A 72,089-nucleotide genomic window follows, 5' to 3' on the forward strand; every position below is an offset into this window, starting at 1 on the left:
CAGATAGAAGGCCATGAGAGGCCATTTTAGCCGCCATCCAAGATTCACCTGACACAGTTCATCCGGAAGTCCATAGCTCAACTGGTGACAACCCAAATGTTTCCTTGAGCTGGCTGTATTATTAGGTAGCCCCCCACCCCAGTAAAAACTGTATCCACAAATAATCCAGAAGACCACACTTTTGCAACATCAAATAAATTCCAGTAAGGATTGTACACTATCAGAGCTGCCCTTGCCTTTGAAAGTGGTAATTCCTCAAAATCACAATTGAAACATCCCAAAGAAATAGACTCTAATGGACACACCCCAGTAGGGAATGAGACCAGGAGAGATTGTGAGTGAGTCAAGACTATCTTTATATAAAAGTGAGATGAGGCATGCAGAGGACTCTGCTGTTGTAAGAGCGCTCTACAAATAATACAGAAACATTACATTATATGTCCAAAAAGCATCATCTATGATGTGTGCTATAAGGGTTACAGGAGTACATTTCATTGGTTTAGTTGAACAAGGCATTATACATTGTATAGTTGAGCTGCTGCCGGATTGGCTGAGGCTGAATTTGTTGCTTCTTGAGGCACGCTGGGCAGCTGGGCTCATTAGGAAGGGGCGAAGGGTGAAGCCGTGTACACACAGTTATAATTCTAATTAAGCAAAGCTTCACAGTAATCATGGGCATGCAAGATTTAATATGATACAAAACACTTATCATAATACCTTGTCATCTATAAATTGTAGCAAGAGGTGTGCATTCTTGACCTGGACCATAGTGGAGCAGAGGTGTGGTGGTCCAGGTCCCTTATCTCGACTTATACATTTGGGGTACATTTATCAGGCGCCACGAGGATTAAACAAGGGTGTCGGGACTTGTTACTAATTGCACAATCCTAGCCTAATTGAATCTGCCTACTGTTGTGCACATTCTGTTTATTGAACCTGCCTAGTAGCACAATCCTAGCCTAATTGAATCTGCCTACTGTTGTGCACATCCTGTTTATTTGAACCTGCCTATTTGCACAATCCTAGCCAAATTGAAAATGCCTACTGCTACTGAGTAACTGAATGTCCCTGCACATGTACTTATTTGCTAGTCTTTCTTAGCTATTACTCCTTGATTAATTGATTGCAAACCCGTATACAACTACACCGCCCACCTGCCAGTATAGCCACACCACTCCCTTCCGATAGCTAGACAACCAGATTACGTTATTTGGCTGCTGCCACCGGCCTGTCAACACATGTCTTACTTGGTCACCCTTGTGTACCTAACTGTTACCTACTGCATCTCCTCTACTAGCACTGCCAAGACCGACCGCTACTACCCCTCCATAAACCCCTGCATCATGTTGCACACCACTAACTTCTTAGCCAACACATACCTCAATGACCTAGCCTTGTGGCTTCAACATTTTGCTAATAAACCTACACCCAATCAACCATGCACTCTCCAGTCTAGGAATCTCAGACTCAGATCTAGACTGCCCTGTGCTCCATGTGCCCAGCGCAGCTGCACTAACACCACACAGTCCAGCACACATATGACACCTCACCTCCCCACCTCTATTAAAGAACTCAAGGGTGCCCTCATCAATGCCAGATCCATCACGGCCCATGCTCTGGATATTACTGACCTACTCACCATCCATAACCTTGACTTCATTGCTATTACTGAAACCTGGCTTCATGCAGCCTCCGGCCCACTCCTCGCCCTCGCCATCCCAAATGGTTACACCATCAACAGAATTGACCGACAGTCCTCCGCATCCAAAGGAGGTGGAGTCACATTCAGACATAGAGACAACATCACTATGAAAACCATCCCTAACACTCAATTTAGTTCTGTGGAATCGCTATCGGTGAAACTTACCCTCTCTCCGACTAACACCGCAACTATACACCTCATTTACAGACCTCCAGGACCACTTGGCTCCTTCACAGACAATGTCAAGTCTATCTTGACTGACAACACTAAACCCAACTCTCAGGTGATGCTACTAGGTGACCTTAACCTCGGCCTAACTGACATTAAGGACCACATGGCCACCGAGGTCGCTACCACTCTTGCCAACGTAGGCTTCCAGCAGCACATTCTTGAACCCACCCACAACAAGGGCAGAACACTTGATTCGATTGCTGATCTCAATTGCAGCATCTCGATAAGTTCTAACCATGCCTGTGCCTGGTCAGATAATCACATCATTATCTTCCATTTACCAGCCACCAACCCCCACCCCAAACTCACCATAGCCCCTGCTATTCCTACTAGGAACAAATAAGACATTACCAGGGAAAACTACTCCCTCTCATCCTCCCCATCCTCAACAACTGTGCATCTCGGCACAAAGACCCTACTGTCCTAGTAGACACCTTCAACCAAACACTGCTTAGAGCTATTGATTCTATAGCGCCGCTTAAATTTTGGAAAGCCAAACAAAGGGCCATCTGAACTCTTGGTTCACCCCTCAGCTTAGAGTCCTGCGTAAAGAAAAGCGCAAAGCTGAAGCTCTTTGGAAAAGCCGCCCATGCGAATCCAGTAAAGACCGCCTTGTTATCACCTCCCTTAATTATAGGGAAGCAACCCTGCACGCCAAAAAAGAGACATACAATCAGCGGATATCCCAAGCAGAATTCAACACGAAGGAGCTATTCACAATTCTCAAAGAATTAGAATCCCCTTCCCCTGCACCTGATACCTGTAGTAAGGGCAGCACATGGTGCAACAACATCCAAAGCGCTCTTCTCAACAAAATAACCACCTTACAATCCAAAATCAATGCCAAACAAATCACCCTCTTTACCTCTCCCCTATCCAGACTAGTGTCGCCCCTCCATAGCCTCCTTTACCCCCACTCCTTTCAGCTTCACCCCATTCACCATCTCTGAGGTGGAACATATTATCTACAACTTAAAACAATTTAACTGCCAAGGTGACTCCTGCCCGGCACCCATCATCAAGGAATCGACACATGACCTGCCGCCCTTTATAACGACCTTTATCAACTCATCGTTCCAATCTGGATTGGTACCCAACAACTTGAAGGATGCCTGGGTTATCCCTCTACTGAAAAAAATGACTTTAGACCATGAGATACCCACAAACTACAGACCCATCACTACTGTCCCATTCCTGCTAAAAATATTAGACAGAGCAGCATACCTACAGATACAGAACTATTTGGAAACTAACAACCTCCTCGGCACAAGACCATCTGGCTTTAGACCAAAACACGGGACAAAAACAGCTCTTTTAGACCTTAAAACTAAAATTGAGGATCTAAAAGACAATGGCAAACTAGCCCTCCTACTCCTATTGGACGTATCCGCAGCCTTTGATCTGGTCAATCACCAAATTCTGTGTCAGCACCTGAAATTTGCTGCCCATTTCTCGGACAATGCCACTAATTGGATTAGGTAATTCTTAGACAATAGGCACATGAGAGTTTTCTCACCTACCTCCTCTGCCGATCCTGCTTCAGTCCCCTGCGGAGTCCCTCAGGGGTCTTGTGTCTCCCCCACACTCTACAATGTATTTACCAAACTATTGTTCGATGTGCTTGACTATCTAGGCGTCACCTACACTAATTATGCAGAGGACACCCAGATACTCATTCCCATTACTGGTGACTACATTGTTGACTCCAAAGCTCTGAATGACATTTACCAAGTCATCCAAGCTTGGATGGCCCAACACGAGTTGTGTCTTAATGATGATAAGACAGAGCTCCTCATCTTGGGTACACAACAGAGACTAAACAAACTGAACCCTTTGTTCAGCTCTTTCAATATTGACGGCAACACCATCAAAGTATCTAAAGATACCAAAACCCTAGGAATCTACCTCGATTCCACACTCTCCCTTACCCTACAAACCAATGCAGTTGTAGCCGCCTGCAAGCTGATCACAGCCTGACGACCTTTCCTCACCACACAAAATTGCATCACCTTGGCCAGGACTCTGGTTATGTCCAAACTAGACTATTGCAATGCTATATACCAAGGCACCAATCAACGGAACCTCAACAAACTCCAGATCACCCAAAACAGTGCCATCAGAGCGGCCCTCAACATCCCCAGATCAGCCCACATCTCAGAAACTAGGAAGAACCTTCACTGGCTTTCAGTCTCCCAAAGGATTTCCCTGAAAGCATTGGCCCTCACCAGAAATGTGTAAATAACCAGGCCCCCATTTATCTAGCTTCCCGCTTCACCCAGTACATCCCAACGCGGATCTGCCTAAACTCAAGGTCTCACAATCCCAAGATTTAAGCTGCAAACAGCCAGAGGTATCAGCTTCCCAGTCCAGGCAGCTAAACTCTGGAACACCCTGCCACTCATCATCAGAAATCTACCATCACTTAACTTATTCAAACACAAAGCAAAGCTCTGGCAAGCCACCACACATGAACTAATGGGCACAGCCTAACTTTTAGCATGACCGTGAGGACCACTTACTGCCTATGTTTGATACTGCTCCATTGTATATAAATTTGTTTGCAATGATTGTAACCACTCGTCTGATTATATGTCATTCTTGTAATTTACTCTTGAAGATATGCGTCTGGTTGCCTTCAGGCCTGGCTGCGCTATACAAATACAAATACAAATAGTAAATGGAGAATATATGTTTGCTCAGGATTATTTAATGGGGGCAATCAGGGGTGGCCCATGGGCAGAGGTCTTACCCCTGCTACCTCAAAAGAATGAGGGTTTTAAGGTTCACACAAACAGTAACTCTTAAAGGTGGGGGTTGTCTAAGCAGGGGCAGGTTTGTGGAGACAAATGGTTTTCAAGAGACAGGCTCTGGCCCGGTCACACAGTGATCTCTGAGAAAGAGGAGAGATGCAGTGTCAGCTTGCAACAATTCGTGCACAAGCTTCCATGAGAACAGGACAGCCACAGCGTAGGGGAGGAGGTGGGGGCTGTTGGGCTGGCTGTGCATGGCGCTGGACAGGGGAGAGATGCAGGCTTGTCTCTGAGAGTTTCGTGTGCGTCCTAGTCAAAAGATGGAGTCGTGACTTCTACAAAATGGAGTCTCTGGCGTTGTGCAAGGTGCATTGGATAGGTGTCATTCAGTCATTCAATGGCTTCCTCCAACCCGTAACCGGGGGTCAGACAAGGGACTGTCGCCAACCATTGTATAAACATAACATACACCTCACCCGGAATGTAGGGGAGCCCAAATTACTCTTCTTCCCCTACACCTTGAAGAAGAGGAAAGCTACTTTATTGAAGTAATTACAATACAAACTTAAAATAGTGGAAGAAAACTGAATATTGCAATTGTAACGCACGTAGAACATATTTCATGCATCATACATGTCACAATATAATACCCAATGATGTATTACAGATTTAAGAACCTGGGTCATTGAAAGGAAAGTTGTCAGGGGCATGTCTAGGTCCCAGGAACAAAGCATTGGCAACCTGAAGAATGGATGACTCTGTGGATTCATAGAGTGATAGAGAATTATGTTATGTTACTTGAAATTTTTATAGCGCCTACTGCAATTGGTATGGCCTCGAAGCACTGTGGTGGATGAACGGTTTTAGGAATACTGTATTCTGAGCAGGCCTGTAAATGAAAGGAAGTGGTACAATGCGTGCATGCATTTATTGACAAATCGGTGATAGGCAGAGAATGGCTAGGTTTCAAGTAGCAGCGCATGTTGCAGAGGCATGAATAATAGTTATGTGTCAGAGTCTATGTCACAGCTGGATCGAATTTTTATCATGGGACTCAGCTCTATGGTATGGGTCACAGCGCAAATGAGGGGTTGGCTAAGTAAGAAGCCTATACGTCCCTAAAACAACAGATTGCAGTTACGAGCTTTGCTGCACGTAGGTGTGCAGGATAGCCTGCCTCTATGCCATACAACAAGACTACATCCAGTTACAGGCACCAATCTAGTATGCGGCATGGCAAGCCAAAGTCATATTTCCATATGTCATTACCGTCTTTGTGTTGAATGGAAACTACTATGTTGGTTTCACGCGTGGAGGTGATATTGCATAGTCACCTATGGAGTATTGAGCTTGATGTCCGTGTTATTGCCTGTCTATTGGGAGTATCCGGACCTCACAAGGGAGAGCACCTGCTATCCTCTGTGATTCACCACCTAACTGTATAACCTGGGTGTACGATTCACCTTGAGGGAAGTCTGTGGAGGGGAAGAAAGTCATATTGGGCAAAAGGTCCAGATTACGTATGCACGGGTGTTTGGGGGAAAAGCCAGGTTTTGAGTGCCTTCCTGAAGGTGAGGTGGTCCTCTATACGGCAATGGATACTGGGAGGGAGTTCCAGATTGAGGGTGATTGAACTGAGAAAGAGGAACAAGTAGGAGTGCTTAGCCTGATCTTGGGTTTCTGTTGGGCCTGTAGCTGGTACATGTTTGCTGGCGGTACTCAGTTCCTTTGTTATAAAAGGCTTGAAGGGTGATGTACATCACCTTGAAGGAGGATCGCAGCTTGATCAGAAGTCAGTGTGGGACACGGAGGGCGGGGTAGATTTGTCCTCTGGGGCCCAGTACTAAGAAGAGTCTTGAAGCAGTGTTTTGTACTCATTGGAATGTTTTCAGCTGTGAGGCGGGGGTCCCTAGATGAAGTGTTTTGGCATAGTCTAGTTGCAACATTTAAATTGGGAAACTGTAAGAAGCAAAATGCAAGTGTGACAAATATCACAGTGACAAGGTTCAAAGTGGCAAAGTTTACACAGGGAATTCCAAAGTGGCAAAACGGAAATGTGACAAATATCACAGTGCAAAATTCAAAGTGGCAGAGCTTAAATTGGGAAACTGGAAGAGGAAAAATGCAAGTGTGGAAAATGTTACAGTAACAAGTGGCAAAACCTACAATGGGAAACCTCAAAGTGTTAAGTTATCGTTGTGCAGGAACCGTCTGTTCTGAATATTAGAAAAGAAGGGTTGAGCCAGACACCTCTTGGAAGGATTGGTTCTGGGGAGTGCACCCATGATAATCAGTTCCTTCATTCCCTTTATCAGAAACCACTTTGAGTATGATGCAAGAAGGCAAAGAACACTTGTCTTCAGGCTTGCTTTTGTCCAATCACCTGTGGATTTTTGCCTTTAAGAGGGGTTCTCCTGAACCTTATTTGTTCCATCTTTGGACTCCAATAATTCTAGAAGAATTTGTTTGGAACGTGGTTGGAGAGCGATCCTTTTCAGAGTCCTCTGCCAGTGAGGTGAAGGCAGGTACTCCAAGGCAGAGGCCAGCTCTGCTCCTTACCCATCCTCACCCATCCTCAGGGCATATTGGGTGTGACCTGCTGGTGGAGCAAGACCTGCCTCTCTGCCAGCCGCACCGGTACCAATTACCTCAGTGGAAGTGAGGCACCCCTGCAGATGTTTGCCAGCCTAACTTGTGCACGGGAGAACTATAGCAAATATCTATGATGTCCCTGCGCCCCTGGAGTGTGACTCACAGCAACTGAAAGTTAGATCAGAGAGCATTCCTGTCATTTTGATGTTGGACCTTTCAAGACATGCTTTGAGCACCATTCGACACACTAAAACACCAGGACCCCCCCAATGCTGCTTTTGGCACTCTCCCGATCTTCAAACCACTCTGTTAAAGATTCTACCCATTTCAGAGCCACACAGTGCCTACTGTGTGCGTTGTTGTCTCGGCTTGAAGAAGAAGCACATCACTGCAACCACCCGGTTTGAACCGCTTTCGGAACTGCCAGCATCTTCATCGCCAATTAAGTCGATGGTCGAACCAACCCTGGTGGCTTCATTGAATGGCAACCCTGGAACACTGCATGAAACCATCTCGTCTCCAAACGCACATCCAGTCACCATCATCTTTGCCATTGAATCAACTGTCAAACGTACCCTGGAGCCCATCATTGTCTGCATTCTTCAAATGTTCTTCTATGTTTGTCAACAGTGAACTTCAGTTCTACCCCAACTCAACACTTGCTCCCCATTTCGAACACCACATCTGCCACATTCGAGTCTGGTTCGAACCACTTGCACAACACAAAGAAGCCTGGTACAACTCTGTTGAACTGCCACGAACAACATATTAACGTGTTATCCTCCCCTAGTTCATCATTGGACACAGAAACTGGTTAGGCATCTTTTGATCCGTTGTCTTGCTCAAGACATATTCTTTTAGAACCATTGTGGCTATTGATTGCCTTTCACCCCTGAATCAAACAATAATGTTCCATATTTTGAGGGGGTCAGGTTACCCATAACCCACCCACCCAGTAGTTCTGCCGATGCGTACTACTGCTTCCTTCCAATTCCGTCAAGGCCATATAGTTTTGTGGATGCATTCCTTGAAAAGTCTATTGTAACTCTCTACTGTCCCTTTAATTTCAGGATAACTGTGGCCAAATCTGAGGTTGATGCAATTCCCCACCATGGTTTCCTGCATCTCTGGCAATTTGAATTGCACCACATTTTCTGTTATACGTAAGTTTGGGTAAAACTCCTAGTAGGGACGTTTTCCCATAGACCTCAACTTTGGATTGTAGAAATGCTTCACCATCTGGAAAATATGGTGGTATGAAGTTAGACCAAAACTCTCTTTACTAGGAGGGGCGTGCACTGATTATAATTAGTCACATAAACAGACAAAGTAAAGAACACTGCACATAATATATGGTAAATATATACACATGTATTAGAATTGCATTATGATTAAAAATCAGTGTCAAGTAATTTGGAACAAACATCGCAATGCAGTGATATAGAAAACGAATAAAGCATTAATTCCACAATAACCCAGGGGCTATAACCGAGCGGTCTAACCTAAAAGAGTGAATTAGGATGATATAAGTTCTAAAAGGTAAGGAAGAGATGGGATAATGCCTCTAGAAAACAGGCCCACAGCACAACAGACATCAGACTTCCAGTCCAGGGCCTGGAGAGAATTAGGAAGACAAACAGTATCTAGAAGTGGGCACTGTAGTTTTACAAGTACATTTTAGTGAACAGAGTAAGCCACAGTGACTTGTTGTATTAAATCATATCATGAAAAACTGGTGTTGGACTTTACAAAAGTTATCTCTTGGTATTAGGTAACCCACCTTTTAATACAGGACCGTACTACACACGTTGGTAGAGTGGCTGAGCAGCCAGGCTTATCTTAAGAGGGGTAATGTGAGCTGTAGAGCTGTACAATGAAATCAGTAAACACAGGTATCCAAGTAAACACTTACACACTTAAGGTTACAGTATAAATATTTATGTATGTATATACACAAGGATAATTAGACAACCTTCAAAACGCAGCAACTAGTAGCAACATTAATATAAAAGTTAGGATTCACTTCAACAACAGCAATAAAGTAGGTGAGTAAACCTTTCTTATGTTATACATAATCCAGCATACTGAGTGACATTATTTGAGGTCAGTATTAGCAGTTATTTGTGATCACCATTACAATATTGAGTTTCAAGGAGAGAAAAGGCAGATCAGAACATACTTTGTAAGTAGTACAACAGTTAGATTCTCCCAGAGGGATGTAGGTAGTCTTTTATACCAGCAATAATAGAGTTCAACAATTAAAACCTGTAAGGGAACAAGCACTGCCAAATCCAATAGGTTCAGAAGGGAGCCTTCAGGGAGCTAGGACAGCCAAAGTCGATGGGCCAGTTCAAAGTTCTGATGCACTCTGTTTGGAACAAGGTTTTAAAATAGTCAGTAGTTGACTAGAACATCACAGAAGCTCAAGAGAAGCCACCTTTATGAAGCACAAGCTGGTAGGCCAGTGTAGTGAGTTGAGGTCAACTCAAAAGGTTCTAAATAGCACTCCCCAATCTAGGAAGCACCACAAATGGCAAAATGAAGATGTACCCCAAGCCCCACAGTACCTGAAAATTGAAAAATCGGTTCCAGCTGGATGCCTTCCTGTTGCAGTGTAGCAGACCCTTGTTCCTGTTCCTTGGTTGTGGTGACAAAAGAGAGGACGTCTGGAGTGCTACTGCATCAGCACTGGAGAGAGGGGCTCTGTAGAAATGGATTCTCCTCAATTCAGCTGCATTTTGTGGTTTTGGCTCCATGTTCTCAGTGCCAAAGAAAAATGAACAGCTCTGGTTGGAAGTTAATAGATCCCTCGTTCCTGGACTGTGGTGAGGGGATTGTGGATGAATATGTCCTGTTTCTGTAGGGTCCTCTGGATGCCCACAACGTTTTTGCTGGATTTGGACCTCTGAAGACAATGCACTTGATGATGGTCAGGGGTCCCCAGGCATTGTGATTCTGCAGCCTTGGAAAGTCACAGCAAGTCAGGGTTTGCGCAAAATGAAGCTTGTATCAAGGCTAGTTGAATCAAGGCTGGTTGGTTCCACTAGCCCAAGGGAGGAAATCTCCCTTGCGGGTCTTCTCTGAGGAAACAAAAATGGGGTCAGCACAGCTGCAGGGATTCAATGAGCACTTTGTGGTCCAAGAGGGAGCTGCTGGCGTCTCTTCATGTCTTCTTCATTGGATGTTGGCCTCCACTGGTCGTCTCTGTCTCCAGTCCCATAAACTTGCCAGACAGTCATCCAGCCAGCCAATCAGAACTGGTTTCACTTAGGCACACCTAGATACGAAGGACAGGGAAGTATCAGGCTCCTCACTCACTTCCTGCCTTTCCAGACACACTGGAGCCTTGGTGGGCTTCAGGGCTGAAGGACTCAAACCCAATTCACCAACAGAGTCAAAGCCCAGAAAGAACTAACTGACATGAAATGGCAAAAAAAAGAAGACTGGGCCATTTTAGGACAAGTCTCACCCTTGGGTGCTGTACTGAAGCTGAGAAATCAGCCTGTAGATCCATGGCACAAATGTAGTAAAAAATAACACTGCCACCAGCCATTCAAGTTAGTTAGTGTAACAAAAGGTTACATGAGAATTGAGATCATGAGAATTGAGATAAGGAGTTACTATGTAACCCACCAGCCCCCCACATAGGGTGGTGTGTGCTGGACCCATAAAAGAAGAGGTAAGTAAAACAAAAGTAAAGTTACTATTTTTCGGATCAGTAGTTCACCCAAGAAAATGTGTTTAAACAATAAGAGAAGTTTAAGGGAATTCTCAGGGGCACTGCACAGAAGGTGCTGTGTGTCACCTTGCAAAAAGCAGATGTCTATGGAGTTTACCAGACTCCAATAAACAGTAAGAAACCAAACATCCTTGTCACAAAAACACATGAGGGAGTGAGGGGAAAAGTCCCACTCACTCAGGAGTAAACATTAAATAGCCCTTAGTCCAGCAAAAGAGCTGGCGGTCTCTAAGGTTAAAGGGAATTGGCGCAGAAATGATAATTCTCCCTAACACAGGGAACTTTTAAAATGTATGCCTTTGCTCTAGAAACTCCAGGGTGCTTGAGGGACCCAGGTAAATGAAACATTTCAGGTACATAATTTCACATGTCACTTAGGAGGAGTTTGTAGGTTTCAAAAAGTTCTCCCATTGAAAACAATGGAGCTAAATCCGCTAGGCCTGTTCCGGTTATGAGGAAAAAGAAGTCAAGTTCTCTGCTTATGCAACCAAGGGAACCCCCAAAAATAATTTGAATCTAGGGTTCAACAATGAGTAGGCCTTGAAGAGCAGGGTGTTGAGAAGACAAGAGGCCGGTCTTAGTCAAACTAAACCCTTGTAGAAGGGGGACATTAACAACCCCACTACCCACAGACCCTGGTGGCACCTGAAGAAGAAACTGAAGAATATCTTATGGCCTCAGGACTCAGGGATTACTACTTACAATTCAAGCCAGAGTAGATTTGCCCCAGAAAAGGAGGGAGAACTGGGTAAGTACAGGTGTTCTTTTAGGTCTGGCTAGTGGAGCTATCTGACTCAAAGGGACTTCAACCCCTAACTAGCTAGGACCCATGCGACTCAAAGGAGCAACATGCCTGATGCACAAAGAGGATAACCCACTGAGAACAAGCAACATCAGTGTAGAGTACAGCCACAAAAGAAACCAACTAAGCTTCCACAGTTTGGTCCCACAAGAGGGGAAACCCAGGATGACAGTAGGTCCAGATAACGTCCAGGCCCGAGAGTCCTCTAGCGCAAGTAATTTGGTCCCGGAGGTTTTTACAGACAACCAGCGCAGGAAATGCCAGGGAATGCCCCAAGATACAACAGACAGTCCCACTGGTGAGGGGGATTGGAGGAGAAGATGAAGAATGGATTCCAGCATCCAAGAATAACATTGTGTCCAAGGACTTAGGAACCAGGGGAGGAAAACAATATAACCCAGTGTAAATAAAACTAGAGCGTGCAGAGCTGGCCTGAGCGTGCACCCACACCACCACAAGGGCCATTTTAGCCCTACCTCATGGCCACACTAATACTGATGGATGGCCCAAATCAGAATTGCCCATAGCAGGGCTTAAGAAATATATGTGTACCCTAATGCCCACCACCATGGTTTATTACAAATTTGGTCAAAATTACTGAAGTCAAAAATAAATTGCAACTACCACCAACCTAACTCACAGAAAATATGTTGGGTAATAGAAACACCCTGGGACCTAAATGGGATACAGAAAAGCACCCACCCTGATAGACATTTGGGCTACTGGGGCAGCATATTGATAAAAAGAGTTGCTGTCTCAGGGGGGGATACAGTAGATGTCCCTCTGCACTAAAGAATAGGCTCAAGAAACCGGACATGAGAGCAAAAAAGAAAGTACAATGTTTAGGGAATTGGGCTCAGAGAATCCTAAACATTTTTATTTTGCCCCAACACCTCCCTACTGCACACCTCAGCTAGACATCTCATGACATTTTGGGTGCTTGTGTTTTGTGTCAATTTGACCTTTCGGAGGTGATCAATTAGGATTATGCAGTATTCCTTGTTGCCACAGTCCCACACTGGACTCCACACTGCACATAAGATGTGAAGTCCTACTATTTCCCAGGCTAGGCGCGGATTATGTGTGATTGTCATGTGGGCTATACACAGAGTGCAGGACTAGCTTCCATTTTCCCAAATGCCACATACGTACAACATCCCTGTCACAGCCTGTCCACCAGTTGTTATGTTATGTTAATATATTTCTATAGCGCCAAAGCCCGGGGCATCCAGACGCTGGCACATTGTAAGTGGATTCAACCCAGCACTCCACCTAAGTCAATGCCTAGGATGGGATGCCCAATTGAAACCCTTATTTATATATTTCTATGTCAAAAGTTATTTTATTTCTGGATGATATACCCTTATATAACACCCCTCTCTCTGAATCCCCCCGGTCTCACTGAACCAAGAAATAGGTTTGTTTTGCAAAGTTGAAAGATTTATTTGATGAATTGAACAATATATATCACACTTTTATGAATATGAACACTATCTGAATATCACACTTATGAATATTTCTACAATGATCAGCAATGGGTAGTATTACAATAATCAACAATTTCTTTAATCAATTAGGAGTAGGAATAGGAAGAATAATGTAGCAGAGAATAACTTTATATGTGTTCAATGAAATGCAATGATATGAAATTAATGCAACACAGAAATGAAACTTGATATGAATTCAATCAAAGACAATGTAATTACTCTTTCCCCCTGATACTACTCACTCCCCCCAATATGCAATATGAAAAGATGGAATGAGGGCACACAGGTTTCAGGAATAACAATCAACCATTGCAGTTTCAATCCCGATTCCCCCCAGCAAGCTTAGAGAGAACGGAAATGAGTTTAAAACAGGTCAAATGCTTTTAAATGTGATTTTAAATGAATGGGAAAATGCTAAAAATGACTTTAACTCACTAAATAGGATTCAGGACTAGTGAGAGTTGGTATAGATTGGTTCAGGTATACACAAGCAATGATTGTTGAATGATTAGCAGATTGAAAACGAAATTCAGAAGTTAAAAGCAAGAAATAGCTGTTTTTACATGTGGTGAAATTCAGCCAAATACAAAATCCCGGCTAACATTTCCAGAGCATGAAAAACGCGATTCCAGCAAAACTATAAGAAGTTGAAATGTGGTTTGAAAACTGAGGGTGTTAGCTTCAAAATGCCATTAAGATTTTGTTCCTAGCACATACGGTTCAGAAGTTACAGAGGTTTTAGTAAAGGTCAATTTTTCTCAAAAAGAGGTCAAGACTTTACAAATGAGATTGCGCTTTTGAAGATTTACCAACAAGGATGGGCTTATAGTAAGGGGCTATTAAGATGCAAGATACCCAACAGTTAGCCACCAGAACAGGACGCCTCCGCTCCGACTTTTGTCCGCCAGGACACTTGACTTTCTCCAGAAAAATATTAGCGCACAGATGATTATCACTACAATTATCACAGAATTATATGAATGAGAGAAGGATTCAGGATAGACACAAGAGATTCTACAATGCAGTTTTGGTTATGTTGGAATGGGTTGGATTGGATTACTTAATACTAAGAGGTTGGTTATGGACAGTTCTATGCTAAATACTCACAACTATGGTTTGGAATGGGCCAGTCAAAGATCTGGTCAAAGGTTTGGCTGGAATTCGCTCGCCACCGGACAGGTCTCAGGTGCTTAGTTCTGCTCTCAGCAAGGCACTCTGGTCTGCACGGCCTCTTGAACTGGATCTGACGGGTTGGTTCTGGGTACAGCTCTGCTCTACTGATCTGGATCTCAGGGTTCTAGCAAGGGTTCTTAGCCAGAAGCAGCCAAAACAGCACAGCCAGGCTGTTGAATGAGTTAGGCCCTGTGGAAGTTTAGGGGTTAAAATCAGGTTGTAAGATTTTAAAGGCCCGCTGAGAAGGGTTCAGCTTTTTGGGTTGGGCCTCTGCTTCAGGGTTCTGGAGTCTGGATCTTCCTTCAGAGTGCTTTGCCAGTTGATCAGTGATGGGTGAATGTGTGTGTCTTGCCTGTCCTCAGCAGTCCCTATTTATCCATTTTCCAAAGGGGTGGGGAGGCTGATTATACTATGCCCAACCCTCTAAGAATCTGATAGGTCAGAGGATTCCCTCTCCCCTGATTAGAGAAGGAACAGAGTGACACTGTGTTTATGGTGCAAAGAAAAATCCTCCCCTTTGCTTCTGTTCCAGAAAATCTATTTTTCCTAAAAAACATATTCACAATATCCCCAACTTGTTAATATTACATATACACATCACAGAATAATTAAGGCACATCTCTGTTCAAGTCCCATCTTCATAAGAGTTTGGTTCAAAAATGACAATTTTTTGCGCTTTTGGTTGGTTTCTCAAGGTTAAATCTGCACAACTTTTTCCCCATACATGCACATACCCTTTGGACATATTCCTGTACATTTTCATATTTTTCACATAATCACAACTGCTACAAAGTCCACATTTTGGTAGTTCAGTCTCTGAACATTGCAAACATTCCAGAGTAGTTTCTACTTGTGAGCAATATTTTCATTTTATTAATCTCTAAATTCCATATTTTTGCCAGTTCGGTACAATTTGTTATGTCTTTTCCCCAAAAAATATTTTCTGTGCTCTCTGAATACACACAACGGTTTGTCTCCACCTCCAAGGTCTTGGCTGGGCTAGAGGATCACATGGGCTTCTTAGTGCCAGGGCTGATTTCAGTTCACACCCAAATTAGCATTTCCATTCAGTTCAAGGGAGTCCTTTGTCTGCTAGCAGAACAACAGGCCAAAGTCCCCATCCCAGTTTCTTTCACAACAGCCTGCCAGTTTCTTAGCAGAGAGCAGGGGGAAAGATTCCTTTGCTGGTTAAAAGGGTGTGGAATGTCTTTGAAGCCCAGTGTCGTTGGCTTTAATTCACTTTGAAAACCAAGTTTAACGGTTTTGTCCTAAAATACAAATTACATTTTTAACAAATATCCACAAATCTCTTAATTTCAGCCTTCTTAAAATATAGGGATTGAATTATAACAACCCATCTTGCTTTTCATAGGAAGTCTCTTCTTGGGCATATTTTGATTCAATGTACAACTTTAAAATGACAGGTTTAGAGATCGCCAGCTTCTGACAGAGGCGAGTAACAGTATTTTCAACATATTTCTTTCACAGCAAGCATCTTTAAAGGTGGATTTTGTTCTGGTAAATGTACTTCTGCTGATATTGTATTTATGTGGATACTTGAAGTAGAATGATGTTTCACACCCAACAAGGAGGTTGGATCTTTTGTGTGGTTTGTGAACCATGAGTTTTGCAAATTTGACAACCAAGAAAAACGGATTTTCAAACAGCTCTGTGTTTCTTTTGCAATCAGCACTGCTTTTTCAAGTAGTTTCAGGCTGCTCTGTGGGTAGCCCAATGGAGGGTTTTGGCAGTGGTCTCCTGTGTTACCACTGACATAGGCAAAGTGGATTGGTGGCCTATTTTTCAGGTTTTTCCTGCGCACTTCTGGGTGATTTTAGCATGCATAATGCTTTCCAGCGGTCATTCTGATGTTCCTGATGAAGCAGCGCACAGGAATGTTGCAGGGCCTGGACTAGTGGGTTAAAACATCCCACTAGCCCCCCCTCCTGCGATTTGGCTTTGATCGTCCATCAATGGAATTCGCAAGACTGGGATGTCAGTTTCTTCTGATTTCACAAATGGCAAAGTTCATCATCTTTTCCTCCATCAGGGGTCGATCGATCGGTTCTCCTCGCCAGTCTTGATGTGAGTATTGAGCGATACTCCGGGCCCTTCGGACCTTTCCTCCTGGTCCCCGGGTAGTCCTCCTTGGTTAGTCTCCATGGTTTCCAATCCTAGGATGCCAAAACAAAAACATAGTTGTAGACATTTCCCCACCACTATTAATGTAGTGGGGCAGACATATACATTTTGATAAATCAGGACACATTTTTATATTGTCAATCATGGACTATATTGGAGTTTTATGGAGCTGGAGTGGCCCCCTCTGGGGTTCCAGAAGACGCCTCCAGTTGCTGCAGAGTGTGCCTTGGATGCCAGCACTTTAGTTGGTTAATATGGACCCACTTATCTTCCCCCTCTGCCAAACTGCCTTTGGGGATGCAGATTTTGTAGGCGACTGGTGAGATTTTGTCTAAAATTTCAAAAGGACCCCTCCAGGTAGGCATAAATGTGCGCTGTTTGGCCTGTTTCCTTTGGAAATTGTATAAGTAGACCCGGTCTCCTACATTGTATTCTTTTCTGGTAGTCTTTAAGTCATAGTGGGTCTTCATGCTGTCGGCTGATCTTTCTAGATTTCGCTGAGCATAGGCAAAAGCATGTTGAAGGTATTTTCTTAGATTTTCAACGTACTCATGAGTTGTGGAGGTATTGATCAATGTCTTCTCTTGGGTTCTGTAGAGCAGATGCTGGGGAAGCACCATTCTGCGTCCAGTCATCAGCTCAAACGGTGACATTTTAGTTGCAGATGAAGGGGTAGATCTGATGGCCATTAGGACAAGAGGTAATCAAATATCCCAACTTGGCCCAGAATCTGCCACAAACTTTTTTAATATGCTCACAATTGTTTTGTTGTATCTCTCGACTGCACCACTATAGTCTTGCTGGTAAGCAATGTGTAGCTTCCTTTTGACCCCAAGTATCTCCCACATCTTTGTCATTACTTCGCTGGTGAAATGGCTGCCTCTGTCTGACTCGATCCTTTGGGGCAGTCCAAAATTGCGAAAAGATGTGGTAGATCATCAGGGCAGCTGCTATTTCTGCCTTGCAGTTTGGGGCCGGGAGACATTCCACCCATTTAGTAAACAAGCATGTAACAGTCAACATGTACTTGTTCCCCCTAGAAGAGCGAAGCACGGGCCCAATGAAATCGACTTGCAAATCTGACCATGGCAGTGTCATCCCCCTCTTTTGGAGAGGGGCACAGTGTGTGAGGGATGTTGGCTGAAATTGTGCACACACAAGACACCCCTTCAAGTATTGGTTGAGGTTCTGCCCCATGTGTGGCCAGTATGCAACCTCTCTTAAGAGTTCAAGTGTTGTATGAAACCCCCTATGACCAGCTGTGGCCGCATCATGGGAGCGACTTAACATCAGGCTTCGGAATGAGGTAGGGACCACGCACTGATCATGGCCAGCTAGGGATCTCCTTACCAACAAACCATCTTGGATTCGGAACATTTTGGGACATTTCATCAACACTCTGATGTCCTCTTCCCCTATGTAATCAGTATCCGTCAGGGGAAAGTTCTCAGGGTCCTCAATGTGTTGATAAAACTTACCAATTATTGGATCCCCTTTTGAGCCGTAATCAAATCAGCATCTGGGGTCTCCTTACTCCATTGTGCTGTTGAGAGGTCATTGTGAGCATTTGTCTGGGACCTAATGATAGCAGTGACCTGGATTTTCCCCAATAGGGACTTGATCTCTGTTAGATCCTGTTGGATGGCCCCGGTTTTGGCCAGCTGATCAGCTAGGTCATTTCCAGTTTTGTCTGGTCCCTCTACTTTGGAATGACCCTTAATCTTTTTCCAGTAGATTGTCATCCCATTCGAGGTGACCAGATCATCAATATTTTGAATTAATTTCCCATGTTTCAAGGGTTTATTATTAGCACATAGCATGCCTCTGGTTTTCCAGTTAACTAGGTGCTCCACGAACCCGCCCATACATAATCTGAATCTGTGATTATGACCAGTTTGTGGAGTTGATCTTGGACAGCAGTGAGGATGGCTTAATGCACAGCCATCAACTCTGCCACTTGACTACTTCGGGGACCAATATTATACCCAGCGGAGTGTTCTGGGGTCTCATTCACCCATGCATTCCCTACGCCGGCCACGAGTTCTTTTTCCCCATTGTTGTCAACATGATAAGAGCATCCATACACATAGACAGTGGCCATTCCCTCACACTTGTCTTCTTCAAAGACTTTGTGTGGGGATTTGAGGTATGCCTCCATGTTGTCCTTGATTTTTAGACTCTCCTCCTCGAGACAGTTTTATCTGGCACAATCATGCAAGTCAGCCAGACCTTGCGCGAGGGGACTCTTCTTGTTTTGGCCATATCTGACCTCCACAGGAAAGGCTTGCATTGACAGAATCCAGGAAGTAATTCGGGAATTACTCACATTTCCGGCCCGGATTCTGTCACTTTGGAGTTATTGCAGAGGCTGGTGTGGAGTCTCCACTATGATGTGTTCCCCCTGGATAAACGGGCGGTAATTCTTCAATGCCCACACCATTGCCAGGAGTGCCTTCTCACAATCCTTGAATTTTTCCTCCACAGAGGATAAAGTTTTACTCGCATAGGAGATTACTTTATTTGGTATAATACTGTAGTCATGCATGTATTAGAGAACCCTGTCTCCAAGAAGAACTCCTTGTTTCTGACAGGGTAAGCTAGGCAAGGCACTTGTGAGAGGCTTCTTTTGAGTTGTCCTACTGCCTCAGCTTGTTCTGGACCAAACTCCCACTTGACCCCCCCTTCAAAAGATGAATCAGGGGTCTTGTGATCTCTGCATAGCCCTCAATGAACGTTCTGCTGTAATTAGTCAGTCCAAGGAGGCTCCTTAGTTCCTGCAGAGTTGTGGGGTCTTTCAATTTCTGGAGTGCTACCACTTTCTTTTCCTGGGGACAGAGACCCTGAGGAGTAATCTCATGCCCCAAGAAATTGACATGGGTTCTACACCACTGTGTCTTTTGAAAAGAAAGTTTTGCTCCAGCGGCCCTCAACTGTGTCAGAACATAACGGATCTCCACTATGTGTTCCTCCACAGTTGAGCTTTTGATGAGGACCTCATCTACATTAGCCAGATTACCCCTTTCACCCAGGTTGGGCATGGCCTTATGTAGAAAAATGTTGAATTCATTGCCAGAGTTGATGTATCAGAATTGAGTCCGGGTCCATGTGTACTGCTGCCCCCAAAGGTAAAGGCCAGCTTGTATTGGTCCTCCCTACTGACAGGTACAGTTCAGTATCCATTGGTCAGGTCTATTGAAGTGAATACCTGTGAACCCTGGATCTGGGCCAGCCCTTGGTCAATGTAGGGAAGAGGCCATCGGGAAGTATGGACCCGTTTGTTGAGCTCCCTAACGTCGGCGCAGAGTCTCCACTGGCCGTTTGGCTTCAATATCCCCAGCACCGGATTATTGAAGGTGCTGTGGACTGGACGGATTATCCCACGGGACTCGAGGTTCTTAATTATTTCTGTAAGGGACTCCATTGATGCGAGAGGCAAGCGAAATTGCTTCACAAACACTGGAGTCATGCCAGGGTCCGTGGGAATTGTTGTTGTGTGGATGTCGGTGCGACCACAGTCATATGAGTCCACCGCAAAGAGATCTTGAAAATCCAAGAAAACTTGTTTCAACTTTTGCTTGTGCTCCAGAGTCTCACAGGCATCAGCTAGGTTGACTCTCTCTTCAACCATCTGCCTGAAGCCTGGAAAGACTTCTGGTTTTGCTATCTCAGCGGTTTCCTCCAGCTTGGTGGAGAAGTCCCTGGTCAGAGTGCTGATTTGGACTGGTGGCTTCAGGTGGGGAAGGCAGTCTTCACAGACCTGGAAAATCACCTCATCACTCCTGAAGTCACAAGTCACACCTTCCTTACCATAAGGGCAGGAAGTGTATACCAGGAAGTTCCCCCCATGCGGGGTAAAGATCCTGTCTGGTGTTGTGTTGTCATCACTGTCACTGTCAAAACAGTCCTTGGGGATTGGTCCTAACAGTTCATTGCCTAAATCAATGGAAAAATGTCGGTCATCAACTGCCATTCCAATAATGGTGCCTGCGGCTAGAGTGATACTCTTTAAGTCGCTGTTATCCACCTCTATTGGAATGGTGTCATGTTCTATGAAGACTAATGGTGTTGGGTTTACCCCCAACCCTTGCTGTTGGAGAGAAGCATTTAGATGAATATAGGCATCAGGGTTTTTCAATTTCTATCCTCTTTTCACTTTCACTTCCAGTGAGAATTGTCGGGTCCTTTCTGGGATGGTGACTTCCTCTCCAATCTAAATTTCAAGTGCATAAGGCAGCAGTTGTACTGACCTAAATGCTTTCTCTGGATCATCAAAGCCCATGGGATTACCCGCTAATCGGGACCAAGTTTTGAAGTTTATTAGGTCCAAACTAATGGCAAAGCGATTGAGAATGTCACTGCCTAATTAAAAGGCGGCAGTGACGTCTCGCACGACCCAACAATTATGGACTATGCTCTTGTTGCCAATGGATATTTTGAGCATACACCTGCTTGGCAGGAGATGTTTGGAATTGGGTGTTTCCAGATCCATTTCCAATTTGTCTATCAGTCTAAATGTGGGAATGGCTGGATCTTTTGGGAGTTGGCGGAACATGGCTTCGCTGATGAAGCTCTTACCGTTGTTCACACACACTTGTGCGAGAACAGAGTCCTTCCCTTCATTTAACTGAACAGGGATGAACAACTGCTCTCCAATTTGCTGAATATCAGCCAGGCTCTGAGCTGACTTTTCATCTTTCTGGACTATAGGAGTGGGAATGTCTGATTGTGGATTGTTAATGAATTTCAGAGTGTTTCCTTACAGTGTGGAATGCCACCTTAAACTGGAAGGAAGGTTGATTTTCAGAAATAGAGAGGACCCCATAACCAGTTTGTTGTCCTACTGCTATTACTGTCACGTCTGTAATTTGGTTGTTGTGGAAGTGAAATTCTACTTGGTCAGATTTTTGTTCCACCATGTGGCAGGTGCCGTTTAAACTAACATGGTTGACACTCTGTTTTAACTTTATTGGTCGTCTAGACTGGGTCCAGAGGACCTTGTTTACGCAATCAATTAGGGGTGACAACCTTCGTAGGAGGTCATTCCCTAGTAAACAAGGGGTGGCCTTTGGAGTCACAACTGTGACCAGGTGCTTCACCTTGTGTCGTCCAATTTTAATGTCCAAATCCGCAGTTCCCTCGACAGGAACTTCCTTCCCGTCAAAGTTCTGAAGTTGTCCAGGAAGAGGGATGAGAGGAAATTGGTAATTCTCCCCCCTTCCTGAATTCAGTTCATCAAAGGCCTTTCTGGACGGAAGGGTAGCTTGGGATCCAGTGTCCACCAGTGCCAAAATTGTACCCTGCCCCTGTACTTGAACCGGGGCATAGTATGTTCCCTCCTTCTCCGCAAGGGGGCACAGATAATGTACATTTTTGGACAACTGGTGGGTTAATTTTCTAGTTTTGGACATTGAGAGAGAAGAGATTTGGGCAGAATTCTGTGGGGAGTCTAGGGAATCTGAAAAGAAAAGGTGGCAACTAGAGATGGGAGAGGTTTTGAGTTCCCCTGGTTCTGGTTCTGGGCCGCCCTCCCCTTTTTGAAGGCAGTCACGAGGATGGGTTTGAACCAGGGGATTTTAATGTTGTTGGTTCTGGGGTTGGATGATGGGCGACGCTAGCTCAGTCCCCACATCTGCCCAGTCTGAATTTGAATCCTTTGGGACCCATTTTTCTTTGGGAGGAGTTCCCCTATCTCTGAAGGATATCCTTTTCCCAGGATCCTCTGAGGATCCCTCTCCTTCAAATTGGAAGATTTGTACCCTTATATAATGCCCCTCTCTCTGAATTATAATAACACCCCTCTCTCTGAATCCTCGCGGTCTCACTGAACCAAGAAATAGGTTTGTTTTGCAAAGTTGAAAGATTTATTTGATGAATTGAACAATATATATATCACACTTTTATTAATATGAACAATATCCGAATATCACACTTATGAATATTTCTACAATGATCAGCAATGGGTAGTATTACAATAATCAACTATTTCTTTTTCAATTAGGAGTAGGAATAGGAAGAATAATGTAGCAGAGAATAACTTTATATGTGTTCAATGAAATGCAATGATATGAAATTAATGCAACACAGAAATGAAACTTGATATGAATTCAATCAAAGAAAATGTAAGATTTACCAACAAGGATGGGCTTATACTAAGGGACTATGAAGATGCAAGATACCCAACAGTCAGCCACCAGAACAGGGTGCCTCTGCTCCGACTTTTGTCTGCCAGGACACTTGACTTTCTTCAGAAAAATATTAGCGCACAGATGATTATCACTACAATTATCACAGAATTATTTGAATGAGAGAAGGATTCAGGATAGACACAACAGATTATATAATGCAGTTTTGGTTATGTTGGATTGGATTACTTAATACTAAGAGGTTGGTTATGGACAGTTCTATGCTAAATACTCACAACTATGGTTTGGAATGGGCCCGTCAAAGATCTGGTCAAAGTTTTGGCTAGAATTTGCTCGCCACTGGACAGGTCTCAGGTGCTTAGTTCTGCTCTCAGCAAGGCACTATGGTCTGCACGGCCTCTTGGACTGGATCTGACGGGTTGGTTCTGGGTACAGCTCTGCTCTACTGATCTGGATCTCGGGGTTCTAGCAAGGGTTCTTAGCCAGAAGCAGCCAAAACAGCACAGCCAGGCTGTTGAATGGGTTAGGCCCTGTGGAAGTTTAGGGGTTAAAATCAGGTTGCAAGATTTTAAAGGCCCACTGAGAAGGGTTCAGCTTTTTGGGTTGGGCCTCTGCTTCAGGGTTCTGGAGTCTGGATATGGGTTCTGGAGTCTGGCTCTTCCTTCAGAGTGCTTCACCAGTCGATCAGTGATGGGTAAATGTGTGTGTCTTGCCTGTCCTCAGCAGTCCCTATTTATCAATTTTCCAAAGGGGTGGGGAGGCTGAATATACTATGCCCAACCCTCTAAGAATCTGATAGGTCAGAGGATTCCTTCTCCCCTGATTTGAGAAGGAACAGAGTGTCATGATGTGTCAGAGTGACACTGTGTTTGTGGTCCAAAGAAAAATCCTCCCCTTTGCTTCTGTTCCAGAAAATCTATTTTTCCTAAAAAACATATTCACAATATCTCCAACTTGTTAATATTACATATACCCATCACAGATTAATTAAGGCACATCTCTGTTCAAGTCCCATCTTCATAAGAGTTTTGGTTCACAAATGACAATTTTTCGTGCTTTTGGTTGGTTTCTCAAGGTTAAATTTCCACAACTTATTCCCCATACATGCACATACCCTCTGGACATATTCCTGTAAATTTTCATATTTTTCACATAATCACAACTGCTACAAAGTTCACATTTTGATAGTTCAGTCTCTGAACATCGCAAAAATTCCAGAGTAGTTTCTACTTGTGAGCAATATTTTCATTTTAATAATCTCTAAATTCCATATTTTTTTGCCAGTTCGGTACAATTTTTTATAAGTCTTTTCCAAAACAATATTTTCTGTGCTCTCTGAATACACACAACGGTTTGTCTCCGCCTCCAAGGTCTTGGCTGGGCTAGAGAGTCAAATGGGCTTCTTCCTGCCAGGGTTGGTTTCAGTTCACACCCGAATTAGCATTTCCATTCAGTTTAAGGGAGTCCTTTGTCTGCTAGCAGAACAACAGGCCAAAGTCCCCCTCCCAGTTCCTTTCACACCAGCCTGCCAGTTTCTTAGCAGAGAGCAGGGGGAAAGATTCCTTTGTTGCGTAAAAGGGTGTGGAATGTCTTTGAAGCCCAGTGTAGTTTAATTCACTTTGAAAACCAAGTTTAACAGTTTTGTCCTAAAATACAAATTACATTTTTAGCAAATATCCACAAATCTCTTTATTTCAGCCTTCTTAAAATATAGGGATTGAATTATAACAACCCATCTTGCTTTTGATAGGAAGTCTCTTCTTTGGCATATTTTGATTCAATGTACAACTTTAAATTGACAGGTTTAGAGATCGCCAGCTTGTGACAGAGGCGATTAACGGTATTGCGCCCATTTTCAACATATTTCTTTCACAGCAAGCATCTTTAAAGGTGGATTTTGTTCTGATAAATGTACTTCTGCTGATATTGTATTTATGTGGATTCTTGAAGATGAATAATGTTTAACACCCAACAAGGAGGATGGATCTTTTGTGTGGTTTGTGAAACATGATTTTCGCAAATTTGACAACCAAGAAAAACAGATTTCCAAACAGCTCTGTGTTTCTTTTGCAATCAGCATTGCTTTTCAAGTAGTTTCAGGCTGCTCTGTGGGTAGCCCAATGGTGGGTTTTGGCAGTGGTCTCCTGTGTTACCACTGACATATGCAAAGTGGATTGGCGGCCTATTCTTCAGGTTTTTCCTGCGCACTTCTGGGTGATTTTAGCGTGCATAATGCTTTCCAGTGGTCATTCTGATGTTCCTGATGCAAGCAGCACACAGGAATGTTGCAGGGCCTGGACTAGTGGTTTAAAACATCCCACAACATACAAAGGGGAACAGAAAGGTAAGCCTATATAATGAAGTGCTTTACTTGAACAGTCTGTTCTTTAACAATTTCCTAAAGGCTAGGTGGTTCTCCTCCTTATGGACATTTTCTGGCAATTCATTCCGGGCCTGTGCTGCCAGGACTGGAAACGCATGTCAGTTTTCCCAGGCTCTTTTTATATGGTCGACATTTAAGCAGCAGGCCTTGGCACATCGGAGGTCTCTTTTAGGGTGATAATCACCCTTTCTTTAAGGTACTGAGGTGCAAGTCCGAAGACACATTTGTGACAAACTGTCAACAGCTTGAACAAGATCCTCGCAAAGACAGGTAACCAATGCAACTCCTTCCGGGCTGCAGAAGTAGGTTCATTTCGACTCATCTGATGCACGGTGTCTACTGCAGTATTTTGTACTTTTTGTAATTTCTGGATATCTTTTTTTATTTGCCCCACCCAGAAGAGCATTACAATAATCCAGACGTGGAAGTATCACTGCCCTGGCTAATTTGGCCCGATTATCTTTTGAGACTATGTGGGCGACCTGTCTTAACACTTTGAGGTGATAGTTAGTGTTTTTTACTATCGCTTCTACGTGGGCACCACCATTTAGGCTGGCCTCCATGTAAGTGCTAAGAGTTTTCACTTTGGAGGTAACTGATATCCGACTGCCATCGATCACAAAGCTATCGAACACCTGTTTTAAGCTATCTATGGCATGTTGTGACCCGTATATAATAAGCTCTGTCTTGACTTTATTTAAGCATAACCAATTGTTCGACATCCAGCTGTTTCTGATCTGATAGACAAGATTCAACTTTCCCTGATCCTCTTCATAGTTCACGCTAATCTCAAGAGACAGCTGGAAATCATCTGGGTAATTAGTAAAAAAGAGCGTCAGCTCTTCCAGTTCCATACACAAAGGAATAATGTATATATTGAAGAGTAGAGGGATAAACATGCCCTCTGAGGGACTCCACATAAGGTAATTTCCACTTCGGATGAATGTTCACCCAGTAAACCCTTGATCTACGGTTTTCCAAAAATGATTTTAACCATCGGACTGCCTCCTCTGAAGGGCACCCGACAGAGGCCAGCCTATCCAGCAAGATTGTATGATCAAGTAAATCGAGGCTGCCAATAAATCTAACAGAACCAGCAGCCCCGATCAACTCTTTTCCAGCATGGACAGCATATGACTCTGCAGGTCCAATAAAGCGCTTTAAGTGACATGAAAGCATTGGAAACCAGACTGCTTTTTATGCAAGATGCCAGCCTCTGAGTTGTGCGATTGTAGTTGTGTAGTAGCGACTTTGTCAATCAGTTACAGAAAGAACAATGTGTTGGTGATAGGTCAAAGATTAGCCGCATCGTTATGGTAGAAGCCCACCTTTTTTAAAGCGGGGTTACTGCCACATCTTTTATTGATTGCGGGATAACACGCGATATGATATGATATGATAGGTTATTTATAACACTCTTAATACCCAGAGGTTTCTAAGCACGGACTCGGGGATCTAATCTGCGTTGCTTCGTGTCCTCTTTCTTCCAAAGGCGAGCATGTTGCCCCTGAGCTATCCTTCCAAGACAATCTAAACTAAGCATTAACAAACCTACACATGAATGGTGCAAAAATGTCCTTATGTTTCAAGATTATCTTTGATGGAAGGAGGTCTCCTGGGCAACTTGTGGGATGCCTGGCATTAAGTATATTGTGAATTTCTACAGTGGACATCGTAGAGAAACCAAACTCCACGAGGGATACCCCCTGGCTCTGGACTCCTACATCAGCCATCATACTACCCTCCTCCTTACTTTTTTGCTCACTGCCTGATTTACCAACTATTAAGGGTGGCTCCTGCCCAGCCAACTCTTCCCTAATCTTATTTTGGGCATGCTGCAGTTTGTCAGATAAGGCTTTTTGTACTCGCATGCAGTCATCCTTAGTAGGTTTTATCGTAGGATTTAGAAATCTAGGTTTTTCCCAGAATCTAAAAAGTTTAAAGAGCTCTTTCGTTTGATTTCCTGCATGATTTTTCTGGTCATTATAAAAGCTCAATTTCGCTTCAATGATTTGGCCTTGTGCTCTTTTTCCTTAAATGTCCATGCTGCCTTGTTACCAGGAGTTTTATCTTTCAGCAAAGCATGTTCCATCTGCCTCTTGCTGGATTTTAATTGCACTAGGGCAGGGGAAAAACATTTCTGGTGATTAGGGGTGTCTCTGATGTTTCTTGCTTTCAAGAGAGCATGTCTGTCTAACATAGTTATTATGTCCTTGTTATAACTGGTTATAAGAGTCTCACGACCATCTGAATTCTCTGTTTTATTCATCAAGGCATTCATGCAGTCTGAAAGATCAACTGCTGAGATGGCCTGATAGTTTCTATTTTGTCCCTTAGGCACAGGTTCATGCTGTTTTTATTAAAGGCAGTGGGTGCTGGAGTTTACATGAAATGGAGAAATGATCGGACCAGACGCAAGGTGTGGTTATACATTCTATGAGGAGAATATTGCCGCTCCCCACTCAATCAAGGGTGTTCCCCTTGATATGTGTTGGGCCAGAGTTATGGATAATTATATCCATAACTCCAAATATCCATGGACATTTCTCTAGCTCTAATGCTTTTTTATCTTTAGAGTGTCCCTTCCAAAGATTCAGATCTCCTAACAATACCACTGCAGAATGTGTTGATTGCATAGGGGTTAGCTCATGTATAAGATCCTCATTGAACCTTGCAGATTCTCCAGGAGGTGTATAGAGCAATGCAAGCTTCGTACTCCAAGTATGCAAGAGGGGTATATACTTGGATTCACCCACAACTCCCTTTCCGGATAACTAAGACCGAGTCCGACCCAGAGGGAAGATTTGTAATAATCTGGGGCAGGCTAGAACAATCGGATATTTGCATAGTGAACTCTTATCTCCCCAATACTAACATCCCATCACACTTAAACTCCATGTACACTAAGATTGCACTAAACAGGCATGAAATCCTGTTTTGGGGGGGAGATTTTAACTGTGTCCATGATCCGATACTAGATAGGTCCCTCCCACACCCGAAAGGGCCCTCAGCGGCTACCACAGCCCTCTCCCTACTAGTCAATAGGTTACACTTGGCAGATACCTGGAGGGAGTGCCATCCCGACGCTCGGGAGTATTCATATTTCTCCACTCCACATGGCCTCCACACCAGACTGGACTATGTTTTTATAAGCGATGAGCACCTTCCACAGATAGAAGAAGCCCAATATCTGGGCAGAACCATTTCGGACCACTCACCCCTCCTGGTGGGCTGGAATCACACTGGCCCCAGACCTCCTATCCCAATGTGGAGAATGCCGATAGATGCCCTGGGAGACCCGGCATTTAGGGAGGACCTACACGAATTCATAGAAAACTTCATAGAAAGAAACACTGGGAGCGTAGACCGCCTAAGCACAATGTGGGACGCCCTGAAAGTAGTGACGAGAGGAGAAATAATAGCAAAAGCAGGGGGCATCAGGAGACAACTTAGGGGTGAACTGGCCCACTGGGAGCGGGAAATAGAACAACTGGAAGCAGCCCCGGTCGACACGGAACACAGGGAAGACAACCTCAGAGCACTTAGAACTAATTCCACCTCGGCATGGAATAGGCTCGCCAAATTTGATTATGCCACCAAAACCAATCGTATACACACGGAGGCTGACAAACCAGGCAGAATGCTTGCCTGGCTCTGCAAAAAAGAACACCCCAGGCACACTATTACAGGATTACACACCGAAGAGGGGGAGGTGGTACAAACACAACAAGCTATTAACGAAACGTTTAAGGGCTTCTATGAACACCTTTACTCACATGATGACCAGGTCCCCCTAGAAAAAATCACGGACACCCTTGAAGAGATAGGACTCCCCAGGATGCCCCCAGAGCAGTCAGAGGCCCTAGACACAGAAATCACAACTGAGGAAATCACGGACGCTATTAGATCACTAGCCACTTGCAAGACCCCTGGGAGCGATGGCCTACCCACAGAGTTTTACAAGACGTATGAGCCCACACTAACGCCCCTGCTACATGAGGTCTTTCTCGAAGCATATGAGACAGGGATACTACCCGATAGCATGAGAGAGACCCTCCTGATCCCGATTATCAAGCCTAATAAACCCCCCGATAGATGCGACTCTTATCGCCCGATAGCAATGCTTAATTACGACGCGAAAATTCTGACAACAGTATTAGCAAATAGACTGGCCAGAATTATAGGGGAATTAGTACATGAGGACCAATGCGGATTCATACCTGCCCGAAACACAACCATGAATTTGCGCCGAGTGCAACATGTCATCGCCCAAACTGGGGATGGCACAGAAGCGTTCGCATTGTTATCCCTAGACGCCATCAAGGCGTTCGATTCGATCTTTTGGGAATGGCTATTGGCGGTTCTGGAGGGGTTTGGTTTTGGCCCTAGGTTCATAAGGTGGATCAAGATACTCTACACGAAGCCTAGAGCCAGAGTAAAAACTGGGAAGCATGTATCGGAGGTCTGGAACATATGCAGAGGGACCAGACAGGGCTGCCCCCTTTCCCCCATGCTCTACGTACTGGGCCTGGAACCCATTGCAATCTATTTTCGAAAGCAATTTTTTGATGCTGGGATCCGACTGGGAGACACTGACCACATCATTTCTCTCTATGCGGATGATGTCCTATTATTTGTCAAGGACCCATATTATAATGTGCCCACGATGCTGGAGGTCCTAGATAATTTTGCGAAGGTCTCTGGAATAAAATTCAGCAGAGCCAAATCCTGCCTCTTCCCCCTGGCAAGTCTTAAGGGAAAAGAACCATCGGAGCTTCCTTTGGTGGGAATAAGGTGGGAACACACCTCGTTCAAATACTTGGGCATACACATAATGCATTCCCCGGAACAAATGCATGAGCGCAACACTAAAGCTGCTCTCCCGGCCCTGAGGAAATCCATGGCCTTCTGGGCGAAACTCCCCCTATCCATGATGGGCAGGGCCTCCATAACTAAAATGATTGTCCTTCCCAGATTCCTGTACGGATTTCAAAACGTACACTTCTACATCAAAGCGCCCTTCTTTCGCCTATTGGAAACTATCCTGAGAGACTTCCTGTGGGGGAAGGGAAGACGAAAGATAGCGCTTGCCACGTTGTCACTACCGTACACTCAAGGGGGAATCCAACTTCCAAACTTCGAAAAGTACTTCCTAGCAGCGCAGCTTGGCTTTGTCACCAAGTGGCTAGCAGACGACGCCACATCGGAGACGCCACTCCTGCAGCCGCTGGTCTCCCCGTTATACTTGAAAGAACTTCCCTGGGCCCCCACCCATTTGATAAGAAATTCCCCCCTATTGGTCTCGCTTGGACGCAAAATCTGGCATAGGGCAGAATCCCTCGCACACGTCAGACACCAGTACTCCCCAAACATACCGCTTATCTCAGACCTATGCAATTCTCCTGCAGATCTGCAACACCTCAGGCACTGGGAACAGAAGGGGATTTACTCATGGGGGGACTTGTACATGGAGGGGGAATTCATGGAATTCGAAACACTTCAAGAACAAAATGATGTCCACACTGGCCAGTTTCTATGGTACCAGAAACTTAGATCCACGGCACGCGCCAGATGGTCGACATGGCCGGAGGAACCGGACACGAACCCCCTGATCACATTGCTATACGAACTAGGAGAGGGAGGGAGACCAGTGTCACAGATCTACAGCCACTTAAACGACACCCCCAATCCACGCAGTGCTGGGCTAAAATCCAAATGGGAAGCAGACATAGGTCGAGAGTTAACAGACTGTGAATGGGAAAGGGCCCTCATATTTCCTAAAACAGTATCCAGAAACCATAGATTTAGGCAAATACAATTGAACCTTCTACATCGTACATACCTAACCCCATTCAGGCTTGCCAAGCTCCATAATACTCAGAGCTCCAGATGCCCCTGGTGCGAAATGGACAATGCGGACCTGTTCCACATGTTCTGGCGGTGTGCCAAGACACACTCACTGTGGTCCTTCATACAGCAGACAAGCGAAACTCTGGGGCTGACCAGATATGAATGGACTCCTAAGGAGTGCCTACTCGGCACATACCCCAGACCAGCAAAACTAAAACACCTCATTAGATTAATGGACATTATGAGCATTCTGGCTAAGAGGACAATTGCAATGTCCTGGAAGAAACCATCGGGACCACAACCAAAAATCTGGCACAGAGAACTGAAACGATGGGTGCGAGCTGAAACGAAAGCTTGGGAAGAAAGTGTAGCCAGATCCACGGATGCATCGAGTATGACCCTAGATGCCTGGAGAGGGCTTACAGACCCCCTGTTTTACCCCTCTGATGATAAGCCCCCATGAATCACCACAAGCATGCAGTAGAAGGCCCCGAGGACAGGAGCAGAGTCCTCGAGAAAGTCCAGCCATACCTTCATGTGAACCCTCCTAAAGGAAGTCCCCTCACCTCCTGTAAATCCTGACCCTCCCTGAGCCCCACTTGGTACCGACCCCTCAAGAAGCAGACACCTGGAGATAGTTAAAGTTTCTATGTTAAGTTGTTAAGTTATAAATGTTAATAACCTGAGCCGCAATCTGATTTACTGCTTGATAACAGATTTGACAATTTTTCTGTGCTTGTAACAAATAACAAATGCCAATAAACAGATTTAAAAATAAATAGAGCAATGCAAGGTTGATGCTATAATTAAAGTTTGGAATAAGCTTAAAATGCAGTATATCACAGCCATCACATCCTATGTTGACTTCATATATAAACCCACCTGATCCTCTGCTTTCATTTGACTGTGCTAAGATGTGCCCCATGGCTTGGATCGATGATGTTTTGGCTTCCTTTTATTGGAAACACCGCTCTGTAGCCCATCCATATCAATCCTCCTGTAGCATGCGTTTCATCCTTTGTCCGCCACCATTTCAAACACCTGTACTTCCTCAGCCTAGTGTTCTACTGGTTACCCTTCTGAAGCATGAGGATACAGCTTAATTTCTAGTTTATTTTGGTGGGACCAACTCAGAATAGGCGTGGCCCTGCTCTCTGATATGCCAACCTTGCCCTGTTCCTGTCTGCTCCTGAATTTGACGAATGAGTAGCCAAATGACTTGTGCGTGTCTCCTTCAGCTACAGCATTGACACCCACTTGTTCTGCATCTGGATAGGCTTGTACGTAGACTTTCCACACAATCCTCTTTTTTGGTAAGCTTCTCCACTTAAACTATATGCAATCTAAGTGTACAACCAGTGTATCTCTGCGTGCATCATATACATCTCATTATGTAATATCTGAATTTCACGATGCAGAAGAGTTTTGAATCACATATCTAACCAGACTGCCGTAAAATCGCACACAGCATAGAAGGTAGTGCCTTTTCCTTTCCATACTGGGCAGCGGAAGTCCAGAATGCCCATCATTGCACACTGAAGGAAGTGAAGACCCACAACAGTTCAAAGAAAGCTATCACAGCCCACCCGTTTCTTAACAATAAGATGTGCTATTCACTCACAATGGCCATTATTGTCTTGCTCCAAGCACTACGTGTCAATATAGGTTGCACACATGTGCCATGGAAATAGAGAGTATCCCCAGATAGGCTCCTTCCATTCTGGGCATCGGCCTATTCGGCTGAACCCCCGTGTGAAAGCCACTTTCACCAGGCATCACACAGATTAGTTCCTTTGGCCACGACCCCTCCTGGGCCCTGAAATTGTTTTTTTGGATTCCTGTTGTGCCCCACTGGGCCTGGCGTCTATGCTTGGCAACCACCGTTCCCTTCTGTGTTTCCTTCTCCTTTCCCTCCCTCTGCCCCCTCCCAGCCCGCCCTCCTCCTCTGATAGGCTCCTTCCACTGGCCTTAACTGACCTTCCCAGGGCAGCCCTCTGCCCGGCAGCCCCATGCGGCAAAGGGCCTCAAGGTAAAGGGTGGCGCCTTCAAGAGGCGGCTCCATATCTGTCTGCAGGTGTCAGCAGGGGAAGCCAGTGACCAGCCATCAACCAGCAGCAACTAGTAAGGTAGAAGTGGCCCGGGTTAGAAATAGAGATTGCACTCTACCCTGACAACCCTGCCACATAGCAGACTCTCAGACTTAGGTGTGCTTTCTCCGGTATTTAAAAAATTGCATTTTGAAACTATTTAAAATTGCAATGTGAACCATAGGCTTTTTCCCCCAAATACAGGACTCTCAAACTTAGGTGTGTTTTCTCCGGTATTTAAAGAAAATTGCATTGTGAAAGTATTTAAAATTGCATTGTGAAACCTAGGCCTTTTTCCCCTTATACAGGCCTCACAGACTTAGGTGTGTTTTCTCCGGTATTTTAAAAAAATTGCATTGTGAAAGTATTTAAAATTGCATTGTGAGACCTAGGCCTTTTTCCCTGTACACAGGACTCTCAGACTTGTTTTTCTTCAGTATCTAAACGACATTGTGGAAGTAGTGTCATTCTGTGGTTTTCACTTCTTAGCAAAGCATTCATCCAGCAAACTTTCTACCATTGTCTGAGCGCCTATCGTCTTGTGCAACTGTCTACTATTGTCTCGTCTCTCTCTGCCTCCTCTGCTTGCGCCGCTACCTGCATCCTTCCCTAGTGTTCTCCCCCCTTCCTCCTCTCTCCTCTCCCCACCCACTCTATGGTGCTCTCTGTCTCTCCTATCTTTTCTAACTGCTTCTCTATCGACTATCCTGCTCTCCTGACTAAGTCTGGTAGGAAGAAGTTTAAAAAGAATATCCTGGTCTCCAACCCAGGCCTCCCTATTGCTGACACCTCTACCATTGCCTCCTCTAGGCAAACCCTCACTGACATCCTCTTTGTCGTTCCCTCGCCAGACCTATGGACTCTTCTTATGGTCTCTGTGCTTTCTTCTCTCTCTTCTTCTCCCAATAATGGTGGCACCCGGTGGGAGGCCCCACTGGCCTCCTTCGACTCCTCTAATGTCATCATAAATGTTTACCTGAATGGCACCGTGTTGGTCCAAGGCCCTCAGGCCAATCTTCTCCTGTTTGATAGACGCTCCCCGCGCCTCATGAATTTCCTTCCTTCTCCTGCTGTCCCCTCTCTTCCCTCCATGGCTTCCTTGCCTCCCCCTGCTGTCTCCTCCTTGGCTATCTTGCCCTCTCCTCCTTCCTCTTCTGCCCCCCTCTGGCTTCTTCTACACATCTGCAGATCATACCTCTGATTTGTACCCTTCCCCGGAAGTTTTTCAAGGATGGCAACCTTCTTCTCCATATTGCCACTCTTAACTCTCGCTCAGCTGTCAAACACTCCTCTGACATCTGCCACCTCCTGGAAGAACTTGTCCTTGATGTCCTCGGTCTCACAGAGCCCAGGTCCAACTGTTCCGGAGGGGGTGTAACCCTGATCTTCCCTGCATGGATTCCTGCCTCTGTTATTCCTAGGCAGGCTTACTCTTCTTTTGAATGCCTCATCTGCAGGCTCTCTCTCTCGCCGAACCATTCTCTTACTGTGGCTACCATCTATCGGCCACCTGGTCAGATTTCCTCCTTCCTCTCTGAGTGGGCGGACCTGTCCTCTTACCTTCCGGTCTCAACCACTCAACTCCTCCGTCTTGGAGACTTTAACATCCACCTGCATGCTTCCTGTCCTTCCTCTGGACTCTTACGCAAACTCTGCGACTGTCTCTCACTCTCCATCCTCCCCTCTGGCCCGACTCACTCTGCAGGGCACACTCTTGATGTTCTGATCCCTACAGACCTTCCCCTCTCTATCTCTCTCCGCACTCCTCTCTCCTGGAGTGATCACTTTCTCCTTTCCTCCCAGCTCACTCTCTCCACCCCTCGGGCCAAGCCAACTCCAGCACTGCCACCTACCTTCTTGGTTATCTGACCCATGAAGCGTGTATCAGTTGAGGCTTTCACTGCCACTTTCTCACCCCCTCCCCCTTTGGCTGACTCAAACCCTGAAACAGCCCTCTCCAAAGGCAATACCGGCTCTCTGTCAACACCAAGAATAGAACCCACATCCAAGTCTGCATCTCTGCGGCATCCAACAACTCGGTTGAACTTGTTAAAATCTGCATGAAGCTGGCCAATCCTGCTTCAGTTTCTTCCTATCCTGTCCCCTCCCAGGCCCACTGCATGGACCTGACTTCTAATGTCATCTCTAAAACTCAGGACATCCTGCCCTCTCTCTCTTCCTCTCACCCTGCCCCCTCTACTCCCTTCTCTTCCACTGGCCCTTCTTCGGCCACCTCTCCTCCCTCCTTCTCTGCCTTTCCCCTGTTCTCCCCAGATGAGGTTTCTAGACAAGTCCGATCTATGAAAGTCTCGTCAAAACAGGTTCACCCCTGTTCCGCCAAAACCATCAAGGACCACATTGACACCTTGGCACCTGCTCTGCCTGACTTCTGCAACCACTTCTTTGCCACTGGAGTCTTCCCTTCCCTCCGGAAGCACTCCCTTGTGCACCCCCTTCTTAAGAAACCCTCAGCCGACCCGACCTTCCCGGCTATCGCCCAAACTCCATCACTCCTTTCCTGGGCAAACTCCAGGAAAAGCTGGCCATCTCCCTGCTTAATCTTCACACTGAATCTGTTGGTAGTCTCCATGACAATCAGTCTGCCTTCAGAGCTGCCAGAAACACAGAAACTGCTCTCCTAAAAATCTGTGAATACCTGCTCTCCAACCTTGATTCCAACACCCCCTGTGTCCTCATCTTACTTGATCTCTCTTCTGACCTGACATGATCAACCATGCCATCCTGCTCAACCGTCTCTGTGAAAACCTGGGTATCACCGATCAGGCCCTGGCTTGGCTGACCTCTTTCCTCTCTGATCGACCCTCCCAGGTCCGAATTGGGTCCTTCCTCTCCTCTATCTCTATTTGTGGTGTTCCAGAGGGGTCTAACCTCTCTCCCTGGCTGTTCAACCAATACCTGGCAGCCCTCGCCCACTGCATTGCCGCTCTCTGCCTCAACTTTTAGTGCTATGCGGATGACACTCAACTCGTTTTCAGGCTCCCTGCATGACTTCTTCTCCTTCTTTATCTCTCTCTTTCTGCTATTCAGGAGTGGTGTGCCGCCAATGATCTCTGCTTTAATGCCAGTAACACTGAGATTCTCCTCATCGGCACACCCAGTCACTCCTTTCCTGCAACTCTCTGGCAGGCCTTTCTTGGCCCTCCTCCTGCTCCCACCTGTGAGGCTAAAAACCTCGGGGTCATCTTCGACGCCACACTCTCCTTCTCTCCTCACATCTCTGATGTCTCTAAGAAGTCACGGTACCAGCTGCACCTCCTCAGAGGTATTCTTCCTTTCCTCTCCTTCCCCCAGAAGCTCACTAATTCGAGAGCTCTGGTTCTCTCTAGGCTGGACTACTGCAACATCCTCTTTCTAAATCTGCCTGCTTCTATTCTCTTCGCCCTGTGCAACTCATCCAGAACAGGACTGCGGGACTTGTCCTTGGCATCAAGCCCCGGGATCGTATCTCTCCAGGACTGAAATCTCTGCACTGGCTCCCAGTGGCTGTGAGGATTAAGTTCAAAACCCTCTGCATTGTCCACAAGGCCTTCTGGGGCCTTAATACCTTCAACTCTCTCTCCCTAAATATCTTCCTTCTCAAGCTCTTCGCTGATCCACCTCCAACTCCCTTAGGGTCAGTCGCTTCTCCAAGCAACGAGTGATGGTAGATATCTCTCTTCGGCTGGGACTTCCATCTGGAACAGCCTCCCTGCCTCCCTGAAACTTGAGGAGACCCATCTCTGGTTCCATAAGCACCTCAAAACATTCCTCTTTGCTTCTGCTTTGTCTCTTCCTCTCCCCTGCTGAACTCCTGGTTGAAACTGAAATTGCAGTGGTCACCTGGCCAGCCTCTGATCTTGGGCCGAGGTCCCCTCCCCTGCCAATTGCACTCCTGTACTGCCTCCCTGGCAACACTCGTGCTTGAAGACTGTTTTCTGTATCCCTACAGTCCCCTACCAGCACTTGCCACCAGCTGGCCGCACCCTTTACTTATTGCTTTTATTTATTTTATTTATTTTCACAGACGATCCAAAGTACTGCACTCCCCCCTGCACTTTTCCCCTTCTCCTGCACTTGCGCGATCTCAATATCACCTGGCCTAGTTAGATTGTAGTGTGTCTTCCCTCTGTTCCCCTCCCTTGCCTCCTCGCACCTTGAAACACTTGTGTATAGGTGCGTTATAAATGCCATATCATATCATATCATAGCATGACAAGCTGGGCTCCTCCACGTAGACAACAGAAAGACAGCTTAACTTTCAGTACATGCAAGAAAGCGGATCCAATTATAGTCCCGAACCCAACTACCCAGCTCTGCACCCCAGCTTTGCTCACCTTAAAACATCAATATGCTTGATCCCATATCTTCAAATGGGCTACCTGCATGCTGATCCTGCCTCCCACAAACCAAAGTACTGCTTGTATTGTTATGAGAGTCTCTCACCTATTTCCATGATCCCAGGTATCATGTGGTAGTCGACCTCCGGGTCATGATGACGGATTTTACAAGTATCAATTTCATCCTCCTCAGGAAAAATCAATTCAGTGGTAAGTTGATTGAAAGTTAGGTAATGTTAGCCGGATGGAGTAGTTTCCTGCTGTGGTCCCCACAGTGCACTAGCCAGAACAGTACAAATAATAGATGACCCAAAAGAAAGATGCACATGACATGCACCAAGCATTCCAAATCACACACACTAGCAAAGGGATTACTGAGCGGTGACGATAAAAAAGCCACTGCAAATGTCAATTTTGAAATGTTTCTCACGAAGAAGGCTTTTTTTTTTTATTTTGCAGCATTATAGCGTAGTTTACATAGCATGAACTGACTTGCTGTTATGTTTGATGTGACTTTGTGTGCCCTCACGTGTGCCTTGAGCATGTCTCGCTGACGTGCTGTCTCTCAGTTCATTGTTGCTTGGCATTGCTGTGTCATGGGCATGTTGTCCCGTTGCAACATTTCGGAATCAGGGGACTGCCCGCTGTCACGCCTTTGGCAGATTTGGAGTGAAATCTAACAACTTGTTATTTGTGGGCTAAAGAGCCTTTGCCACTAATGTTGGCATATTGTTTTATTGGTATTTCTGTTCAGGGCTGCCCCTACCCATAGGGTCATGGAGCGCCTTGCAAGGTTCAAAGGTGGGAAGTGAAGCTAAAGTTATTACATATTTTCAGGATTGTATAGGATAATTAGGACAGACAAGTGGTAGCAGGGGAGATGAAGAGGTGGGGTTATGTGTGGGGGAACAGAAAGGTGGTGAGGCTCTTGGGGGCAGTGCAGATGTGAAGAGGCAGGGTGTACCATGTGTGCCCAATGGGTAAATGTTTGTTTTTGTGTGCATGTGAGTTTGCAGAGTGGATTGTGTAAGAGATGCTGGCTTGCTTGTTTCTTGTTTGCGGTTGTGATGTGTTTGAGTTTATTGTCAATGTATGATGCTTTTTCTGTGGTCTATAGCTTTGAAAACAATGCAGTGCCATTTGTATTATCTGGGATACTGGGAACCACGGTAGGTGGGCAAGAGCACGGGTGATGTGTGAATGTGTGGGTAGATGGGGGAATGAGCCTGGATGCTGCATTTTTTATGAGTTTCAAGGGGCAAGGGTGCTGTTGGGGAGTCCGGAGAGGAGAGCATTGCCATTTATTTGTATTTATTTATTTCCATTTTTAAAACGCTCACACATCATCAAGTATTCCTGGGCATCGAGGCGCTGTTACAGGAATATGTCTTAGTTGCGTATTTATAACGCGTTTATTTATAACGCTCTTAATACACAGAGGTTTCTAAGCGCGGATCGAACCTGTGTTGCTTTGTGTCGTCTTGTTTCCAAGGCGAGCACGTTGCCACTGAGCTGTCCTCTGGGGACGATTGTCCAGCTTGGATTGAAGCAGTGCTTGGACTGCAGTGTGGAAGTCGTCAGCGGTAAGGATGCGTCTGATCTTTAATAGGACCTGTAGTTGGAGGATGCATGATTTGGTGACAGCAGCTATGTTGTGTATGAATGGAAGGCGAGGGTTAATGGTGAAGCCAAGGGATTTGACGGGTGTGCAGAGGTATATGTGAGGGCTGTCAGTGGTGGCGTTTTTGATCCAGGGAGTGAGTTTGGGTTTGTGTCTAGGTGTCTAGATGAGGAGGTATTCTGTTTTGTAAGGGTTGAAGCTGAGGAAAGTGAGTGTTATGTTATGTTAGAATCATTTGTAGTGTACACATTCGTCCAAGGGCATCTTAGAGCGAGGATATCCATGGAACCGGACAACACAGCCGTAACTAAACAAACAGATCGGTTTTTAACAGATGACGAAAGCGAAGATGATTTTCAGTCATCCTAAACTGAACGGGAAGACTATTCCAAAGTTTGGCGGTGGTCACAGAGAAAGACCGACCACCCAGTCACTGACAGCGGAAAGATGGAACCTGGAGCAGGCGAGCATTACTCGAGCGCAGACTTCCACTGGGAAGATAGGGTTGAAATCTGTCCTGAAGAAAATCAGCACCAACACGATGGTAGACCCGATGAACCAAGCAGAGGGATTTAAAAACAATTATTTGCTTCACCGGAGCCAGGGTAGACAACAAAGCACTGGACTAATGTGAGAGCCATACGGTGCATCTGTGGCAATCTGGGCTGCCGGATTTTGAAGCAGCTGCATCCGATGAATAAGGCCAGCTGGCTGGGCCAGATAGAGAGCATTCCAATAGTCCAGTCTACTGGACACCAAGGAAGCAACAACCACAGACCGGAGGCAAGGACGCAAAAAGAGCAGAGTCTTACGGAGCACCCTCAACAAAAAAGGCCCAGTTTCGCACACCGCACTAACTTGCGGGGCGATCGATAACGATGCTGAGAGGTAAACCCCCAAATTCTTCACAACCAGTATTGGAATTGGAAAAACACCTAGTGAGGAAGGCCAGAAGTCAGAAGACCAGAAACAGTGTTGAGAAGTGGCACGCACTAACAGGACCTCCGTCTTGTCCCTGTTCAGCTTCAGCCAGTTGGCACTCATCCAGTCCCCTATGGCCAACAGGCAGTCTCGCAGACAACATGCCACACTTCCTCTGTCGATATCTAATCAGACCAGGATTTGGGTGTCAACAGCATAGGAATAACACCTGTATCCAAGGCTGAATGTAGATTTTAAATAACATTGGGGGAAGCGCGCAGCCCTGGGACACCACACAAGAAAAAGAATAAGAAGCAGAAAGAAATGAGGAAAGAGAGCCTGATTGACCCCTGCCAGTCATGGAGGAGGTGAACCAAGCAAGAACAGGTCCTGAGAGGGCGATAGAGGCTAGACGGTCGAAAAGTAGGGGGTGGTCGAAAGTGTCAAAAGCTGCTGACAGATCGAGTAAAATCAGAGCCCCAACACCCCCACTGTCCACCAGGTGGCCATCTAGGTGGTGATAGTGGAGAGACAGCATTTGAGGGTATGGATTTGTGAGAGGGCTGAGATATGGAAGTATATTTCCATGTGTGTTTTGGTCAAAAAGGGGGCATGGCAACATTGTGTGTCCTGTCAGTAAGGAAGGAGGTGAACCAGTCAAGGATGGTGCCTGAGAGTGTCATCCTGTTGGATAGTATGTTGAATGGAATGGTGTGGCCCATGGTGTGGAAGGCTGCAGCTTGGTCTTGGAGTATGAGTAGCATTGTGGGTCCTTTGTCAGTGATGTTGGGAGGTCATCGAGGATGTGCAGTGTAGCTGTCTCTGTGCTTTGTACCAGTCGAAAGCCAGATTGCAAGGGGTTGAGTAGGTTGTTTGTGTTGATGTGTTGTTGGATTTTGGGAGTGACAGGATGAAGTGTGTCAGGATAGCGATGGGGCTGCCCTTTTTGGTGAGCATGGGATCGAGAGATGGTTTCTTGGGGGGTGGGATTTGTCAAGTTTTGAGTCCAGAGGAAATGGAATAATGTGACAGACGGGAGGTGATGATGTTGAGCCAGTGGGAAGTGAGGGTAGTGATGCAATTGGATGTGGCTTGAGGTGGGCATGCATCATCTAGGAAATGTGCAGTTTTTGTTTTGGCAGTAGGGGTGATGAAGGTGTCTGTGTTGATAGGGCAGAAGGTATCCCATGTGGTGGTATGTTTGGGAGCAGAGGGTGGAAGTTAGAGAGCAGAGTGGGGGTTTGCCTGATGTTGTGTATTTTGGAGTTGAAGTAGTCCACCACGGAGTTGCACACTGCAGTGGATGGGGGTGTGGAAGGTATGGGTGGTGGTTTGCAGAGGGATTTGACCATTTTGAATAGTTTCTGTGTATGACTGCTGGAGAATTGGAGTGTGTCAAGGAAATGGGTGGCTTTGGCATTGCGTATGGTTGTTTTGTTGTGACAGTGTATGAGTGGTGTTCTGATGGCAGGGCATGGGTACCTTTGTCTGGCTCTTTCTAGGCATGTGGCTTACTCCTTGATAGAGAGGAGGGAACTGTTGAACCATGGTTGATGTTGGTGGCTGTGGGGTCTTTGTGTTTTGAGGGGAGCAATTGTGTTGAGTGCTTGTTTGGTGATGGTGTTGTAATTGTTTAGCAGAATGAGGCATTTATGTTTGTGGAGGCGGGGGTGGTATGAGAAGGGCTAAGGCTGTGTCTCTAATGTCTTTGATTTGTCTGGACAAAATGCTTCTGATGTACCTCCGCATCTAAGGCATTGTGCAAAACCATTTTGTGAAGTTGGCCACCTTTAGTGTGACAAATCAATTTACGGGTAACCAGTGGTCCAGGGATGAAAATGGTTTCCAAACCATCAATCAGCCCTACACCTCTAGTACACCAGAAGGGATCTGACAAGATTTGAAACACATGTAAATTATAATCCTCCTTGTTCAATTTTGGTAACGTGGACAGAACGACAGGCTTATTTCCTTCGCAAGGTCGTGGATCGTTGGTTAGTTGTAACACAACGACAATACAATTATTAACCAATGATAAAAGGGACTGTCGAGTCAAGGTTGCATAAATATATCTTCATTATTATTATCACAACAGACAGTTCTAGCACACTACAAAATACAACCCACCCTGTAAAGGAATACAGAGGACAGACAGTTTCAAGAAGGAAAGGTAATGCACTCTGGATACTGACAGGAGGGTAGTCGGTAAAGTAATTAATCACAATGTTCAAGGATACTTGGCCTCAGCACAAGGTGAGCAATGGGTCATAAAATGTCACTAGGGATCCTGGGAGAAGGGCCAGGGGTACAAAACCACAATGTACCTTTTGCTTCTACAAGTTCTTGGTGCTCGACAGCGTTAAGTCGCTTTCAGTGTGCTTTGAAGCTCCTTCGACAGAGTTCAAGACGGGAGACAGCTGTGGGAATCAGTGCTGGTTGGTGGGTCTGAAGCACTGGTCGAGCAATCTCGGACGGCGTGAGTGACTGCGGCGTGACAACAGTCAGCAGTGCAGTCGGTTGCAGCTCGAGGGGCTCGAATGCCTCGAAAATTTCCTTAAAAGTAGACACTGGTTGATGCTTGTCGGTGCACCCCTCCTAGCTTCTTCACTGGGCTTGTGTTGTCCTTTAAGGCAGATGGCCCAAAGCTGAGGAGAGTGTTGCAGGCAACAGCCTTTTCCTTGGTTTTGGTTGAGAGACTCTCTGGTACTTCCCACCTAGGAAGCTAGGCATGCTGTATGCTGGCTGGGTACCAGTTCTGCAGCAACTTGGAAGGTCCTCTGGATTCAGTATCTCCCTCTGTTCCTTGGGAGATGTTTAGGGATGGGATTTGCTTCCGTCTTGGATTTCCTGGCCTTCCTTCACTGACAGAAGATGTAAGGCAGACTGTACCTTCAGCCAAGGTCCAAATGAGTGCTTCTTGTTACTCCTTGCAAAGTCTTCAGATGATCTGCCAAAAGAGGTGCTCAGCCCTCTTTTAAAGCCAAATGGGCCCCAGTGATTGGTGAAGGCTAAGCCTACCTTAATGAACCAATCCTGGGTCTCCACCAACAATCTTCTGTTATGCGTGAGGTCATAACCAGAGCGCTTTGCAACAGGAAAAGGTAAAGGGGGGAAAACATGTACTACTACGCCCCACCCATCTTCCTGTCTGTTGTGGATCAAAGGGTCACTCTGGTAAATTGAGCTATCTGTGGCTCCTAATCAAAGCACAGGTCTCCCTTGAAGTTATGGTGAGAACAGACTTTCTGTCTCCATCAAATCACATACTTCTTCCCTAGAAAAGAAACGTGCACCTAGAAACACTTATTTGTTTATTTATTTATTTGTTTGTTTATATAGCGCCGGTAGCTCACAAGCATCAGGGCGCTGACATGAAGATGGAGGGACAAAACCACATATAGTCACAGGACAAGGCATAATAACAGGACAAGGCACTCAGTAAGTCATCAGGGTATCAGTTTCCTAGGATCGGTTTATCATTTGAACAAATGTGTCTTGAGTTTTCTCTCGAAACTCATGTATTTCTGTTCTAGTCTTAAAGAGATGGGTAGATTGTTCCACATCGTGGCTGGTTTAATATGGAAGGCTTTCTCGAGTCATTAGCCTTTTTGAATCTGGCAATTTCGATTTGACCTTTTGAGTCCGACCTGAGGGCCCGTTTTGGTACGTTCGTGATCAGTTTGCTTTTCAGGTAGGACGGGGCAGACCAGTGGATGCATCTGTGTGTAAGCTTCATAGCCTTAAATGAAATTCTTTCCTCAACGGCTAACCAGTGTAGATTCCTTCTATTCTCGCTTATGTGTGCCATTTTGGACTTCCTTTTTATAATCCATACCGCATTATTTTGGATAGTTTGGCATTTGGCGATATGACTCTTATTTGCTCATAGCATGAGGGCTTTGCCGTAATCCAGCCTTGATAGGATGGTGGCTCTGGCTATAGTTGAACAATTGTCTTCGCTCAGCTAGGGGGGGATTGACTTGAGGAGACAAAAGTGGTATGCGCAGTTCTTATTTAATTGGAGAACATGGGCTTCGGCACTCATGGACAAATCCATGTACATCCCTATAGTTTTTACTCTGTCTACTACCTTGATGTGGATGTTGTTTATGCTGAAGGATTGATATGAGCTGTTAAGTTTGGCTGTGGCATGGTTTGGACCGAAGACCATTAGCTCAGTCTTATTTGCATTTAGACATAGCCATTTGTTATTCATCCATTTCTCGATGGATTTAGAGACTTGTTCCACCCTTGTTTAAAAAAAGGTAGCAGGCGCTCCTTTCCAGAAATAACATGGCATGATAACCAGTTCTGAGGTGAGAGTTTGAAGCACACACTTTTTGCTCACTGTACCTTTCACAGATGGGAAATATCCATTTGCATATCAGTCTATGTCCTGCCCACATGGGAGGTCCAGCACCAAAATGCTATGGCAAGTCCTGTCTGAACAACAGTACCAACAGCAAACCCATACACTTGTTTCAGCCTTGTTGGGCCTCATCACTGAGGTGAAGCTGTGACTCTCTGAGCACAGTGAGCAGGGAGTCGATATCTGGTTGCCCCCAGGTAACTCAGGGTGACCAACCCCAAGTTCCTTGCAAATATTTCAAAAAAGGTAGCAGGCGCTCCTCTCCGGAAAGAACATGGCATGATAACCTGTTCTGAGATGAGAGTTTGCAGCACATGCTTTTTGCTCACTGTACCTTTCACAGATGGGAAATACTCATTTGCATATCAGTCTTTGTCCCGCCCACATGGGAGATCCAGCAGCGAAATGCGATGGCAATTCCTCTCTGAACAAGAGTACCAACAGCAACCCCAGACACATGTTTCAGCCTTGTTGGGCCTCAGCAGTGAGGTGAAGCTGTGCCTCTCTGAGCACAGTGAGCAGGTGTATGGGGTTGCTGTTGGTACTCTTGTTCACAAGGGAATTGCCATAGCATTTCGGTGCTGGACTGCCCATGTTCGCGGGAGAAAGACTAATATGCAAATCGATATTTCCCATCTGTGAAAGGTACAGTGAGGAAAAATCAAATGGCTGCGAACACTCAAAGTGGTAAAAAACCACTGAAGAGGTTATCATGCTGTGTTCTTTCAAGAGAATAGCGCCTGCTACCTTTTTTGTTCTTCCACCCTTGTGCTATCCTGTTCGTAGTCCCCGCTCAATTCCACCACCAGCTGAGTTTTGTTGGCGTAGTTGGTGAAAAAGGCACCCAATTTGTCAAGGACCATACTCAAGAGTCTTATGTACAGATTAAAGAGTAGTGGAGACAGGCTGGCTCCTTGAGGTACGCCACATCCAATCGTCTCCATGAATGAAAAGTTGTTACCCCAATGAACCCTGGATTTTCTGTCTGACAAGAAGGAGTCTAGCCAGCTAATTGCTTCGGGGGAGCAATTAGCGACCTTCGCTAGAGCTGATTTTAGTTGATTATGGTCTAAGATATCGGAGGCTGCGCTAAGGTCTAGCAGCATGAGGAGACCAGTGTTCCCCTTTTCCACAATGCTTAGCATGTGTGACTGCAGGTCCAACATTGCGGTCTCAGTACTATGAGTTGTGCGGAATCCGGATTACTGACCTTGTAGTACATTATTGGATTCCACGTGCCCCTGAAGTTGGACAGTTGCTATCCTGTCAAGTACTTTTAGCAAGAAATTGCAATTTGTTATCTTGTGTATAGGCACATTATAAATGACTTATCATATCATATCTCTGAAAGGGTGCCCCCCTGCAGGGATTGCCTACTGTAAACAGTTGTCCCAGACATGACATTCATTGCCCTTCATACTAAGGGGTGGGAGCCGAATTCAGGTTGACACAGATGCATACCAAAAAGGTGTTGGGTTTCCTGTCCCATTTGTCAGCTCTGCGACCAGGCCTCACTGGCCTGCTTCAATTAACTCTCATCAGTATGCGCTGCAAATAGACAATGGCAGGGCGGATCCATGGTATCTTTGATATTGAATTAGGTTGGACATGGCTGACCATGGTAGGCCATGGCAGGAGAAAGGTGTTGCCCTCCTCCTCTTGATGCTTTCATGTACTCATGGCTGTCACATTCCACCTAAATGAGACAGGGAGGGCTTCACCTGTAGGCTGTGTCCCCCTAGAGTACACAGACACAGATCTATGTGTTTGTTGTGCAGTGAGAATAGGTAAATGTGTGCGGTTTACGGAAGGTTGATCTCCCAACATTCTATTTCATTACAGAATTTCAAAAAAGCCCAGGCAAGTGCACACTCCCCGTACAGATAGTTGAATTCCTCACACTAAGGTAACCTCTGCTGGCACATGAGGTTATTGCAGGGAGGGGCTAGTGACCAAGCAAACTTCTGATGACACACCATGGGACTAGTTGGTAGAAGGAGGCTATGCAAGGCAAAGCGTCAGGGATAAGAGTGTGAAGGTCTTTCATTAGATTAGCTTTGATTAGAGATGGCAGAACAACTGTTCGCTCCATCAGAGGATGACTTACTGCTGCACTAATGGTTTTAAGGGCAGAACAATGGATGTTTGAAGGAAGAGGAGGATATGCAGTGTGTGGAGGATGAGGGTACCTGAAAGGGTGCACGTTAAAGGAGGAGCGCGCCACCCACTGTGGAGTAAGCACCAGCAGTAGTGCTCGCATTCACATGAGCAAGGGTAAAGGCACAAGTCTGGGAGCTGTAGAAGTAAGAGGATGGAGGAGAATGGGAGAAAGTAGGAGACAGAGAGACTGTCAGGCTGAGAGTGATAACAAAAACAAGGCAATTGAGAGTTTTGGAAAGGGATAAACGGGAGAATATTAAATAGCTGAAACATAGGGTAGGAGAAGTAATAATGAAGGCAGAAAAAAGGATAAAAGAGTAGTGGGAAGAGTATGGAAGGTGAAGGATCAAATGAGAAGTGGTATGGATAGCAGTGAATTGAAGAGAAATGGTTTCAGACACATAACGCAGAGTGTAGAAGAGCAAAGATCACGGGGATGCCTGGCTGGGACATATCGATAGTGGAAGGGGTGATTGGATGTGGCAGCACTGAGGTTGAGTGGCAGAGATGGTCACCGCACACAGATGTGGTTAATGCCGAAGGGGTTGCACATGGCGGTCGCCCAAAGGAGAGAAAGAGTGCTGAGGGATATACGGCTCCCACCATTGCTAAAAAAGTGAACATGATGGCCACATACAATGAGGGCGGTGGATGAGTTAAAAGGTAATGATGAAGCAATAAAGGCAGGCAGTAGTCCACGTCAAAGGGGAAGAAGTGTGGGGGGTGATGGAGGGGGTGAATAAGAGTCTAAGATAACCCAGAGAGTGAGTTGGGTGACAGCCTTGTGGAGGGCAGGGACATTCACAAGGCTGTCACTGTGACAATGCTGGATGTTGTTTGGAATTGTCACCAGTACAGGAACCAAGGGACATGGAAGAGAGCAGGGCATGGTGGGGTGTGCTAGGCAATGCACAGGACCAGCGTTGGAGGAGTGATGCAAGAACTATAGATAGGAGGCAGAGCAGAGGCCCACTGTTGTGTTGTGGAGAATGGGGGCATGCATGCAAGAGAGTGGGAGAACCTGAGAAGAAGTCCCAGGTAGGATGGTGAGTGAGATAATGACTGGGGGCAGGTTGTGAATATTTGGACTGTGGTACCACAGAGTGCAAAGAAGAGTTTGTTTCGAGGCCAGTAATGAGGGAAGGGGGTCAAATGGGGACAGAGAACATGAATGAAATCTACTGACTGAATGGTGTACTTCATCTGAGAGAGAGAAAACACTGGAAGAGGAAGAGTGGAGGCAAAGAAGGCATGCACAAGGGATGAGCGAGAAAGTGGGATATTGATGACAATACTAGAGAGAGAAAATCAGGATACATCGGGGACATGGGAAGACAGGGCTCCATGGGAGCAGGGCTTTAAGTGGGCCAGGGCTAGCCAAGGCTCAGCCCTGGCAGCCTCCAAATATTGTCCTTGAGCTGGGGGGGTTGCTTTGGGGCTCCCCAACTGACTTCACCAGCCAGATTGCTTTCACTGTAGCAATGTCAATAAAAAGATTTGTGGCAACACTGCTCTTCACCATTAGATGTCACTATCAGCAATGTTTAAAATCACAAGATTAGTTAAAGACAATTGGAGTTAGTTTGTTTTGAAACATGTAAGGGAAACTATAAGAGAATGCATTTTTTGCAACACATTGTTTTAAAGTATTGTCATTACAATTATTTACTAAGTCCATAAGAATCATGGATTTCCTTCAAAAGAACTGAAGGGATGCATGGTATGCTACCCTATTTTGATTTGATGTTCTATTTTATTTTTGAGTATATTCATGTTGGTCCATATTTTTACACCACATGAATTATATGTAAAATATTTTTTGAAGTATCATTTCCTTGCATTGCTCGTATCAAAGGGACAATTAGATTGCTGCTTTAGTTACATAGCCCCACCTCTTTTAAAATGTATTAACTCCTTGGGACATAAGGCTGATCAAGGCGCTTTTAGGCCCCGCATCCCAAATATTGTATCACTACACATTAGAGCCCCGCCTCGATTCCTGCAAGGCAGTGTCCACGGAGATGCAAAGAGAGGAAGCGTCTGAGAAGCATGAAGTTGAAGAAAGATAAAGGAGTGGGGTCGGAGGAGATGAGAAAAGGTGCACGGTTGCCTTAAGTGTGAGTGGCAAATGCACTGGGAGTCATTTGTTGGCTGGAATTTAGGACACGATCGGGCAGGGTCTACAAGTTGTTACCCAGAGAAATGAGGTGCAAAGATGATTCTAAAGAGGAAAAGAGGCTGTTGGCAAGGAGGCTGTGGGCACCTACGAGAAATGATATGCACCTGGGCACATTGGGAAACACATCCTGTGAGTGGTCTGGCAATCATTCAATATATAGAAGTGATCTGGAAAGCATAAGGGAATTTTGGTGCTCTTGACTGGTTATGGTATGATGAAGAAGATGATGTCCCCACAACCACTGCAGCCTTTTTCACCTTAGGACATTTCACCGCCTTTTCCTGCAGTACTTTTATAGGGGGTAGCAGGGAAGGGGATAGTTGAATATGGTATCAAAGCATTGATGAGGCAGTTGAGCTGATTAGGAGGTGGGGAAACGGGGAATAGGTGGCCAAGTGTTTTATCAAATCCGCATCGCGATTCCTGCTGGAGAATCATGATGACATTTATCTGTTGGGCGCTCAGTTGCCCATCGGGGCTGCTCAGTTCTCACATTCTGTAGCATGTTCCTTGAATAGGTTCTTCTTGGAACAAGTGTTGCATCATTTGGATGAATTCTCTTTGGCGTCGTGACGTGGAGTGGAGGTTGAGCATGCTCGTGTGTTGGTGGCATTTCAGGAAACGGCTGGAGAATCTGGGGTGCTGCCAGAGATGGGGAATACAGAAGGACCATCAGCAGTAGTGAGTTTCCTTGGGATTGACTTAGTGACCATGTAAGCGGTGCAGAAGCTGAAGATCTTGCTGCAGAAAGTGTTTGGAGACAGGAAGCGTGAAGTGCAAAGATTACAGCAGTTATTAGGGCAGATGGGGATACTGGCAACATATGAGGGATGGGGGGCTTTGCACCTACTGAGGAGGTTGGCTTTTTCAGCAAAGCTCTTTGCAAGCCTAAGCAATAACATTTCTGATGTTTTATGCCATTCTCAGTGGTCAAGGTTCCGCGGATTGGCTCACAGAGCTCAGATTTGGCCACGTCAGTGCCAAAAGGTCTGTGGAGGCTGCGTGAGTGGCTGCTGTTGATTTACTGGAAGGGCCCTTGGCTGTGTCGACAAAGGCTGTGCATTGATTGGCCTAGGGGAATTTCAGGAACCTAGGACACAATGGCTGCTATGATCCAAGACTGCTGGAGTTTGGCCACCGGCAGCGGGCTGGAGCGGGAGTGCGCATGATAAAACTGCTAGTGTGGGATATTTTGACCCACTCAGCTGTGCTATGCTACATCGCTTTGCTGCAAGAAACAGCAAAATGGCTGCGCTGACTTCTGTGCACGCCAAGATCTCTAAACTGCATTTTTGCAACAACCAGAAAATGGCTGCACCACCTTGCCACATACATTTTCTCATTTTACATCTTGACTTAAACCTATGGAATCAAACCAGTTTATAGATGTACTTTTACCAGCAACAAATACTTTTACATTTCTAAGTAAGCAGGTCTTTACCCAACAATTGACTTTTAAATATGCGATTTTCTCTCTTCAGTCAGAAAAAGCACATTTTACTATTTCTTTGGTGGGGTGGAACAGGGTACTCACTGCAGGAATGTGCCAGTGTGCTCTGCAACATTTAACATGGAGTGAAGTGAAAGAGACAGCATTACTTTGCTCAAAACCCAAAATGCCTCTTTAAAATTACACTTTTTCTACCTTAAAAGTGCTGCTTGGTGCTAAATTAATCAATTTCTCATAAAACACTGTGGTTAAAAAGGCCCTGCAATGCCCTGGATCATCCATTATGCCTCAGAGGAACCGGGCCTCATTTGAATGACAGATCCTGTCAAAAGTATCTTTGAAGAATCACAGGAAACAAGTGTATTTTCTTTGCAAAAGTTTCAAAAATCAGGTGTGCACAGAAAGATATAGATGCCTGTTAAATTTATCCATGCTGCAAAACAACTCCAGCACTCAAGAAAAGAACTATAGCTGCAGAAAGTGTGTATTTGCTGGAGATAAAAACCGAATTTAAAGAAATAGTAAAATGTGCTTTTTCTGACTGAAGAGAGAAAATCGCATATTTAAAAGTCAATTGTTGGGTAAAGGCCTGCTTACTTAGAAATGTAAAAGTATTTGTTGCTGGTAAAAGTACATCTATAAACTGGTTTGATTCCATAGGTTTAAGTCAAGATGTAAAATGAGAAAATAAAAGGTAAGTTGGCAAACTATATAAAAAAAAACTTGCTCTGCCAGTTGCTAGCCCTGAGAAAGGGTGACACCTCATAAACTTCTGGAACAGGAATGCGCTAATTGCTAGCTTGGAGGACTTTGAATTCACCAGGACAAAGGGACTTCCCAAGCTCATCAGACATTCGTCTTTACTCCAGGCTGAGAAAATAGCAGACTGAGACTCTCACCTGTCAAGTATGAGGGGCAATAAAACCTTCAATCAAGAGTGAGGCCCTCATCCTGCTTCAAAGGAATTGACAGCTGTTTGCAGTTGGGGGAAAAGAAAAAAAAAACAGATCAATTGACATTTGGTTTTAAAAGCCTATTTTGTAACGGAACTTCCAAGACGTTTAACTTTGTAGCAAGAATGAGGAAAAATAGGAAAAGTTGTAGTTTTAAATCTAATTTTAGGCTCTTTCTTTGAAAACTTGGTAGAACTTATTACTGCATAAGGAACAGAAGTTGTGAAAAATGACGGATTGCGGGGAAAGTATTGATGTTACGAACATAACATTTTGTACACACATCTCAGGGGTAAATGTGTAGCTGTGTACAAAATTGGGGAATTTTAGGCCAAATCTTTCATGGTTAAAATTGCCAATATGTAGCAGAAAGGCAAAACAAGGTCCCACAGACTTGGGGTTTGGATTGAAATATGATGCACAAAATATGTAACCTGTGTATCTGATTTTCTCAGAGGTTATAACTGCATAAATATGTGTTTGTGGCAAAATTAGATTTTGGTTCCAGTAGCTTTGGGAGGTTTCTAGACATTGCAAAAATCACCCCATAAACATGACATACTTTTTTCTGTGATCCAATCAGCTGTGGGCAAGGCACTGCTGAAAAGTGCAAAGTCAGTGCAGCGTCATTTTTGTAGTACAAAATGAAATTTGCACTGCACAAATACACTTTTCACAGTTCCATGAATCAGGGTTTGTGTCGGCAGTGCAAAGTCACAAGGGGTTATGTGGGTCTGAAATATAGTACGGAAAGGTGTGGCCACATTAACCGGGCCCTTAAAATGGATGGATTTATGAGAGTTCTCTTATTGTGAGTGTAAAGTCTTTATATTTCAAATATAAGTATTGGAATAATACAATAGCATGTCTTGCAAGTGCGTTCCTCATTGCCCGAGTTTGTTGGCGTTCAACACATGTATGAACTTCTGACTTAGTATGCATATGTCAGGTCCCTTGTGTGATATTTAGGCGTTTGGCCAGCGGCACTAGAGATAAGCGCCTTCAGATGGTGAAAAAGTGAAGAGAATGGTGAAGGGATGCGCACGCGTGAGTGGAAAGCAAGTGAACGGGTGCTGGCCAGTGTTGGAGGACATACTACGGAGCATGAAGAGAGACGTTGTATGTTGTTCGGAGCATATCGAGTGTTGTAGGTGAAAGGAGAGGGTTGCCTGGGTTGTGAGAGTTGGGTGAATGGTTAGGGGCAAGGAGTGAGGCGGTCTGATTGTACTTGAGCGGTGTCGATGGGAGACAGAATCTTACGTGAAGGGTATGGCTACTTGCAGGAGATGAAGAATTCATAGAACAGTGGAATACTATTTTTGTCACCGGGATGGTACTAGAATAAGTATCTGATAAATAATGCTGGTGATGCGATTGTGCATATGATATGATATGGCATTTATTACGCACCTGTGCACAACTGTTTCAAGGGCAGTAGGACTATGTTCTGGGGAGGTTGGACCTCCCTCTTTTCCAAAGAGGCAGCGCCTAAAGCTGGAAAGTTGGGGTCGTGAACTGAAGCAATTAAAAACTGGGTGGTTGGAAATCCATGTGTTCCAGGGCAGGTGAGGCACAGTTGAATACTGCACAAAGGGGTTCGGGTGTATGAGAATGACATAGTTATCCTGTTTCCTGCACTGCCAGAGGAGAAGACTTAGAAGAAGGAGGTCATGGTTTGCGACCAATCACTTGTGTGATGGCGGAGGAGTAAAGCCCAAGATACGACCTAGTGGAGACACTTTTGAACGCTTGCATTAATGAAACAGAAGTGCTACGGTCGGCATTGGGTGAGATGTGGTGGGGACAGTTGCTACTTATGCTACTCAACACCCAGGCCATCACGTCACACCCGCACCAACTGACTTGCTAGACGCCATCCGTCCAGGTCCTCTCCGCCACCCGATACAGATGTACCTCTCCTCTGTGCCCTTCTGTATCCTACCCACCCTGTATATCCCTGTTCTGTTACCTCTGAAAAGCGCTCTGTTATGTATCTGTATGCGGAATACCTCTGTAATGCACTTTGTTGTTTCTCAAAGCCAGGTCAGCGCTCAATAAATACAATAATAATAATAATAATAATAATAATAATAATAATAATAATAATAATAATAATAATAATAATAATAATAATAATAATGTTGTCTGAATTGGGCTGGAAAGTACATGTGATGGATTTCTATGTTGTACAGCAGGGAGAAAACAAGCCATGACAGGGTTGGAACTCATGAACATGTTAAAGAAAGAACATGGGTCATCTGATGTCTGCAGCTAGCGACGGAAGTAGAGTGGACACCATTGTTGGAGCGGGTTTTACTGGAGGTCCGAGGTCAGCGTACTGAAGCATGAGGTCATTTGTTTTGAAATGTCATCATATTGTAGAGAAGATGAGAAGCACTGGTCATTCATTGGGATGGATAGTATTGGAGTTCAGCCAGCACCATCTGCGGAGGCAGCGCTGGTCAATGGCCGGAGATCCGGCATCAGATGTCTGGCCGGATATCGGGACCCGGCCTGCCTCAGCCCTGACCAGGCTATACCGAGCCCCATCTTCGTCGAGGGAAGCTGGGTTCTCGGTGATCTAACCTGCGCTGTGCTCCTTTCACCGGCTGTCATTCCCACGTCTGCAGGCACTATTCGCTCAGCCCGTTTTCTTTCTTTTGGCCGGAAAGGAACACCATGGGAATCAATGAGCCATGAATATAACTGGGAGGGAGCATCACTGTTGAAAGCAGGCTTTCTACATGCGGGCACACTATTGTTTTGCAAATGCGCATTTCACACTTCCATAGAAAAACAAAAGTAATTTCCAAACTGAAAAATGATGCTTGCATTCTCTGGTTTTCTTTGAATGTTTTTTGTTGTCGGACTTCCGCACATACTCTGTAGTTTGTGTGTCCCTTTGTGTTTTATCTCAGGTTATATCTATAAAGATGTTATATACTTTTGAAAATGCTTAATCACAAATAAATGCTTCTGTTGTGCTGATAGCAGTTATTAGGAAAGTAAACTGTGGGTTCATGGGTGCCAACTTTTGATTTTCACTACAGGGGAAGAAATACCCCCACCTCTGCCATGAATTTAAGCAAGCAACCAACCCAACCCAACCCATCTCCTCCAACCATATTTTATAACACTTGTTTTTTATAAGGAATTTGTAAAAGTCATATGATTAACAACCAGTTTTGGATATATCACATCTCAGCAACGGTCTCTCAACCTGCTGAGCTACCCTAGTAACCTTCTACTGAACAGCGTGTCCACGCATCCCTTAATGTACTAAGAAAGCACTGCATTACCAACAGTATTTTGGGTCCACCTCTGCCATGGACGTGGTTTAAAGTGGAATTGATGTATAGTGTGGAGTTTGGAAAGCAGCTGCATGAAAGAAATGGCACCATTTTTAAAATATTATTTTGAACATTTCCTTTGAGTGGAGTCCAACTGCCAGCTCTGCCTCCTTGGAACTCTGCTCCCTCGGAACTCTGACCATACCGACAAACTCTACCCCCATCCCACCCTTGCAGGATCCCCCTTTACATGTTTTCCACTTCCACCACTGTGCGCAGGTCTCATCTGAGTGCAAAAGAAGGGCAGCAGTGAGCTATCAAGGCAAAGCTGGAAGGTTAGATAGACTTGCTGGAAGCTACGATTTGGGGGGAAATGCGAGTAAACAGGTCGGTCACTTTAGACAAGAGGGCTCGGGAGAAAAGCCCCCAGGAAAAGAAAGGAAAGAAACAAGAGGAGACATAAAGGGAAAGAGTTTGGGTAGAAAGGCTGGAGAAGCAGCAGCAAAGGATGAGTATGTATGTGAACTCCCCCCCACCCTCCGCTGCACCCTGTATGTATGTGAACTCCCCCCCACCCTCCGCTTCACCCTGTATGTATGTGAACCCCCTCCCCACCCACCGCTGCACCTGGTATGTATGTGACCCCCCACCCTCTGCTTCACCCTGTATGTATGTGAACCTCCTCCCCACCCACCGCTGCACCAGGTATGTATGTGAACCCCCCAGCCTCTGCTTCACCCTGTATGTATATGAACCCCCTGAACCACCCACAGCTGCACCTGGTATGTATGTGGACCCCCCACCGTCTGCTTCATCCTGTATGTATGTGAACCCCCTCCCCACCCACCGCTGCACCCTGTATGTATGTGAACCCCCACCTACCGCTGCACCTTGTATGTATGTGAACTCCCGCCCCTCCCTAGTGGTCTGTGTACCTCTGGGGTGCATCCTCACCTCGCCCTATCCCAGTAAGTGTGTGTAGCTGCCCATAATACTTGAGACCTGCAGCACGCTATTGCCCGTCGATTTTAACCTATCTAATAGTATGCACTTGCCACCCCGCATCAAGCGGCCGGCCCCATGCTATTTTATGTTGATTTCTACCTTGCACCCACGCGTGGCATGCCTCCTCTTTACTATTATGACTGCCACCGCACACCTACCCATTGATTACGACTTTGCATATATGAGTCGCTGCCGCCATGCAACATGTGGCTGACACCTTGTATATGTTCACTATTTACGACCATGCAACTGCTTGTAGCTGCCGCCATAGAAGACACGGCTGGCACCATGCTTTCGCATCTGACCACGTAAACTATATAGATGCCGCCATGCAAGATGCGTTGGCACCATATAGTTTGCCCACATTACCGTGTAATCTATGTCATGCATTTTGTAATCTGTATGAAGCAACATGTTTGTATGCCTTCAGATGCACTTATGTAACCAAGTAAGCCTTCTTAACAGCGCCACGATGCCACAGGGCAGTGGGCGCTTTAAAAATGCAAATAAATGAATAAATAAATTAGGTATGTGGGAAGAAGGAGGAGGCGGCCGATTAACACGTGTTCAGACATCATAAGGGCATATATGAAACGGGAGGGGGAAATGATAAAATGATGTACCAAGGATCGAGCATGCCTAAAGCAAAGCAGACTTCTATCAAATAACAACATGTGGCTGGTCATTGGCGCCGTCACATTTGAGCTGGAAACACCCAGCAACGATAGCCTGTGTGTCTGCACCACGTCGGCCTTTGTCTTCTACAACCCCCCCTGAAACGTGTCCGTCCCAAGCGATGTTCCTCGGCTCCCTGGCACCTTCGCTTCCTCTCGCTGCATCGCGCGCCCTTTCTTCATTAGAAATATCCAATCCATACCCACAGTAATTAGATCGAAAAGGCGCCAAATGCAAATGGTACACCCCTCTCTAATTTACCAAGAAATCCATTTGCGATAATTGCTCCTTATGTCGACGGGATTGAAAATGGGCGTCCGGATGGTTTTTTAATGTGGCTGCAATCGAGCAGCGCTTAAGTGTTTTCGAGTAATTCAGTTACAGCGCATGTCAGGTGTAAGCACATACGTGTGTCCCTCTGCAATTTTGCTAAACGCTTTGTTTGCTGATAGTCTGCACACCCACACCTCGACGCGAAAGCAGCGATCTTATTGCAATGCCTTCTGGGAATTAGGCAAGAAACAGAACGAGCACTTGAGCACTTTGTGAGGCCTGAAGCTGTGCACCACGAGGGACTATTTCAATTTGTAAGACCTCCTGGGGCCAGATTACAGAAGTGAAAAGTTGCACGGTATTAGCACTACGGCAAAGTTTGCTCTGTTTTTAAAAACACTGGGACAAATTAGAAAACCACTGCACATCGACAAGTGCAGTTTGTCATCGTATAAGCACCTGGGCAAACATTTTCACTCCATTATTGTACCAGGGCAAAGTTTCCCATAGTGATAATACGGAATGGTGTTAGCACTATGGCAAACTTTGCCCTGGTGAAAAAACACATTGGAAATTCTTCTTTTATGCACTATGGTCATTTTTGCCCTGGTGCTTATACCATGTAAAACTGCACTTGTCATGGTGAAATAGTTTTCTAATATGTCCAAGTGTTTTTAAAAAAAACAGGGAAAACTATGACTTTGTGCTAATACTGTGCAAACTTTGCACTTGCACCAGTGCAAAGTTTCTTTAATCTGTTCCCTGGTTTGCTTCCTGTCCACACCACCACGCCAGACACTGCAATAGATTGAATGGAACTAGCCTTTTGGAACTCTTTGCATTTAGTTGCAGCAAATGTTGAGGGGTCAGATGGAGAAAAAAAAAAGAATAGTGTTTGTGCATGCAAAATGTGATAAGTGCAAATTGTGTCTGCGCTCTCAGCAACTTGTGTATGCAGAGAATCACAAATGCAACAACCAAAATGTTCCTCAATCTAATAAAACAATATGCAATTCACAAGGTGCAAGTCCATAGAGATAAAAGTTTGAGACTTCACTGAGTGACTGTGACTGTGATCACTTATATAGCGTACACAGCAAATAGGATCACCTCTTTCCGCTTAATTACATTTCTTTAAATTATTTTTAGCGTGGTGCCAACTGCTTACTAATCAGCTATGTTGATGAGACTTGGGATGCATCTGTATTTGTAGGCGTGCCTCTTATTTCAATTGGCCAGGTATTGCCATTTCTGTGCTCACACCCATTTTCCATATGAAAAGTGGGTGTTTAAGAAGCTAGACCCACCCCACCCGTTCAGACACGTATATTCTTAGTATACCATCATTTTGTGAATCAGATAGGCGTTTCACTATTTTCTTCATGCCACATCATACATGTGCCCTTGTAACATACATTTTCTTTCTTTTTGCATTGCAGCTGCTGTCTGACCAGTTGCAATCATGGGGCTTTGGAATTTGGAACCCTTATCATCCATTACAAGATGTTCAAGATTAAGTCAGAAATCCTAATAGACGGTGCTTTGCAGCATTGTCTCATCCATAGTGGACACCAGAGCATTGACCTGATTAGTGGTGTATTTAGGCTTTCTGCTACCCTAAGCCCAAAAAAGTGCATGCCCCATGCCTCCAACTTACTCCAACTCTGCCCGGCTCTGCACCTTCACTAGATTCTGCTCCTTCAACAAACTGTGCCCGCGTTCTCCAAACTATGCCTCTTCACCCCCATTTTGTCCCCCATTTTGGAGGAGGTTTTAAGGTTGTAGGGATTAGAAAGTTATTGCTTCCTCTCTATTAATTCAAGCCGGTCATCTTCTATGTTATGTTACTTGAAAGTGTGTTTTCAGATCTCTGCTACCCAAGATTTGCAGAAGGCAGTGTGTTCTACAGTTGAGTGCACTAGACGTAATTATTACGGCTAATTGTCTACTTTCGGTTAGTTCCAGAAACAATCTTATAGATGAAGCGATGAGAACATAAGCCGTCTGCCAACTAGACAAAATTGAGAGAAGGTTGGAATGAGGAATGTTGGTTTTAATGCTAATATCTGGTTTCTCTCACAAGTTGCCTGCTGTCACTCTATGAGAAGCACCTAGACTGGTCTGTAATATTAGTGCAACATAACTACATTTCTGCAATCAATCTTGTCAAATGGTGAACTAACACAAAAGGTGAGGGCCCTCCCTGCAAACCCTGCTGAGGTCCCCCCACCGCTAATCATCCCACCCACTGGGCATGGGCAGCGTGGTGCCCCCATACCATTGGGGCAGTAGTGGCCCCCATTACACCAGTGCTTTGGCACACAGTTTTTGTCTCCCCTTTTATGGCTTTGGGTATCCTTTCACTGGTTTCTTGATGCACTTGTGCATTCAGGTTTACTCTTCGCCATTTTAACTACTCTATGATCTATTTCATGCTTGCACCTTTTGGGCAGCCACATACCTCTGAAATGTTGAGCCAGTGATGGAAATTAGTGCTTGAGTCTGGACATCATGTTAATGCCACCTGTGGGAACTCTGTGATTGATTTAAACATAGGCATGCATTTGATATTGTAAAATGAAGCATCATTTTTAACCTTTACTTTTCTGAAGGCAAAACCTTTGTTTTTGCAATGGTTTAAAAAATGCATGTCGTGTATTTGAATATAAAAGTGATTGCTTAACACAAGGCGTGTGTGTATTAATTAGAAAGAACTCCAAAGATAATATCAAGTGGCACCAATGAAACCAATGAGATTTTGGCAGTTTTGCATATCAAAGAGCTTTCTGGGAGGATAAGAATGACCAAAGAGCTTTATATATGTTATATATGTCTGTGAAAGTTGAATGACTGAATCACTAAATACCTAAAGTAGGTTGGGTTTGGTATCCGTTTAATTATTATGATTTTTTTTAAAAACACGTTATCCTAACAATAACACTTTTGTAAATATCAAGTACATATAGAAGATTGGTCATCATGGACTTTATCTATCAAAGTGGAATGACTGGGTCAGCCAGACTCAGCGAAACAAAATTGACTTTATATTTAAAAAATGACTGCCAATACCTGGACAATGACAGCCAGTAAGCCCATTCTGGAAACACCAAAGCAGGCCAGTGAGAAGTCTGAGCACTCCCCCAGGAGAAACATGTTTGCATGCTAGACAGAGGTCTGCATGCAAACATTGTAAAAGGGGCATGTCTGCGTGTCCCCATCCTAATGGCCTGCAAGAGATGGTGATACCCTGTTGCACCACGTGGCAGGACCCCGGACTCAGGGAGCGGTGTGGATTGACACCTAGCCCTGTTTTTTGTTTCCTGCCAGAGCGAGGGGTAGTTGTGTAGGGTTGTAGGGCATTCAGGGACATCATTTAGGGGTCACCAGAGGTCACAACTGCGACCTCTGATGTCTTCCTTGCGACCTCTGTTTATAAAAAAAGATTTTCTTTTTTTTTTTTTTTTGTAATGCAGCCTCCTGGGCTGTGGCCAGCACCATGTGGCTCTTTACTTCTGAAGTGGCTGACTTTCTTTTTCACGCCCCTTAAAAAAATAAAATAAATAAATAAGAACAGGAGTGCCACAAGTCTAACACTTTCAGCACTGGCCCTAAATAAGAAAGAATAGGAATACAAAAGAATGTGTCTTTCTGGAATAATATACAATATTAGCTAGACTCATTAAAGGTTTATTTCAGGCACACTTCAGGAGGTGAGTCACTGATTTAGTCTGTTCTTAAACGCCTCAACTCAGCCTTTCATCCTTCTGAGGTTGATAAATGAGTACCACCACAGGTTGGGTGAAATTGGGTGTATATTTTTTCTATATAAAGAGCTTAAGCGTAAGTGCTATATAATAACACATCATTATCATTTGGTCATGGATGTCTGCTTGCATTCACAGTAATTTGGTAATATGGGCCTATACACACTGATCTTAACGATACATATGGCGATCCATTCTTGTATGAAATGTACATCACATTTAGTGATATCGTAACCATATTTTTTGTAGTGTACAATGCTATGTGATGCCACTCCCTGTTTTGTCAACGGGTGAAAGGTCGTGTTCCATAGCTTCCCGTGATATCACTTCGGGGTGGGTCAAATGACATCACTTCCTGTGATGTCATCAGGGGTCAAGGGTCGTGTGATGTCACTTCTGCTACCCCTGGCATTTTGGTGAAATGACGTCCCTGAGGGCATTGCTGATATGGTGTCCTGATACTGCCTTCGGAGATGTATACCGTTAGGCCGAAGTAAAAAACGTTGTTATAATTTAATTTGACAAAATAAAATAAGTAGGGCAGGAGCTATATATGTATTAAGGGTTAGGGTCTGTAGAGGGGTGGAAAAAGCGGGTAAAGGGGTGGTAGACTGAAAGGATGGGTCATGGGAGAACCAACCTTTAAAAAAACACAACGTTATTTTATTGAAGTAAAGTACAACAAAGTATTTTAATTTGTCAAAAGAACGTGGAACCTTGCAGCAAGTAGAAGAACTGTGGTGTGGGTATGTCTGTCATTGTGTGGGTGAATGCAAGGGGTTGTGTGTGTCTGTGTATGTGCGTGCTTGCGTAAATGTGTTTGTGTGAGCACATTTGTTTAGTGTGAATGCCATCTCTGTGCGGGTTGGGGAGAATTGCCCAGGATAAGTTGGCTGATTACATAATGTTTGGGGGGAATCGAGGAACAATGAGGAACTGGCTAAATACAGACTGTTAAGGGGAAGGATGGAGGCTAGTTGAGGAGCTGGCTAGGTACAAAGTGTGTGGGGGATTTACTCAAGAACCATCTGAAGACACATTGTTACAAATCGATACTGGCCAGCTTGACAATGAACAGTGGTATTATGGTACACAGCAAGCACCACAAGTGTGTTCTTAGTGTGACATTATAATTATGATTGGTTATTTATTTATAACACACTTAATACCCAGAGGTTTCTAAGTGCAAAACCGGGAATAGAACCTGTGTTGTTCCGCCTCATCTTGCTTCCAAGGCAATCGCGTTGCCCCTGAGCTATCCTTCCAAGGTTCATTACTGGCATTATTGGCCAACACAACCACAACAAATGTTTAATTACAGTGACATTACTGGTATTATTGAGTGAAACCAATACACGTGTGTTCTTGCAATGGCAAATTTTGACCTTACAGGGCATAGCCAGAAAAAGTGTTCTTACCGAGGCAAATGATGTAATTAAAGGGCACAGCCAACATGAGCATTCTTATAGTGGCAAATAGTGGCTTTGCTGGGGACAGGCCCACACATTGTTCAGTATAAAATACTATCCTTACAGGTCAAAGTCAAAACAAGTGATCTTTCAGTGGACAATACTATCCATACTGAGCACAGCCAGCACAAGTGCACTTAAAGTGCTAATACTGGCCTTATTGAGCAGGGACAGCACAAGTGTTCTTGCAGTGCAAATATTGGTATCACGGGTCACAGCGATCACAATTACATTTTAACAGCATTGATACTTGCATTAAAATATTGTCTTACAGGTGCAAAATACTATTATATATTGCGGGCACAGGCATCTTCAAGTGTGTTTTGCACACATTGCACACTAAATAGTTGACTTTCAATGGCATTGGTATATATTGTGGGCACATGCATTATGAAGTATGTTTTACAATGACAACACTGGCATATATTGTGGTCAAAGGCATTATGAAAATGTATTGAAAAAAGCTCAGGTGCGCTGTTGGTGACCTGGCATCTATGTGAATGTTTCATAAGTCCACCTACAGAACCGATTGTAAGTTATATGGCTTTTTATCCAATGTATTATTTTTGTTGTTGTTGCAGAAAGTGCCCTAGAAAATGTATAATTTAAACTAATTATTTTTTTAAAAAGTGTTCCAAGATTAGAACTACCCTCCCGCCCCCCTTTGATCTCCCATTTTTTGAGTCTAGCTTGGTCACTCACACTTTTTAGTGGGAAATATTTGCACCCCTCCAGTGAAAAAATTATTTCATAAGAGACTTTACCGCCATTGCAAAGACAGTCTCGCACTAGTCTAGTGTTACTAGAACTTGTGGCCAGTTCAAATGTTAATGGCTGCCAGAGGAGACATGGGCCTTGCTTAGCCCTTTGTATTTATCAGTGTAATGTAACATGGGCCAATGGAATTCATTTGCATTTCATCCATTCGGACGGACTCATTGAGCAATCATAAGGCTTTCCCTAGCCAGGTTCAAGTTGTGAGCAATTACAAACCTGCATAATATGGGGGAAATTATCCCCTAACATTATAACTTGCAGCATTAAACACTAGTAGGAAGGGAGTATGAGCTAATGGCTGTCCCCGTCTTGCACTAAGAAATGCATCCCCTCGATTGATCTTCATTTAGCATTCATTTGGCAGTTAGAGGTTTAGGCTATTAACTGCTACTAGCCATCTATGGAGCTGCAATTATTGAGATGTGAAAATCAGATATAGAGGAGATGGCATGTGTGGAGAGACACACACTCTGCAGTTGGTTGTCTGGTTATTATTATTTATTTATTTATTTCATTTTATTTATATAGCACCTATCACGTAGGCGCTTTACATTCGAACAATTGGTACAAATCAGCGAATCAATTAAGGAAATCACAAAGAAAGAAGGTGATGTTTAAGTTTAGTTCTAAAAAGTGAGCGAGAGGGCAGAGAACGGAGAGACAACGGGTTAGCGTTCCAGCGCTTGGGAGCCAAAAGAGAAAAAGAATGGAAACGAGATGGGACACAAGGGGGGGCGAGGGACGACAAGAAGGAACAGAGATTGGGAGCAAAGAGCACGAGTAGGAGAGTAGAAAGAAATAAGAGAAGAGAGGTAAGAAGGCGCAAGACCATAGATACATTTAAAAACAAGACATACAAAATTAAAACCAAGTCGAGCATCAAAAGATAACCAATGAAGACGATTTCGATCAGCAGAGACAGACTCCCTAGGAGAAAGGGAACCAAGAATACACATAGATGAGTAGATAGAACGAAGAGGACCAGGTCTATATGCAGGGAGGACACAAGAGCAATAAAAAAGGCGAGAAACGACTAAAGAAGTGATAAGAAGTTTAGAAGCATAAAAAGTGAGAAAACAGCAAGCCTTCCAAATATTATAAAGTTGAGAGCGACAGGAGTGCAGGATTAAAGATATATGAGAGGGAAATTACAGTGCAGAGTCGAAATGGACGCCTAGATTGTAGGCACCAGTGGCAAGAGGGAAAGAAGCAGGGGGAAAGGAGATAGAGCGAGTAGTTAAAGGGGGCAGAACAGAAGAGGAAGAGAAGAAAAGAACCTCATTCTTAGATAGGTTGATGTGTAAAAACTGTGAAGACATCCGAGATTGGATAGAGAGAAGACTGACCAAAAGAGATGAGTGAATTGAGTATGAAAAAGAAGACAAAGGAAGAAAGATTTGAGAATCATCAGCATAGATCTGTTTAGGAAAACCCTGTGCTGAGATGAGGTGCATAAAGAAAGTAGAAGTGGACCAAGCACTGCGCCTTGGGTAACACTGTGAGAGAGAGGGGTGAAATAGAAGAAGACTGACCAGACCAAGAAATAAAAAGGTGCAGTCATCAAGATAAGACTGAAACCAATCAAGTAAACCATGACTTGAAAGAGAGGGAAGAAGAATAGAGTGGTTGACTGTATCAAAGGCGGCCGACAAGTCAAAAAAGAACGAAAGGAGAAGACAACTTCTGATAGAATACACAACACCACGCCAATGCCCACAGCCATGCTACTGCCTACCTGCCTCCCTCCAAATCCCTGCACTTCTGTGCCCAAACCCTGCCCAATGCAGACACTTTACATGTCAATCAACTGCATGTCTCTCGCTGGCTCATTAGCAAGCCTTTTGTGGGCTGCTGTTTTACTCTAGGAGAAATAGCAAACATGCCCTCACAGGGGCCATTCATTGACTCCCCTCTGCACATGGGGCCATTCATTGACTCCCCTCTACCCATACTTGGAAGCAGGCAACGTTTGTTTCGTTTTGTGGCTCTGGGTTGATTGAGTCTTTTTCTCACTGATATAGGTGTGTTAGCCTGCCCGGACACTGCAGATTACTGAGGTTTAGTGTGCTGTGAACTGATTCTATTTCTATCACATCCATACACACACACACTTCTGCCACATTCATGCACAGCACACTGCCCCCTCCATGCATCCACTGTCCCACACACTCTGCCCCTCACCCACATTGACAGTCTCCCTACACACACATACACACACTGCCCTCCACAGACACTGGCCACCCCATACCTACACTGGCCAGACCTGCTGCCGACACACTAACATTGCCCTAACACAATACCCACTTACACTTAGGGGGGTAAGAAGAAGGGCACACTTTTTTTTGGCCATGTTTTCTCTGTGCCTTCGTTAATCCTGACACTGTGGAAGGCTCACAGTCTTACCACTGCAGAACAATAGAAGGCTTTGTGTCCTTAAGAACCTTGCACAGAAGCTCAAGCCTAGCGTTTCATAATAGATATCCTGTTGGTAACGATGACATAAAGAATTCAGTTGTTTTTGCTTGCTTTTCAGGGAGCTTTTTCCAACTGTGTCAATCCACAAACAGGCTCACGTGCATTCTTAAGAAAAATGAAATCAGTCCAAAAATCTTTGTCAGAAAACACACCTAAAATACCCAATAAAACAACCCTGAAGCTACCTACACCGGGAACTGTTGTTCCTACCACAGCACCTATTGAAGAGTCAAGCATTACAAATGAACACAATGACCACATCCAATTAGAACCACTGGACGGTTTACTAGCTGTGATTGACCAAGACAGCCCTAGCAAAACGATAAATTCCCTGTCAGTTATGGACAGTAGCTCTTCTGACAACTCTATCATTCAGAATTCCACTTTGATGAACTCACAAGACACCGCACTTATTGTCCTAGATGAATGCCACGAAAAATCGGCTGAATCCGACAGCATATAAGTTCATTCAATCAGAAGCCAACAAATAATTTGTCCTTGGCATATTCAGCGGTCTCTAACGATGAATCTTGGTCATCTCCAGAAATACAAACAGACCGAAGATCAAAGTCACCCCAGTTGAACAACTGGATCCACCACTTACTAGACCAAACTTTCTGATTCCAATGAAATCATCTTTTGCATTCAGAGTATCAGTATCTCCATCTGAGACAAACTCCGAAGAGAGTGTAATCATGAACAGAGCCAATGTTCTGTGTTTACTTAATGCCATTGCACAACTGGCTCAGATTGGTTCCAGTGATATTGAGGTGATCCATTTTCCCAATAGAGGACAGATGGATATAGCCCATATTGATTTTTACACTGAAGATATAATGCACCGCGTGCTATCCACCAAGTCTCAACTAGCAACCTTAGGCTTCGAAACTATAGAGATCTTTGTATCGAGATTAATGGCTGAAAATAAATTGAGCAATAAATTAGCAGAGTTTGATCGAGCTACTCGCAATAAACCGATGAAACAACAATCGGCTCATGATACTCAGAAGAATACCAATGTCACTGTTGAAAGTCTCGAGAGCCCACCAGGAAAAATTATCAAACAAACACACACAACGCCGTGAAAAGACAAGGGATATGGCTTGACTCACAATGGACCCCCAATTGCAAAACAACATCTATCAGTTCAGGAGAATACCCGAGTTCGTGTGGGAAAACTTATCTATAACAATCAAAATCCCACACTCCCCAACTAAGCAAAATATCCTTATGTTCCTGGAACACTAGAGGACATAAGCACCTGTTTGATGAAGGATCAGCTTCTCTTGCAGAAGCAGATATTGTTGTGTTTTGACTGTCGTGTAGAACGAGGATACCTCCGTCCACAAGTGCCGCACAGGGAGACTACAAATGTCACTCTCTGTACAGCCCTTGAAGCCACAGGTGGGAGATGGTGTTCCTAGCCATGGACTTCTGGGAACCCGTGGGCCACTGCAAATAAAAACCGGTTAAGTAACTAGCCACAACAATAATCACAAACCAAACAACAAGAAAGGAACGGTCTTACCAATGGCTGATAGATGTAGTTCAGTTGAACCTAGTGAGGGGTTCCGGGACCCACCAGTGTCTTGCCTTCGATGCAGGTTGTTCCTCCCCAGAAGGTAGGTGGAGTCCTTTGAAGGCACCGGGCCCACCTGTTGATGGAATCCAGCAAGAAGTCCAGAAAAAGAAAACCAAGATGAGTTTCAGAATGGAAGACCAAAGGCAGTCCGTGATTCGTAACCAGAGTTCCAATATCCAAGATCCAGAACACAGGGCAATCCAAAAAACAGTCCGTGAAACAATCCAAGATCGAATTCCAAGAGAGCCAAAGATGAACGTAGCGCCAAACAGTAGTCACTAGAACAGCTGTGAAGCAGTGAACACTCGTATTCGAGCGTTTAAATAATTGCGCTACGTTTGTTTTCCGGTCACGTGGTCTGAACCCGCATCACGTGGTCGTCTTGTTGTTACACGTGAGTGGGATATGTTGGCCACGTGATGCGGAAGCAGGAAACAAGGCCGATCCCGCAGCCGCCACGGAATACGCCAATGGAGCGGGCGTCCGCGGTGGTGGGCTGGCCGTTGGCGCTGCCGCCCCGGAACACGGGAAGAAGGCAGCAGTGGGTCTCGGATCCTGGCCTGCGGATGGGGCATAGTGGAGGTATGTGGTCAGGGGTTTTGGGGGGTGACATCGGGATGAACGGGAACTCCTAGGGACGTGACAGATATTATATGCTTACAAGAAACCTGGTTGAAAGAAAACGCATTATGTGAAGGATTTACAACTTTGACAAATCCTGCCATTAACTCCCAGCAAGGCAGACCGGCGTCAGGCATGATGATCCTAACGAAAATCAGCCCCTCGTGGTCGATAATAACAAAGAAGAAAATTAATTCCAAAACTTGGTCGTGAGAACCAAGGCGATCAAATATCTAGGCGCAATGATCAATCCCTCTTTGAACGAACAAGAATGGAAAGACCATATAGAGGAAAAAGCCACATCCCTAGCAAGGCAAGGACGATTTTTTTATTTAAAATTCAGCACATATTCAATTAAAGCTACAATTGCTCTGTATTACCAAAAAGTAATCCTGTGCTTGACCTATGCAAGTGAATTACTGATCAACCAACAAACAATAAAATGGCCCTGTTACATGGCTTTATTCTGGAGGAAAACACTAGCTCTCCCAAGATCTTTTCCGCTGACAACAATTCGATATGAATTAGCTCTTCAATCCATCCAATCTGTAGTACTCTGGAAGCAAATGGACCTATATAGAAAAATAATTTCACAAGACAAAATACCATCGTTAGAAATCCTTAAAGAAAAGAAACAAGCCTTTCAAATCACAGCCCTTATGAAGTGGACTTCTGAGATTAAACAGAAAATGCATACAGAAGAAGTCTCTGAAGAAATGCTGATAAATAGACCACAGCATGTGAAACGCAAAGTATGGAACAACGACTGGATCAAAACTGTAGCCGAACAAAGCAAATATAAACATCATCTCAAATGTGGATTTGAAATAAGAGCTCTCAATGAACTGCCGGGCTACTTGAACTATTTTCCGGATCGCACCATCCGAGACCTATTTTTGCATTTTCGCCTTAACATATTACCAACTCGTGATTACTTATTCATGACAGACAAATCAGCAAATAAAACTTCTAATTGCTGTTTCTGTAAATCGATGAATACCCCGGAAACACTTTTTCATTTGATCATGATCTGTCCGGCTCTGACAGAAAAGAGAATTCTATACAGAGATTTTTTTCAGATATCCCACAAACAGATGACAACTGAAGAAAGATGGGACACGCTATTAAAAGGACAAGACAAACGTCTAATTTTCACAGTAATTAAATTCTGGACTGCGATCAACAAAGACAGCAATTTGGAAGATTGAAATGTAGTAATATATTGCCACTTTCTTTGATAAGAGAAATAACTGTAAATGCAAAGTTTGAAAAATTCAAACAAAACATTTTAAATAAAAAGAATTTAAAAAAACGGTGTCTAATTCATATTTCTGATATGCCAACCCTCCCACATGTTTTTGGGGGGTTTATGGACATACTTAAGTAGAGGGGCTTTGACCTCTGTCTCTTCCTGGGCATGGCTTCAACATGCCTTGGCTCACAGTAAATTCCAGACATGCCCTCTGGTGCCAAGAACAGCTTTATCCACCTGTCTCTCCTTTCAGTGCTGCGCCCCATAGAATACAGTTGAGCCCCACAATACAGTCTGTACAATGGTACACATAGATCCTCGATCTTTTCCTTCCAAGGCATTCTTATCTATTCTTCACCCTCATCCCAAATATCTACCTGAACTTGCTCCTCCGTACCACTAATTAATTGTCTATCATTCTCCTTCTTTGCCTCTCTGACTTGCAGAAAGCACTTCAATGGCATCACCTATGATTGTAGGTGCTATACAGATGCAACAGTAACATAACATACTACCCCCACATGCACACTGTCCCCACTCACACACTAGCCTCCAAACACTGAACCTTTGCACACACACATTGCCCTCTCCCATTGCTCCCACACTGCCCTTCCACACTCATCCCACATATGCACTGCCCCATGAACACATTCACACTGACGCCACACACACTGCCCCTGCATACTTCGTCTAACACACACATTGCCTACATACACCGTGCACCACAAACACATGTCTCCCACAAACACACACTCTGACTGCCGACACATATACAATCTGCCCACTACACACACTGCCACTCCCACACACATGTCACTTCACCCATATACGCAGCCATGTCCCCCACACACAAATTGCCACCCGCCACACACACAATGCTCTTCTCCACACACACACATTCCCCACACATGCACTGCCCACTAAACAATGAACCCACACACACAGAGCCCCAAAACACATTGCCCAAACACACTACCATAAACCCATTGCCCACACACAGGCACGCATACACACACACACACACTACACATGCACCCACTACCCATAGAACACACACTTCCCCCTCCTCACACAAACACTCACTCAAACACACACACAAACACTCACTGCTCCCCCCATACACCGCCTCAAAAGTACTGACCCCACACACATCCATACCACATTGACCCACCACACATTCCCACCCTGTGCCAACACTTTGCTATGCCCATGCACACTGTACACCCACCCCCCAAAGATGCACACTCTTCTCTCACACACACAAGCCCCCACACACTTTCCACACACACAATGCCCCAAACACTCCCCATGCTCACCCCCTGTCCACACACAAACTAACCCTGCCCCCACACATACTGCCATTACCATGAACACTGTACACACGCAAACACACACACACAGTCCCACAAACATGCACACTCTCCCCTCACACACTCAAACCCCTACCCACTTTCCACACACAATGCCTCAAACACTTTACATGGTTACCCCTTGCTGACACACACTAACCCTGCCCCAACACATGCATTCCATAAACTGCCACACACAAATAAAGACCCCTCATGCTGCCTCCAGACATGCACTGCTCTCTGAACCCATCTCCCACCCACACAGTCCCCCACAGCACTGTCTTCAAAATACACTGCCCCACACACACTGTTAGGGAGAATTCTCAAAATGTGCATTTCCTCTCTACCTTAGAGAAGCCCAGCTCTTCTGCTAAACTTTTGGACTCTGTACTTTTTAATTCTGTGTGTTTTTTTTCTTCATTTGTGTTCTTTGACTTTAGAGTTTTAAGATAACTCCATAGGCATCTTTTCATGTCTGTTACACAGCACCCTCAGTGCAGTCACACACGGATGGCTTTTTAGACTTCCCACAGCTTTAAATACCTTCTCTGGGATAAACTACTGTTTCCCAGAGAATGTAAAGTGAAATTACCTTAACTAGTCTTTTCTAAATTCATAGACCCAGCACACACCAACTTACAATGGAGTGCTGGAGGGGTTACATTGTATCCCCTGTGTCTAAACACTCTTGTAGCAGTCAAATGCGACCCTTTCCTATTGAAATGGCTGGTGGCAGCGGTTTTATTATGAACTACCATGATTTTTCCCGACCACGAACTCCGGTAGCTAAAAATCGGGGCCACCATGTTTTTCAATATGGCGGCCAAGACCCCTCTGTAAAAACAGACTCCGGTCATCTTTTTTCGCCGTTTCTTTGTGGAAAGGTCCTTCTGGTGTTTAACTCTGCGCGCCAAACCAGGTTTGGTCCCTTTGTTCGTGAGCCTTTGACGGACTTCAGGGCTGAAGTCCGCCCTTAGCGTCTGAGTGTCTGGGGTGGGCAGGAAGTGAGGGAGGTGCCCGAAACTCCCTGTGCTTAGTCTCCTAGGAGACCCAAATGCCCTCTTGCATGATTGGCTGGCTGACTGTCCGGCAAGGACAGCCAACCTGCTGGGTGAGTGGCAGCTAGGCTGGAATGAATGGGAGAAAACTGTTTAAAAGATGAGTATCCAGGACTGAAAGGCAGAGTTGCCCACTGGAACGAAAGAACCAAAGACGAGCTGGAAGAGGACGGCTGCTGCATCCAATGGACCGTTGGTTTGCCTGGTGAAGCCCTGCTGCACAACCGAATCACCAGATCTCCATTCGGCAGAGAAGCTCCTTCAAGGACGGCTTCGTCCTTTGAGTTGGTGGGACCAATCAGCTCAGAAGACACCTGGATAACATTCTCAATGCTGGTTAAGGTTTAGCCAGGGAGAGGGAAACCAGTTTGGTTCTTGAAGCAACGGCTACTGAACCGAAGTGACTCCATTTTGTTTGCTCCGACGACGATCCCGTGCAGTGCAGGAGTCCCCCGACGTCCTCCCTCTTGTCCCCACGACTGAGGCTCACGAACAGCGAGATCTGCGGGAACTGCCATGAACCAACATCTTCAGCTACATCTTTTTGCTTCACTCTAAGGCAGAGATCTTCAAACTGTAGGCCGCGCTCCCCCAGGGGGGCGTAGCCACATCCCGGGGGGGGCGGGCGCGAGAGCCCAGCATGAAATGTAAAAAAAGAAAAACATTTCTTTTTTATTTTTTACTTTGGAGGAAATGAGCAGGGGCAGCTCACATGGTCAGACTGGACCATAAAACGGACTTAGGCACCAATGAATAAGTGGCCAGCAGTTGCAAATGGATATTCATTTCTTTAGTCACAGACTGTTTGAATAGTACCCAAGGGGGTGTTTTTTGTTAAAATGTAAACAAATTGTGATATTTAAAGAATATTTATTCAGCAACAATGGTCAAAACTACTAGCTGCATAGTCAAGTAACTCCTCAAACTGGCCCACATTGGCCAAAAAAAAAAGAGGCCAATTTTGACTCGCCAACACTAGCATTTTGCATTTTTGGTACGGTCATCACCCTATTGCCCTATAGGCCAGTCTTAGCCTGGGTGAGGGGACGTCCACCCACTGGCCCCCTCACCCATTATGGAGGAGCCAGCCCAGTGAAAGACTGAACACTCTCTCAGCTGCTTTTTCCGGCTGAGGGAGTGCTCCTGGGCTGGCTGAACTGTCAAAGGGAAACACTGTTTGCCTTTGACAGTTCAGTTCCCCAGCCGCACATGATCACTGAGCCATGCAACGCTGCGGCGTTTTGCTTTGCCAGCCTTGCATAGCTCATTGGAAATTCTGGCTGCGGCACTGCATGTATGTATTTGCGAGGGGGTGCTCCTGCACCTCCTTGCACATACGGGCAGAGCAACCTGGAGCGGGCCCCTGCAGAAGGAGCAGGATGGACGGGAGCACTGGGGTTGCGGTGGGAGCCCAGTGTCTGTACTGGG

This window comes from Ambystoma mexicanum, chromosome 7q (assembly GCF_040938575.1).
Source record: "Ambystoma mexicanum isolate Mex_15411 chromosome 7q, UKY_AmexF1_1, whole genome shotgun sequence".
In the NCBI taxonomy this organism is placed as follows: Eukaryota; Metazoa; Chordata; class Amphibia; order Caudata; family Ambystomatidae; genus Ambystoma; species Ambystoma mexicanum.